This window comes from Sinohyriopsis cumingii, chromosome 3, assembly GCF_028554795.1.
Source record: "Sinohyriopsis cumingii isolate HCF-2022 chromosome 3, ASM2855479v2, whole genome shotgun sequence".
NCBI lineage: Eukaryota > Metazoa > Mollusca > Bivalvia > Unionida > Unionidae > Sinohyriopsis > Sinohyriopsis cumingii.
Window position 1 is genome coordinate 42,714,723 of NC_142963.1, and position 72,089 is coordinate 42,786,811.

Genomic DNA, 72,089 nt, shown 5'->3' on the forward strand with positions numbered 1-72,089 from the left:
CTGATGCAATATACCAGGAATCTATTCCTATAATGGTCTGTATTAATTACATAACAAAATTAACCTGCTAATGTATATTACCTCTGCTTTCTAAAGTTTTTAAACGTAGGATAATTCTATACATGTACTGGTATTCAGTAAGCAGTGAAATACACCCTGGTTAAGACCTGACTTGGATCATCTACTTTTGATTGTTTAGTCAGCAGCATGAAGTCCGATATTGAAAATGTAAATTAGTTTGTCACTGTTCTTCTTCATGGAGTATAGATTCAAAAAGAATATCGTGAAGGGTCTTTGAAAGTTGAAAGTGAATTAGGTACTTACTTCCTTCGTATTTTTTCAGTCGTATTTAAAACTGAAAAGAATAATTAAAGATGAGGATGGCCTTGAAAATGTGTCATTAGTGTATATTGACAATCATGACAAAAGAGAACAAATTATATGATGAGAATTCCGTAAAAAAACGTATTATTACCGCTTTACCTGTTTCTGTCGAAAATAAATCAGTTTAATACATTGCATGTATAACAGATTTTCAAAAGGGATTTTCTTTAATTGGGACCTTCTGTGGACAAGCACCAAGAGGTTTTGAATTCAGATCTTCCTGGAACACCAGTTTGCCGATGTAGGTAGCTCTAAAATGGTTATCTGTTTATCTGTCAGGAGTAATTAAGCATAATTACCCTGGCGATTGCTTTAACTGAGATCGAACTAAATGCTAAAGACAATGAAGTGAAACTTGAAAGGCTTATAAAATTCACGTCGCTACGACGCAATCTGGTAAATCCTTTTCTTATTAGATTATATTTTGTTTTAATTGGTACAAAATAGATTTCTAGTTTCCAGACTGGTATAAAAACACTGAATTATCGTGCTAATGTTTTATTGAGTTACTGAGTCGTCTGTAAGTGTGTCACGTGAGATTTTCGTACGGAGAGAAGATAAATAATGATGCTTCTGTGGAAAAGGTCATTTCAATGAAAGAAAGAAGGATGGTATGTAACAAAGAAAAGTAAATTAGGGCTTCGATGAAACCAAGACGTGTGGAGATGAATAAATAATATTTGAAAGAATATCATTTCCCAATTGTCCTTATTTTGTCCAAGTATATTTAATTGTTGCCGATGTATAAATGAAATAAACAATTTCACGTTTGGAAATCCATGAATTGAGATTGTGAGAACTAATCTATTTTGAACAGATACGAATTCACCGTATTGGTCATCAGAATATATTTCAAGATTGTCGACCTCGACCCCGAATACATCCGACTTGATAACGCACAAGAGAAAGCAGCAGAGGAGCTCCTGTATCTTGCACAATTTGGAAATCATTCCAGTGTTTTCCAAATTGAGATCGAGCTTCAGTCGTCAATTCAGCCACGTCCATTGTATCTATTGAGATCTGGAGAAGGTCAGATCCGCCATAGTTTGAATATTTAAGTTGTTCTATCTTGACTTCAGTCTTCCGTTAAGCAGAACTCGAAGTGGAACGTGTCACCTTGGCTGAAGGAAACGGCTTTCGCTTTCGTTGCCGATGATCTTGGCATTATTTTCATGGTTCGACCTTTGTCAATTATTGCATCCTCTGCCTCGAATACAAACCTGGCTCCACTAATGTATTCCAAGCACAATAAATTAATCATACCGCCCACCAAGAGGACAATTTGGCGGAATGTAACAGCTGATCTCATCGCTTCGAAATTAATTACTCAATAAAATCTTAATAGTTATTGGTCATAACCGATAAATTTCTATTAATAGCAGATTAATCGACACATATATGACACTGATCTTGTAACATATATAAATAATATGGATAATCGAGAATGACTTTGGGATTATTAACCACAGAAGTTGATGATATATTTGACGGAGGCAATCGATCACGTTAATGTGATACGTACACATCAGACTGATCAAAATTTAAAAGGCTCTGATAATCACTTATGTGTGCCACAAATAAAGCGGTTCATCTAATATATTCTCAATTACGATATGATCCAGGATATTCTTCGTACAAATATAAAAATCAACACAATTATTACATTGCAAGCGTAATTTGTTAAAGGTCCTATCTTAACGTAATTGTACGTGTTATACGAGAATGAATACATTCATGGAATGCATATGAACCATCTATTTTGGCACACTCTATCGCTCTCAAAAATACAACGAAAACAACGCAAAAGTAAACTCAATGTAGAACGACAGGAAACAATCGAAAGAAGATATGCAGGTTAAGGTACATAAATTGAATATTGAAAACGATTATTTCGGAAAAGTTATGATTTTAATCAAGACCCAAATTATAGCGTCTTGTTTTATGTTTCTATTACAGTAAAACAGAATAACACGTACCCACCAATAAATTCAATAATGTATAGGTATTTTATATCGCTCGAAATAATATATACCAGACAACAGCCAGGAAATGAATTAGCACAAAAGCCACATGATTGTCTATATCGTCTGATTATTCACGGAAAGAAGAGAGGTCAAGATGGAAACGGTTGAATTAGATACAAAATTTGGACAAAATATTATGGCGGTAACACACGCTGACGAAAGAGGGTGATCAGCACATTACAAAAGAGAACAACAGAAAGATGATTTTAAAAAGCCAAATAGAAATGTACGTTTGCAGACAAATGGTAATATGACTATTCATTTTCAAGCTTTCAGTGTGTTTGGAGCGTCGCTTTTAGACACTTCCTTGACAACATCAGTCTGCTGGTGAAACAATGCAATAGACACATTCTCCATTGAGTAACGCAATTTCAGTGTTAAAAATTCAGAGAAAAATAACTTAAAAACTATACACGTTTAACAGATAAAACTACCAAACTTTGTTCAGCCCCAGACTGCACTGCGTTTTGTTATGGCTATATGTCTAAAGGAACGAAACAGGCAGCTATAATTTACGAGAGCCTCAGTTTAGCAAGATATTGTTAAACAGATATAATTTTAACCATTACATTGTACACACACGTGGCTTCCTTGTAATTCAATAAATGCAAAATACCTATTGGATTTAATCTATTTCATTATCTTTCAGTTCAGATTTTCTACTTTACTTTTTCTAATTATGAAATATATTTACAATTGCTGCAAACTGCTTTGATTATCCATCTTCATCATTTTTTTATGCTTGATTAAGCATTTTTTATTATAGGTTCTGAGTTTAAAGCAAAAATGGTTTGCTTGTAATTTTATTTTATAATCATGTTTTTAATTCTTGGATGCTCCTTCATTTAATGTCTCGCTCGTTATCTATCTCTCTTCTTGATTTTTTAGGAGGATGTTTTCCTTCACGATGCCGGGACTCATTTTGACCAGTGTTCTATCTGTCCTGTGTGCTAAACACGTGTTTTCATCCACATCCGAAATTGAGACAAGAATAATCGGTCTTATTTTAAGAGTGGTAGCAATGGAGATAATATCATATTTGAAGAATGGCAACATCAACACTTAACACCAGATGAGGAATAGCATCACTCCAGCCTTTCCATCTCCGTGGAACCTTGGCCCTAGGACAGGTAAGACCATAAACGAGCTATTTGCTTCGTTTGAAAAGTACGGCCATTAAGAAAAGGTGCAGTCATTAAAAATATAATTTTTAGGGCTACAACAAAAGTCCGTTTCGCCGTAACCCAGATTATTCCAAACAGAATTCTCTCATTACGCTTGTGTATTTGCGTACGTGTATGTATTTGTATATGTCAACATTCTAAACATCCCAAAATTGCCCCTCTCCTAATATGTATGTATGTATGTATGTATGTATGTATGTATGTAGAGAGTGAATGTCCATATCTACCCAATGATGCCATATTTAGCATCATTCTACCCTTGCAACTAATTACTTACGAAGCGAAAGCATGAAAACCTCGTCAACGTGTATGCAACTTTATTGTGAGGAATTTCTAAATTACGTGTAGACATAAAATATCAAATTGAAACGATGTACCCCAAAAATTCACAAAACATTCAATTCACTCTGCAGAGTCAAGTTCTGGCAGAGTAATAATATTCTCTAAAAATGCAATGATATTTCAACACGAATTTAATATTTCAATGAACAGTGCAATAACCTGCATAAGCTTAATACGAATGTTATTTCATCTTAGTAGGAATAGCACGACCACTGAGTATTCAATATCCTGAATAACATCACGTAGAACCCTCTTTCAAAAGAGAGAGTTTTAGGAACTGTGAATATTTTCCTATCCTTACAAATTAAATATTTGTATATATACTGGAGGAGAAATGTATGGGAGGATGAAGGAATGCTTCACAATCATACGAACGCGAAGTAGTATAATACGTTCTACAAAAGTTTCTTGACAATGGTTAGGTATCATCAGACAAAGAATGAAGGTGCGGTACCTCACTTGGTAGCACGTCTGACGTGCAAGACATGTTACCCTATCTCAGCACCAACCCTGGCCTCATGTGTCCTTCGAAAAGGCACATAGCTTCCATTTCCTCAACATGACATAATAAGTAATGTGCTTAAAGGCTTGTTACAACAAAATAAGTAAAAATATCATTACAACGGCATCTTCTATATGTTGCGTTATCATGATAGGGAATCTCTAATTAGTATATACAGGTAGAGGAATTAGTTTCATTGGTCTAATATACACACATTTTAAGACTATAAAATCGAATATAAAAATATTTGCCTTCTTGACGTACTCCAACTAAAAAGCAAAAAACGCATTCAACCTAGTTTGGGGTATCTAAGGAAAGGAAAGCAAATCTCAGAGAAAATACTGTTCGACATTCCCAATCCATTCAGATTCATTCTGCACACGGAGAAAGAAAATATGAAAACTTGAACCTTGTGAGATATGCAAGCGCACAACTTAGACATTTTTCTTCCGATAAACAGGAATATTGACCCTTCTATATAACTGTTAATAACAATTTTACGTTTTATATAAATGTCAGCTAGCTGTAAGCTAAATAAAAGGTAATAGTGACACTTTACTTACGTACCTAAATGAATTTTTTATTAAAGTTGCGGAACAATGTTTATCATTTTTCGAGATTATGGAATACAATATCATCAATAATTAACTATCCTTGTACCGAGTAAATGAGCTATGTTCATGAAATATTTATTTTATCGATATTCACTTTGTTGTTCGTTTAATTTACAACAATAGTTGATATGAGACCTTAAATAACTAGATATTTGAAACTTCGATTATTATAATCATCATGCAAAGCTTTAGTCGTTTAAGTCTGAGGGGGATCTATCAATGTCAAAAGATTGCATAATATTCAAAAAATGAACACACTATTTTGAATTTCGAATTTACTTTTAAAATAAATAAGTATGATTATTAAAAGGATTTATTGTTCAATACAAAGTGCATGATATCATAACGAATATAGTCAAATTCTTGATAGGTATTAACCAATATACAAACTGCCACTTGTCTTAATATGTTTTCTTGAAAGGAGTTTTAAAATGCCTTCTTTTTAACTGAAAACATTTCAGATTAATTTATTAGCAGATACTAAAAAATCAAACCGTGTAAAAATAGTAAGCGAGTAAATGACGCATCACATGTTCTCGTAACATAATCTTTTCTAAGGATTTAATACACAGATACTTTTTTCTTTTGCTCATCGATATGCAACCATCCAAACCAATGATACGGACGAAGAATCCGTTGATATTACTATGCAGTCTTCATTTTTCATTTAGATAAAAACAATTAAATTACACTTGGTTGGATAAGATCATAAAAAACACATTGGCCTTACATAATTGAAAATACTAAGTTATTACATCCAAGATTTTATGTTTATGATAAAAGCGTTTCCTGGTTCTAAATTCTACCAAAGTACAGTGAGTGTATGATGAGCACTTGCTATACAACAATTAAACAAAATTGCATTTAATCTAAGCATGAGACGGATAAAGTTTATCGTTTTCTTAAAAAAGAAAATATATTTAAAAGTTCATCATACAGATTCATATGGGTAAACCAATGGCTGCCTAAGCAATTTATTCAAGCAATTCCTGTCAATAATAATGAGATTATGTTGCCTAGTCTGTTATAAAACTCAACCAATTATTTTCACTCTAATGTCTGGACTAAGAGTGTTATGTTTTGAGATACACTTCCTAAAGAAAACGCATGAAGTTCCACTTAACGTCTCCCATCCTGAAAGAATATGATGTGGTTCATTTCCATCCACACTCACGTGGTCGACGTCAGCGTTGCCATTGGCAACCCACATTGATCGAAATGTGAGAAAAGGATACAAAGCTAACGAACGTGCGTAGACCACATCTGACGCAATGACCATAGTTTCTTTCATTGTGACATCCAGCTTTAGAGACAGAAAGCTTCCATCCCTATAAGTCAGTCGAATAGTCAATTCTTTGGGGTCGACATCAACATTAAGCAGTGGTGCAGCCGGTCTAACAGCCGTAACGTCAGACTGTCCAATCAAAATCGAAGAACCAAAAGGTATCCAGTCAAGACCGTTGGGAGTGATAGGAAGCAATCTCACATTACCGTCCTGATACATTACAAAGACCTGGCAGAAGCCATTCTCAGACCAAGGAATCTTTCTGTAAATTCGAAAATAGTCTACCCCTTGGAAGACTCGACCGTTGTTGAGTGTTTTAAGCGTCATTGTTTCGTTGACACGCCACCATAGATCTATGTCCACAACCTCTATAATGGTCATATTATCGTAGTACACCGTCACCGCCTGATCCATAACATGGTCCCTTTGATTCATCACAATTTCACCGATTTGTAGCCGCTCTGTTTTGAAAGCAGTAATGGTCAACCTTATACTGTTTCCTCTTCCTTCTCTCCACGCAAAATCAGGTACTTGCCAAGTGTCCCAAGTTTCAGCCGAATATACAGTCTTGTTAGTTGACCCTGACCATTGAGACCATCTGTCAAAGTACTGCATGGAAACGTACACTGGTTTTATTAGCCTTCTGAAGGAAACTTTAATGATTGACCCAATCTCAGAGTCTATCATACCTAGGCTGGGACCATCCAAAGAAAACTCAATAATTAATCCATACGTAACCAAATTTGATTGCAGGTCTGTGTTCATAGTAGTCACGGACATTGTAGCAACTCCAGACGTTTGCGTGACTCTTTGTGTCTGAGAAAGATCTATGTCTCTAAATGACCACAAAGAGTGGGCCATTTTACAATTTTCCCAGTCAGGCATCCTATTGTTGGCAACTGACGTATACTGAGGAAGATTGGCTGAAATGATGTACTTTCGAGCGCTGTCATGAAAGATGGGAATATTCACATTATCTTCTTCCGAACACAACGTGTGTTTGCTCCTCTGAACTAATATGCCTTTTGATATATTAAGTCCAAAACCAGAGTCTGCGATACCATGGTCATATGATATATCATCAAAGCAAAATATTTTACAATCCAAGCTATTTTGAAGATGCCCATTTTGCAATAACAGTTCAATTTTATCAATTTCTACGCCATATTCGTCACCCTTCTCAACATAGAAACTTAGCAAATGTCTTCCTTCTGACAGATAAGCCATGGAACCTAACGGTCCACTTGATTTAAAAATGTTCCAGCCCATTCCATTTTTGTAAATAGTTTCCGTTAACACATTTCCCAACGTTCTATTGTCTACAGTCACCGTTATCAAATCACTTTCGCCATCATTGGAATACCATACGTTTTGCACTTCTATTTCGGTACTCTTCGTCAGACAAAATTCAAAATAAGAAGTTTGTCCCTTGTATAGTTTTAGTGTTGCCTGGCCTGAAGCTTCTAATCGTTGTGTAACTTGTTTTCTTTCGAAAATAACAGCATTCTCAGCCTCAAGAACGTCAGGACTGGCTTGAACAGATACTGATCCGACAAGAAAGATCGCGTACAAGGTGTAGCGTAGAGGTCCCATGGTGTCTTGGTTGCAAACGCATGCATTACAATTCATTCTTCATTTAAATATAGCGTTCGTTAACTGTTGTTGACTACAAGATGTCGAAATTTGGCAGCTGTTTCCAACCTAAATTTGTTTTCCCTTGGGCAAATACTTTCGATGATTTTCATAAAATTGTTTTAACCTGTAATTATTCCAAGCGTTATATTCATAATACGGCAACACATTGTGCATTATAATTCCGTTTCAAATTCAACCACATTTGACCAAATCATTTCACAACTGAACGGTTTTAACTTTTCTTTCATGATTGAATTTGTTCATAACATCTGATCAATGGCGTGTTGGATCAAGGTAAACACTGAATTTTAAAAGACTTAAATATTATATTCTTCGAAACTTGTCTCATGGAGAGGTCTTCAAAGACGTGGTGGTGTACGGTATTTACACGTTAGTGTTTGACAATGCAATCTTCGGTTTCATCCACTTTGATAGATTGCCGCTCAGAGCCAGTGCCTAATAATTTATACCAGTAATGACCATCTGACCTTTCATATAGATCTGTTGTATTTACCGAAGAAATTAATTTGTCGTTAGGCTCCTGAGAATGCAGATTTAAATTAATCTTACATACCCGAGACTTTTACATGTCTTAATGGCTAACCCCTTTACTCAAAACTGTCTAGAGCATGAAACTCGAGCTTAAACTGCAAGTCCACAAAATTTAAATATGTAACCTTCTTTAAGACAATGATTTAAACTTAGAACATTGAGCACTTTTTGATTTTCTGATTTTGCGTCTATCTGCTAATTGTATCAAAAATATAAATAGAAAATGACACAAAACTGAACCTTCCTTAATAGTCTCTTTGCCTGGTATCACTGCCTTGTATTCAGGATTAAGCTTTTCAACTCTTTTCTAAGCTGAGGGGCTTTACTCTTTTCATTAGAAGTATACTCCTACTACTACTACTACTACTACTACTACTACTACTACTAATAATAATAATAATAATAATAACAATAATAATAACGTTTCTCAAACTTAACTCTCTGGAACAGCAGTTTCTAACAAGATAGGACCAACAAATATCAATACAACCATTTGCTGCAATGAACAATCATTAAGAAAAAGCAGTAACATGCAAATTAAAACATTATATGATGCTATTTTTACTACAAACGATTTTATTTCGAAAATGAATACATTCTGTGTTACGACGCTATAGTCTTGCCCTATGTAACAGAGTCAACAAATTTAGTAAAATTCAACAAATAATTTAATTTGTTTGTTACAAAGCTAAAACGTAAGAGATACTTAAAGTATTGGGAGTTAAACTCCAAATAATCCTAAAAATTGTAATACAGGTCAAAGGATATAGCGTTCCCAATGAAAACCAATGTTAAATGTGCTTGTGCACTAATAACCTTGAATAAGTTGATGTAAAAAAAGTTTTATTGTTTCACAATGATCTGTGCTAAAATGTTTTCGAGTAGATTGACAATAATCCGTAAATGGTTTTGTAGTCCAAAACTTCAATAAGCACTTTGTAATTTCCATTAATAATTTAAATAAATGATTCCTCTCGTATTATTCCTGAACACAGCTAAAAGTGATTAGAAATTAAAAAAAAAGAAATTAATACTTTTGTTCAATATAACCTCATATAAAAACTAATGACACAATAAAAAGACCAGGATGTGGGTCACATGCTCTCTTCCAGAATATTCTAATTTTGTAAAACAAAAGGGGTATAGACTTTGAACAAATGTGTCAGTAAAAAAAATTGTTGTTACATACAATTAACTCTTTGGAGATCGTACAATGTATATCCAAAGAGAAGCACAAGACGAATTTTAAAAAATGATTTTTAAAGTACTGTTTTAAAGACTTCTATTTACTGGCAGATAAAGAAAACGATATTGTCTTTGTATATTGCTATCAATTAACAGATCTGAACGAATGATATCTCTTAGGTACATATGCTCTGTTACAAACAGCAACATTTCTCTACAAAGTACAACCACAGGTATAGCGCTTTTACCAGGTCTTTTGCTTATAGACACGAACATACATCCCTTTTTGTGTTCTACTCACCTGCATATGATAATGTGAAAAGCTCGCATATTCTTGGTAATTTCCATAATCCACAAATATATGGATTAAATACAGGCATATCATAAAAATCGAAATTATTCAAAAACTGCCGATGTTGGATTTAATAAAAGACATATTCAAAGAACCATTACAGTCATAATATTTACAGTAAATATTAATGGGTATAGAATTGTGTTGAACGTACATGGAAGAAATTTATACTCGTTTCATGGACTAGTTTCAAAATATTGTTCAAACTATGATACATCGGTAAACTAGTGTCTACCGTTCAAATAGAGTCGCAACAGTCAAAGATGCTTTGAAACTCTATGCTTATATAGAAGGAGAATATGGCATATCTTTGATATTCAATCTAACTAATTCTTATTTTAAAGGGTAGTCGAACTTATGTTGATATCTTCATCGACATTTATTCAATTACACAAATACACTACGTAAATAAATGCAGAATGTCTTTCGAATGCTTAATTTTATTAACGTCAAGGAACATTAACTATACCGTATAATATTTTAAAGTTTTAGAATAGAATGTCCGTTTACTTAAAGAATACTGCTCCGGGAAACCAAGCCTGAAAAACAAATCCATTTTAAGACATTTTTATTCGTGTACGTTTTATATTTTCAAATGTGGCGATATTTCATTTTATTTAATATTATGCCAAGACTAGTAAATAAATATAGCACACTAAATGATGATTCTATCAAAACTCACCAATAACTTCAAACATTATAAATGTAAGAAAATATAAATCTTTTCACACATCTTTGTCTTTTTAGGAATTTGCCTTGTTGCACCTAATATACAACCATGTAATCCCCAGCTCTGGCTTTCGCTATCAAACGTACGTCTGCGCTTTAAAAAAAACTTAAACCTGAAGTTAAGCAATTAGAAAAATGAATGTTTACCTTACAACTTACCAACGAAGACGTCATATATATATATATATATATATATATATATATATATATATATATATATATATATATATATATATATGCTCACTGTCCTAGTTTTGAAAATAACAGAGTAGATTTGCAGTAGTCTTTGCCAACTGCCCTAGTCTTGAAAATGACAGTTTACATTTGCAGTAGTCTTTCCTCCCTGTCCTCGTCTTGAAAATAAAAGTGTACATTTGCAATAGTCTTTGTCCACTGTCTTTGTCTTGAAAATGTCATTGTACATTTGCAGTAGTCTTTGCCCACTGCCCTAGTCTTGAAAATGACAGTCTACATTAGCAGTAGTCTTTGCCCACTGTCCTAGTCTTGAACATGTCAGTCTACATTTGCAGTAGTGTTCCCCACTGTCCTCGTCTTGAAATAAAAGTGTACATTTGCAGTAGTCTTTGCCTTGTGTTCTAGTCTTCAAAATGACAGTGTCCATTTGCAGCTAAAAATATGAAAAACAATTTGTTTTGAACATTTTATCTGCATTTGTTACTATATGGTGTGGCAAAATAATTTTATATGCTGAGCAAATTCCATTGTGTGATTTCGATGTTACATTATATAGTGTGCATATTTCGTAGTGAAGTTTTTTTAATCAAACACCGATTACGTAGCCAAATGCTTTTGCAGTCAGCACAATATGCTGGACTTGACCTGGTCCAAACCTGAGTTCATTTCTGCTTGACCTGATTGTTTGTTTTAATTTTTTTCATTGTAAGCAACTAATGCATAACTACATTATTCTCTCTCTCTCTTATCACGATCATTATTAATAAATAGATGATTTAAATATATTTATTTGGGTGCAACTTCTGGAGCTTCCCTTTTGAATTATACATAATCCAGGTTATTGTTTTGTAAACATCAGGATATTTCGAAAAGGTTATTTTTTAAATTAGGTAATATGCTTTTAGAAAATGATAATTGTGACCTGACGTCAAGTAGAGAACAATTCTTCGGGACTTGTACTGAGTTTATTCAGGACTCTAAAGTATTCGAACGTGTGTCTGTAATTCTTGGATTGTTGTTGGGATTGAATTCGCAATACCGTAAGTTCTTTTTCTCAATTTTCACTTTGTCTTTTAGGAAAATAAATTATTTGTTAAATTTTACAAAGCTTGTTGTCATTCACTCTCTTCTGTTACCTATTTTAAGAGCACAAACTCGTAACAGTGTACATTTCGGAGACAGGAAAAAAGAAAAAAAAAAACATATAAGACCCTTCTATAAGATATAATATAAATAAAACAAACTCCGGAAGAGGACGCACAAAGGCTCTTAAATTTGACCCCTAGGATACGTTTCTCAATTAATACCAAAACAATCATTAAAAAGTACATTTAACAATAATCCGCCTATATTAAATCTTCCAAGTAAAATGTGACCCTAATATATATACCTAATCAACTCTATTATACTAGACCACTCTATTCGTTCAAAATAAATCCATGCATTATTATTAGCAAGATGCACAAATAAAGTGACCCATCAAAAAACTAAAAAATATTAATCCATAAGGAATATAAAGTGGTCACAACCCCTGAGCAACAGCGCATGCCACAAAAGGTAGCAAAACATTTGGTCATTATAACAACCCCAAACGCTATGTTCATCGAACTCAACCCGAAATCTCTAACCATCGGGACCTGCCACAACGATTACATGATATACGGTGGTTGAAAACCCTCACCATCAGACGCTGCCACAACGATTACAAGATATAAGGTGGCTGAAATTCCTAACCATCGGGCTCTGATATAACGATTACAAGATATAAAATGGTTCAAATCCCAACCATGATGCCATGCCACAAAAAGTTTATGATATAAAGTTGTTGAAGTCCCTCACCATCATTCCCTGCCACAACAATAACATGATTTAAGGTGGTCGAAATAACCAACCATCAGGCCATGCCACAATAATTTCATGATATAAGGTGGATAAAGCTAACAATCAGACTCTGTCACAACGAATTCATGATATAAGGCGGTGGTAACCCTAACCGTTCAGACCCTGTCACAAAGAATACAAGAGTTACAATATATCAAGTGGTTGAAAACCCTAATCATCAGACACTGCCACAACGATTACATGATATATCGTGGTTGAAATATCTAACTATCAGGCTCTGCCACAACGACTACAAGATATAAGGTGGTTGATATGCCTAACCATCAGACATTGCCACAATAACTACATGATACAATTCGTTGAAATTCCTAACCGTCAGACCTTGCCACAACAATTACATGATGTAAGATGATTGGATACCCTAACTATCTGACCGTTCCACAACAATTACATGATATAAGGTGTTTCAAATCCCTAACCAACAGACACTAACACAACAATTACATGATATAAGATGGTTGAAAACCCAAATCATCAGACCCTGCCTCAACAATAACATGATGTATGGTGTTTGAAATCCTTAAAAAACATGCCAAGCCACAATGATTACATGATATAAGGTGGTAGAAATTCCTAACCATCGGTCACTGCCAAAACGATTACAAGATATAAATTGGTTGAAAAGCCTATCCATCATACCCTGCCAGCCACTACAATTACATGATATAAAATGGTTGAAATTCCTAATCATGAGACCCTGCCACAATGGTTACATGGTATAAGGTGGTTGCAATCCCTATTTATCAGACCGTTACACAACAATTACATGATATAAGATGGTTCAAATCCCTAACCATCTTACACTATCACCACACTTACATGATATAAGACGGTTGAAAACCCTAAACATCATACCCTGCCGCAACAATTATATGTTATAAGGTGGATGGAATTCCTAACCATCAGAACCTGTCACAACAATTACATGATATAAGGTGGTTGAAATTCCTAGCCATCATAACCTGTCACAACAATTACATGATATAAGGTGGTTGAAAACATTAGCCTTCAAACCCTGCCACAACGATTACATGATATAGGTCTTTGAAATCCCTGTATATAAGGCTGTGCTACAATGATAACATGATATAAGGTGTTTGAAATCAATAACCATCAAACCCTAGCACAACGAGTACATGATCTAACTTGGTTGAAAACCGTAGCCATCAAAACCTGCCACAACCATTGCATGATATAAGGTGGCTGAATACCTTAACCATCAGACCCTGCCACAACAATTATATGATATAAAGTGGTTGAAAACCCTAATCAACAGACCCTGCCATAACAATTACATGAGATAAGGTGGTTTAAAACCCTAACCATCAGACTCTGTTGCAATAATTACCTGATATAAGTTTGTTGAATACTCTAACCATCAGGCCCTGCCGCACAGGGTGGCACTGTTTCAACTAAGCTATAGCCTATTGACCGCTCCGTTGGCATAGTGGTAGAGCATCCACCTCGGAAGCGAAATATCGCAGGTTAGAATCCCGGCCAAGTCATACCAAAGACTTATAAAAATGATACTAACAGCAGCCTCGCTGTCCCCTCAGCATTAAGAGGCTAATGTTAGGACTGGTCAGCCTGGTGTCAGGATAATGTGACTGGGTTGTTCATCATGTTACAAGTCTGCGGCATGATAACCCGGTGTTAAACATCACTATTAACTGTCACACGGCAGACATCGTAGCGATATGACTGAAATTATTTTTAAAGCTACGTTAAAGATCAAAATCACACACACTCACGCACACCTATTATAAGATTAAAAAGGAGGTGCATATACAAGCAAAACTTAGCTGCATGACCAGATACTAGGCAAATCCTATCGCTCTATCTCTTTTCTCAATAACACATCGCCTGGAACACAGTCCATATATCTCCAAATTAAGCTCAGGGTGATATCTTTCGAACCAACGATCTCTAGATGAAATCTAAATGACCTGCGGTGATGCGGTGTGGCTCTTTATGCTCCCTCTACTCCCTGAACAATTTTGGTCATGCCATTGAGTAGTATGCTGTACATGCAATTAAAGTGTCGGTGGCTGCTGAAAATGTAAAATTACCCTCCGACGGGAAATCTAAACGCGTGCATTAAACAGTCGCACATGACTCAATGGCCAAACGCGACTTTAATCCATGGCAAGCAGTTAGAAGGTAGCAGTCTTTCCATTCGTCGTCGACTACAGCAAGAGAAGAGGAGGAAGACAACTCAACACTGCTAGGTGGGCAACCTGTGTCGGATAGAAGAATTGCAGTTTCATCAGCACTAGAGCTATTTGAAGAGGGAGAAAATGTCGCTCACAATCTCAAAAGAGTTTGTGACAGGGCTAATGGAAGAAGAGGTAGAGAAGATCGAGAGAGTGTGGGCGGATTAAAATAGAATAAAGGAACATAGGAAGCAATTCCATCGCCTAAACCAAAGATGAATTAAGCGCCAGAACAAACTCAGAAAAGTTGGTAATCGAAAATGGATCCTAGATGAGCAGAAGGAAGAGGTGGAGACGTAAATCAACTAGTCCAGTGTTCGGCTCGTTGATTATATCAAGAAATCATTTTGTGAAAATAGAAGAAGACTGGGAACAACTTAAACATATTATTTGTCTATTAACCCCAATTGTCTCCTAATGTAAATATGTAGGTAACTTTTAATTCATTTTTGTCCCCCAATGTCCACATATTAATACCTATGTTGCAGAAAACTTAAAATGTTATTGTTTACAAAACGTAGGTCACAACATTATTACAGTTTACAAAAAATAATATATTCTTTTCTAAACGAAGGATGAAGATGTGACCCAGTTTGCTATCATCACTATTAGTATTAATGTTATTCTTATTATTATTATTCCAAAAATTAATGTTTCCTCGAAAAGCTATTTAATTCACGAAATAAATACGTATATTTAAATCAAATTGTGCACTATTTTTATAACTTACGTTCTTTCTCTTAGTGTATGAATGTGATTTCACTGGACCCAAACCGATTGATAAACACATCAGGCCTCTGATGATAGTTACTTTCTTGCGTTCTATATTACCATTCAATATTATACATTTTTTACTATAATTAACAGAAATTTGTAACATTCTGCATGGCATGCATGTAGCTGACGCTTCATATATTACTGTGTTCACTGCACAACAGGCAATTTCCACAACAGATTTCTGCAAACTTTTAAGTCTACCCTATTTAATCAACATATGTTGTAACATCTCAAAATAAGTCTTCTATAAAACACGCCATCTAGTTTTTGTACCTTTCTCGTAATATCTTCAAAATCGTCTAAGTCTTCGATTTAAGTTAACAGTGGTCTGTGCCAAAAATTGAAATCTGGATGAGATATTTGAGAAAATCCGCTACCAATGAAACTTGGACTACTGGTTTTAAAAGGATAATAAATAATTGAAGATGAGGATGGCCTTGAAAATGTGTCATTAGTTTATATTGACAATCATGACAAAAGAGAACAAATCATATGATGAGAATTCCGTGAAAAACTTATTATTACCGCTTTACCTGTTTCCGTGGTAAATAAATCAGTTTAATACATTGCATGTATAACAGATTTTCAGAAGGGGATTTTCTTTAATTGGGACCTTCTGTGGACAAGCACCAAGAAGTTTTGAATTCAGATCTTCCTGGAACACCAGTTTGCCGATGTAGGTAGCTCTAAAATGGTTATCTGTTTATCTGTCAGCAGTAATTAAGCATAATTACCCTGGCGATTGCTTTAACTGAGATCGAACTAAATGCTTACGACAATGAAGTGAAACTTGAAAGGCTTATAAAATTCACGTCGCTCCTTTTTTATGAGATTATATTTGTTTTAATTGGTAGAAAATAGATTTCTAGTTTCCAGGCTGCTATAATAACAGAATTATCGTGCTAATGTTTTAATGAGTTACTGAGTCGTCTGTAAGTGTGTCAGGTAAGATTTTCGTACGGAGAGAAGATAAATAATGATGTTTCTGTGGAAAAGGTCATTTCAATGAAAGAAAGAAGGATGGTATGTAACAACGAAAATTAAATTAGGGCTTCGATGAAACCAAGACGTGTGGATATGAATAAATAATAATTGAAAGAATACCATTTCCCAATTGTCCTTGTTTTTTCCAAGTATATTTAATTAATGCCGATGTCTAAATCAAATAACAATTTCAAGTTTGGAAATAAATGAACTGAGATTGTGAGAACTAATCTATTTTGAACAGATACACAATAAAATCCTAAATTATATCGCAACATATTCAGATGTATAGATAATTAATAAACAAACAAGCAAATGTAGTCAAACTGTCGCGGGTGTTCTATTCAACGTATGCTACACATGCGCAACATGTTAAATGAAATATACGTCTTATATATATATATATATATATATATATATATATATATATATATATATATATATATATATATATATATATATATGTATGTGTGTGTGTGTGTGTGTTTGTGTGTGTGTGTACTCCACAATAATAGGAATATGAAAACACCAATTGCCATTCAATATGTTAACTTGATTACAAGATCACATCAAACGTACATTGGAAATTGAGGACAAGATAAACCAAGATGCAGTTACGTAAAATACTCTAGAAAGAAAGTTTAATTTGGGAACTTTGTTGTTTGTTCAGAAAGAAAATCTTCCTTGTGTTGAACAGGAACGTTTTGATATATATATATATATATATATATATATATATATATATATATATATATATATATATATATATATATATATATATATATATATATATATATATATATATATATATGTGTGTGTGTGTGTGTGTGTGTGATGGAGTAATCACCAAAATAATGTAAATGTACAAATGGAAAGAAAAAAGCCATTGCTTTATTGAAAACCTTTTCTCACAGAAAGTTAATAATCCAGGAGAAGGATTTCTTTGAGAGTGTGTTAAAACGATCTCTTTATTCTATTGCCATCTCATATAAAGATTATTGTCCCTAATATTATGTATAATTATGATAGTATAATATAATTATGATATTATTAAATAATTATGATATTCGTTGTTTTTAATTAACAATATTTCATGTCCTGACTCAACATTTATTGCCTATTGTATCTATTTCAGACGAATAATATATGCGGTAAGTTAATTAAATGACACAAAACAACAACAAAACGAAAATTTGGTATCACAAAAACACCCTAAATTTCATACACTGTTGAAAAGAAATAATGTCCTATATACAATTATATTTATGCGTTAATTTTTCATAATTCTGTATGGCAAATAATCAGCTGCAAAGATATATTTGATTCGAAATAGTTTGCTAATAACCTGATGTCATAGTGATGAAAAATGCAGCAATATCAAGAACGAAACAACAAACAAATATAACAGGAAGGTTAACTGAACTGTGATGTGCTTTTCTGGTTGTTATCTCGAACAGTTCTCCGAATAAGTATTTGAATCGCCGCTTATAGCAATAATTATTTCATTGTGTAACGTCTGTGAAGTTTCTATCAGCCGTGTCTTTATTTATTCACAGCGTTAATTTTCTCAAATAACCATTATCGAAAAGCCTTAAGTTGTAGTTTCTAAGTGCTATTTTAATTGAATTCAGTAATAGTAAAACAGAAAAATCCTTTGAAATTTATACAGATTATATGAACTAAAGAGCAAATATTCCAGATTTGATGGAAAAAATGCTGTTCTTAACCAAAGTACAATTTTTCTCTTGTTATCCTATGAAATAAGACATAACCATGAAGATAACCTGGAGAAAATATATGAATGCAGAATAAAACAACTTGGAAAGGTAAATCTTTCTATAAAATTGACTTAAGACAAACTGTAGATGTTTGCCGTTTATGATTTTACTTCAAACGTTTAGATAGAAAACATATCCTACAGGACCACACAGCGCACCATGGAGAAGCAACTACTACTGCCAATAACTGCTTCCAAGAACGTGGAACAGATTCAAAATCAGCACCACCGATTACGTACTGTGGAAAGAGTAATCACAACGTTCTCAAACCGGATCTGTATCATTGTTACGTCATTGACCTATCAGGATTTTAAAATTTGGACTCAGTGTATTATGTTGAGAGATACACTGTATGAAGTATGCCATCGATTGACAACGTAGCTTGTGCCACATGGACATAATGTGGTGTGGTTCCTGGTCATCTACACTTACATTATATATACATCAGCATTGCCATCACCAAGCCACATGGATCTGAAAGTGAGAAACGGATGCATTTGTGAGCCCTTCGTCAATTTTATAACAGAATTTTCTACCGAAGTATAAGTCAGTGTAGGAACGATCATCATTTTGAACAAGCCGCCTTCGTGAAAATACATTTACAGTGTCAAAGTCTTCACTTCAAGATCAATACGTTTGATCGTAGCTGATGTTCATTACCAATAGGATTAGTCTGCAATATAAGAAGGAATGAACCAAACGGTATCCAGTCAGGATCATGTGGTGTTGAAGAGAGCAGTCGTATATTTTCGTCTATATAAATGACAAATATCTGACAGAAGTTGTCTTTTGACCAAGTTCTGAAGTAGTCAACAACATAAAATATTTCTCCGTTTTCCACTAACTGCACCGTCATAGTTTGGTTCATCAACCACCAAAAATCTATGGCAGCACACTCCACTAAATTCTTGAAGAAATGGTACATATGAAAGAACCAAGTTTGCCATCTTGGACGCCTTGATATTTCTGTCCTATCGATTTCGACAATGCCTCATTTATTTTCATGAATAATACAATTTACTAGGTTGTCCACACCTTCTTTCCATATAGGGTCAGGGACCATCCATGTATGGTCACGCATATATTCATGAAACTCTCTATTCACAGGTGTCGACCATTTCCGATCCCGTCCCAAACATTCCATAGAAACATCACATGGTTCAGAAACATTTTAAAATCGGAAATAGATATCTGATCCTATTTCAGAATCCACAACCCCTTCATCTGTTCCCTCCAATCTGAAAACTATGCTCACACTTATCACCTTGTCATTACTGCCGCCAATCAATGCAGCAATATTTTTAACTTGCTTTCTGTTACTGTCTGGCCAGACCATGGCGGTAGCTCTGCATTGGTAAATTGTATCGTATGTTAATAAAACAATACACAATGCATTTAAATTAGAATTCACCGTGTAGGTTATTAGTATATATTTCAAGATTGTCGACCTCGATCCCGAATATATCCGACTTGATAACGTGACCGTTAACCTATGGCGCACAACAGAAAGCAGCAGAGGAGCTCCTGTATCTTGCACAATTTGGAAATCATTCCAGTGTTTTCCAAATTGAGATCGAGCTTCAGTCGTCAATTCAGCCACGTCCATTGTATCTATTGAGATCTGGACAAGGTCAGATCCGCCATAGTTTGAATATTTAAGTTGTTCTATCTTGACTTCAGAGTCTTCCGTTAAGCAGAACTCGAAGTGGAACGTGTCACTTTGGCTGAAGGAAACGGCTTTCGCTTTCGTTGCCGATGATCTTGGCATTATTTTCATGGTTCGACCTTTGTCAATTTTTGCATCCTCTGCCTCGAATACAAACCTGGCTCCACTAATGTATTCCAAGCACAATAAATTAATTATACCGCCCACTAAGAAGACAATTTGGCGGGATGTAACAGCTGATCCTATCGCTTCAAAATTAATTACATGATATAAATCTTAATAATTATTGGTTATAACTGATAAATTTCTGTTAATAGCAGAATAATCGACACATATATGACACCGATCTTGTTACATATATAAATAATATGGATAATCGAGAATGACTTTAGGACTATGAACCAAAGAAGTTGATAATATATTTGACGGAGGCAATCGATCACGTTAATGTGATAAGTAAATGTCAGACTGATCAAAGTTTGAAAGGCTCTGATAATCACTTATGTGTGCCACAAACAAAGTGGTTCATCAGACATATTCTCAATTACGATATGATCCCAGATATTACTCGTACATAAATAAAAATCAGCACAATTATTACATTTATCAAATAGGGAAAATATATTACCTCTGACAGATTTATTGTCTTGTTTTTTTCGATGATCGTTACAATATGTCGACTAGAAATTTTTATAAAATCTATTTCACTTCGTTTCGTCTCATCCACAATTAAATTGTTCACGGTTATCAGTTACCAGTATACGAAATGTTTCAAACCCTTTAGTGTACAAATTCTCAATTGGTATGCACAGGGCTAGACAAATAGGATGGGAAGTGCATTTTTAGATATTATACAGTACAAGGCAAGAACGTATACTGTAAACAATTATATTTCAGTGACCTTTTTGTTGGCATATATATTTACATTCGTACCAAGCCCTGTATGTGCCATTAGATATTTGTTAATCCGTCCTGTTTATAACTCCTTTTTGTGAAAAGCAACATCCAGCCGTGTGCTTTATACGCTTTAAATATAATCAAGAGTCATTAAAGCAATAGATAATACAATTAGAATAGAAAATTTTCATACGCTGGATTGCAAGTGTTCTTAGTTAAAGATCGAATCTTAACGTAATTGTACGTGTTATACGAGAATGAAGACACTCATGGAATGCATAAGTACGATTAATTTTGGCACGCTCTTTCGTCCTCAGAAATGCAAAGAAAACAACGCAAAAGTAAACTCAATGTAGAACGACTGGAAAGAATGGCAAAGATGAAATGCAGGTCCAGGTACATACATTGAATATTGAAAACGAATATTTCGGAAAAGTTATTAATTTTAAGAAAGAGTCATGTTTTGTTTCTATTACAGTAATGAATACACCCAACAATAAATTCAATAATATATAGATATTTTATATCTCTTGAAATTATATATACCAGACAACAGCCAGGAAAAGAATTAGCACAAAAGCCACACGATTGTCTATATCGTCTGATTATTCACCGACAAGAGAGAGGTCAAGATGGCAACGATTGAATTACATAAAATTTTGGACACAAAAATTATGGCGGTAACACACGCTGACGAAAGAGGATGATCAGCACATTACAAAAGAGAACAACAGAAAGATGATTTCAAAAAGCCAAATAAAAATGTACGTTTACAGACAAAAGGTAATCTGACTATTCGGTTTCAAGCTTTCAATGTGTTTGGAGCCTCACTTTTAGAGACTTTCTTGACAACATCAGCGTGCTGGTCACACAATGCAATAGACTCATTCTCCATTGTGTAACGCAATTTCAGTGTTAAACGTTGACAGAAAAATAACTTAAAACCTTTACACGCTTAACAGATAAAACTAGTAAACTTTTCTCAGCTCCAGATTGCACAGCGTTATGTTATGGCTGTATGTCTAAAGGTACGAATAAAGGCAGCTATAATTTTCGAGAGCCTCAGTTTAGAAAGATATTGTTAAACATATATAATTTTAACCATTACATTGTACACACACGCGGCTTCCTTGTAATTCAATAAATGCAAAATATCCATTGGATTAAATTCAGTTCATTATCTCTCAATTTAGATTTTCTATTTTACGTTTTCTAATTATGAAATATATGCATATGTTTAATTGTACAATTGCTGGAACCTGCCTTCATTATCCATCTTCATCATTTGTTGATGCTTGATTAAGCAGGGCTTATTATAAGTTCTTGAGTTTAAAGCAAAAATGGTCTGCTTGTAATTTTATTTTATAATCATGTTTTTAATTCTTGGATGCTCCTTCATTTAATGTCTCGCTCGTTATCTATCTCTCTTCTTGATTTTCTACGGGGATGTTTTCCTTCGCGTTGGCGGGACTCATTTTGACCAGTGTTCTATCTTTCCTGCGTGCTTTACATGTGTTTTCATTCACGTCCGAACTTCAAACAAGAATAATCGGTCTTATTTTAAGAGTGGCAGCAGTGGGGATAATATCGTATTTGAATAATTGCAACATTAACGCTTAACACCAGATGAGGAATAGCCAATGATCCACAAAGTTTAGAAGTGCACAGATGAGGCTAAACAGCATCACTCCAGCCTTTCCAGCTCCGTGGAACCTTGACGCTAGGACAGGTAAGATAATAAATTAGCTATTTGCTTCGTTTGAAAAATAAGGTCATTAAGAAAAGGTGCAATAATTTAAAATATAATTTCTTAGGGCTACCCCAAAAGTCCGTTTCGCAGTAACTCAGGTTATTACAAACAGAATTATCTCATTACGTTTGTGTATTTGCGTACGTGTATGTATTTGTATATGTCAACAAACATCTCAATATTGCCCTTCTCCTAATATGTATGTATGTATGTATGTATGTATGTATGTATGTATGTATGTATGTATGTATGTATTTATGTATGTATGTATGTATGTAGAGAGTGAATGTCCCTATCTACCCAATGATGCCATGTTTAGCATAATTCTGCCCTTGCAACTAATTACTTACGAAGCGAAAGCATGAAAACTTAGTCAACGTGTATGCAATTATATTGTGAGGAATTTCTAAATTAAGTGTAGACGTAAGATATCAAATTGAAACGATGTACCCCAAAGACATTTAAATCACTCTGCAGAATCAAGTTCTGACAGAGTTATAATATTCCCTTAAAAAGAAGTATTTCTACGGAAAGCAGTGATATTTCGACACGAATTAAATATTTCAATGAACGGTGCAATAACATGCATAAGCTTAATACAAATGTTATTTCATCTTAGTAGGAATAGCACGAACACTTACTATTCAACATCCTGAATAACATCACATAGAACCCTCGTTCAAAAGAGAGAGAGGTTTAGGAAATTTGAATGTTTTCCTATCCTTACAAATTAAACATTTGTATATATACTGGAGGGAAAATGTATGGGAGGAGGAAGGAATGCATCACAATCATACGAACGCCTAAGTTATATAATACGTTCAACAACAGTTTCTTGACAATGGCTAGGTATCTTCAGACAAAAAATGAAGGTGCGGTAACTCACTTGGTAGCACATCAGACTTGCAAGACAGGTTACCCTATCTCAACACCCACCCTGGCTTCGTGTGTCCTTTGAAAAGACACATAGCTTCCATTTCCTCGACATGATATAACCACTAATTTGCTTAAAGGTTTGTTACAACAAAATAAGCGAAAATATCATACAACGGCAGCTTGTACATGTTGCGTTACCATGAAAGGGAATCTCTAATTAGTATATCCAGGTAGAGGAATTAGTTTCATTGGTCTAATATACACACGTTTTAAAACTATAAAATCGGTTCTAAATATATTTGACTTCTTGACGTACTCCAGCCAAAAAACAAAAAAAAAACGCATTCAACCTAGTTTGGCTTATCTAAGGAAAGAAAGCAAATCTTAGAGAAAATATTGTTTGACATTCCTAAGCCGTTCAGATTCATTCTGCATACGGAGAAAGATAATATGAAAACTTGAACCTTGTGAGATAAGCAAGCGCAAAACTTAGACATTATTCTTCCGAAAAACAGGAATATTGACCCTTCTATATAACCGTTAATAACAATTTTACGTTTTATATAAATTTCAGTTACTCGTAAGCTAAATAAAAGGTAATAGTGTCGCTTTACTTGCGTACGCAAATGAATTATTTATTAAAGGAGTAATATTAATAATTTTCCAAACTTATGGAATACAGATTTTCTTCGATAATTAACTACCCTTGTATCGATCAAATGAGCTATGTTCATGAAATATTTATTTTATCGATATTTACTTTATTGTTCCGTTTCATTTACAACAATAGTTGATATGAGAGCTTAAATAACTATATATTTGAAACTTTGATTATTGTAATCATCGTGCAAAATGTTAGTCGTTTAAGTCCGAGGGAGATCTTTCAATGTCAAAAGATTGCATAATATTCAAGAAATGATCACACTATTTTGAATTTCGAATTTGCTTTTAAAATAAATAAGTATGATTTTTAAAAAGATTTATTGTTTAATACAAAGTGCATGATATCATAACGAATATAGTCAAATTCTTGATATATGTTCAAAAAGATACAGACTGGTACTTGTGTAAACATGTTTTCTTGAAAGGAGTTTTAAAATGCCTTCTTTTAACTGAAAACATTTAAGATTAATTTATTAGCAGATACTAAAGAATCAAACCGTATAAAGACAGTAAGCGAGTAAATGACGCATCAGATGTTCTCGTAACATAATCTTATCTAAGGATTTAATACACATACTTTTTTGTTTTACTCATCGATATGCAGCCATTGAAACCAATGATACGGACGAAAAATCCGTTTATATAACTATTTAAAACACAATGCAGTCTTCAGATTTCATTTAGGTAATAAAAACTGATCAGTTACACTTGATTTGAATAAGATCTTAAGAAACGCATTGGCCTTACATAATTCAAAGTTATTACATCCAAGATTGTATGTTTATCATGAAAGCGTTTCATGGTTCCAAATTCTGTCAAAGTACAGTGAGTGTATCATAAGCACTTGCTTTACAACAATGAACAAAATAATATGCAATTGAAACATGAGACGGATGATCTTTTCCTTAAAATACAAATATATTTAAAAGTTCATCATACAGCTTCAAATGGGTAAACTAATGGCTGCCTAAGCAATTTATTCAAGCAATTCCTATCAATAATGATGAGATTATGTTGCCTAGTCTGTTATAAAACTCAACCAATTATTTCACTCTAATGTCTGGACTAAGAGTGTTATGTTTTGAGACACACTTCCTAAAGAAAACGCATGAAGTTCCACTTAACGTCTCCCATGCTGAAAAAATATGATGTGGTTCATTTCCATCCACACTCACGTGGTCGACGTCAGCGTTGCCATTGGCAACCCACATTGATCGAAATGTGAGAAAAGGATACCAAGCTACCGAACGCGCGTAGACCGCATCTGACACAATGACCATCGTTTCTTTTATTGTGACATCAAGCTTTAGAGACAGAAAGCTTCCATCCCTATATGTCAGTTTAAAAGTCAATTCTTTGGGGTCACGATATTGTCCACAATGTTTTCGAGTAAATTGACAATAATCCGTAAATGATATTGTAGTCCAAAATTTCAGTGAGCACGTTGTAATTTCTATTAATATTTTAAATAAATAATTCCTCTAGTATTATTTCTGAACAAAGCTAAAATTGATTTGAAATAAAAAAGAGATGAATACTTTTGTTTAATATAACCTCATGTAAAAATTTATGACACAATAAAAAGACCAGGATGTGGTTCACATGTTCTCTTCCAGAATATTCTAATTTTGTTAAACAAAAGTGGGATAGACTTTGAACAAGGTGTCAGTAAAAAAAAAAACTTATTAGTGATTTATACAAATGACAAAAATGAGGTAAACCAAAACTCTACCCTATATCATGCATAAAAGTCAAGCACACAGTGTAAATTAAATATACATAATAATTGTTGCACAAAAACATTTTTGACTCACTGTGGCACCTATCATAATCTAGTAGAAATTTGTTGTTACAGACATTTAACTCTTCGGAGATTGTACAATGTATATCCAGAGAGAAGCACAATACAAATGTTTAAAAATGATTTTTATAGTACTGTTTTAAAGACTTCTATATACTGGCAGATAAAGAAAATGATATTGTCTTTGTATATTACTATCAATTAAGAGATCTGAAAGAATGATATTAGTTAGGTATATATGATTTGTTACAAACAGCAACATTTCTCTACAAAGTACAACCACAGGTATAGCTCTTTTACCAGGTCGTTTGCTTGGAAACACGAACACATGTCTCTTTTTGTGTTGTACTCACCTGCATATGATAATGTGAACAGCTCACATATTCTTGGTAATTTCCATAATCCACAAATATATGGATTAAGTACAGACATGTTATGAAAATCGAAATTATTCAAAAACCGCTGATGTTGGATTTAATACAAGACATATTCAAAGAACCATTACAGCCATACTATTTACAGTAAACACTAATGGGTATAGAATGGTGTTGAACGTACATGGAAGTAATTTACACTCGTTTCATGGACTAGTTTCATATTGTTCAAACTATGATACTTCGGTAAACTAGCGTGTCTACCGTTCAAATACAGTCGCAAAACTAAAAGATGCTTTGAAACTCTAGGTTTGTAGAATGGGAAGTTGTCATATCTTTGATATTCAATCTAACTGTCATTTTAAAGATTAATCGAACTTATGTTGATATCATGATCGTTTTTTTTTAAATTACATAAATACACTGCGTAAATAAATGACGTGTGTCTTTAGAATGCTTAGGTTTATTAACGATAAGGAACATTATGTATACCGTTTGATATTTTAAATTTTTAGAATATGATGCCCGTTTACTTAAAGACGACTGCTTCGGAAAAGCAAGCGTGAAAAAACAAATCCATTTTAAGACATTTTTATTCGTGTAAGTTTAATATTTCCAAATCTAGCGAAATTTCAATTTATTTAATATTTTGCCAAGATTATTAAATAAATGTAGCATACTAAATGATGATTATATGAAAAAAATCTCCAATAACTTCAAACATTATAAATGTAAGAAAATATAAATCTTTTCACACAACTTTGTCTTTTTAGAAATTTGTCTTTTTGCTCTTGACATACAACCATGTAACCTCCAGCTCTGGCTTTCACTTTCAAACTTAGTCTGCTCTTTAAAAAAAACTTAAACCTAAAATCAAAGCAATTTGAAAAATGAGAGAGAGTGAGCTATCAAATATTACTCCGTCTCGCCAACTCAGTTTTTGTAAATTCAAATAGTCTTTGTCAACTCTCCTAGTCTTGAAAATGACAGTGTACATTTGCATTAGTCTTTTCCCACTGTCTTAGTCTTGAAAATGACAGTGTCCATTTGCAGCTAAATATATGATAAACGTTTTGTTCTTTTTCAGCATAAAAATTGCATAAAACTATGGAGCACCAGATGTGGCTTTTAAGATATGTTTCCAATACTGGTGGAAATTGCATCAGATAATGGAACTGCCTTACCAAATGTGCCTATATTAATGCATTTTGTACATTTTTAGTATATGCTTGCGTATGTGTTTTAGTATATGATATATTTATCTTATTATATGATGCAAACTTGGAAATATATGTAGTGCATATCTTAATATATTTTTATTATTATTTGTTCGAAGTGTCAACTGGGTTAGCGATTGGAAAGACGGATACGCTATTGTTGATAGAAATAGTAAAATAAAAGTTCCAGAAGGCAGAACAAAGGAAATTTCCATAGTCGAGGCCAATCATTAATAAGAATACTGAAAACGAATTTTCTTGGCTTTTTTGATCATATTCACAGAAAGAGATAGGTTAAGTTGTTGATTTGCAAACAGTGTATGTACAGTGCACCAACCATGTGGTATATATATAGATGCATAACGGATGCACTGGATTTGCCCAGTTGTCCAGATACAAAAAATGACGGGGAGCAGTTTGCAAACTGTTGGCATCATTTAGCTTACACCATCCTAATTTGTGCAGAAGATCGTCCAGGGAAGAAATTCTAAAACTACCATGCAACCACCCTTAGGCTAAGACAAGAAAAAGTATTCGCTGGGGCATGACGAGGAAAGGCACTCCTAAGGTACGCCAACGAGAGATGAAATAAACCTTTCAGAAACAAATGGTCCCAGATTATCCGGCAGGAGAAATCCATGAACTAAAAAAAGAGCTTAAAATTGATCATATGCAGGCCTAAATGGTGCTAATTTACCTTCACCCTGCACCATGCACCTATATAACCCCCAAAATCAACTTCGTTGCCTTAGAATAGTAGACAAAACAAGACGAACCACTAGTCATAAGGGCTAAAATTCTCAAGGGCATATAAAGCATATATCATAGATACATTGCAATCTATGTCGCTCTAAATCGCAAAGCACGGGACGTACCGTAACAGCTGTGGTAATACCGCGGAGAGTATCACAATGAGGGCAGGTGTGCCTTATAACTGCTCAGTGTTCACATTAAAGTTGTGGGCTATAAAATAAATGGATTCAGGATACCCAAACACCAGAAGCAGTGATAGCGATTACCTCAGCGTGTTGATAAATAGATGATGTAAATATGTTTATTCGGGCCCAACTTATGGGGCTTCCCTATTGAATTATACACAGTCCAGATTATTGTTTTGTAAACATCGGGGTATTTCTAAAAGGTTATTTTTATTAGGTAATATCTTTTTGAAAATGATAAATGTGACATGAGGTCGTGAAGAGAACAATATAATCTTGTAATTGTGAGGACTTGGTAATCCGGGATTTAAAATCAAGCACTTTCACTTTGTATGCAATTCCTAACCATCAGACCCTGCCACAAGGGTTACATGATATAAGGTGGTTGAAATGCATAACCATCATGTCCTACTACAACAATTACCTGGTATAAGGTGGTTGAAATCCTAACCATCAGACCCTACCACAACGATTACGTCATATAAGGTCTTTGAAAATCCCTAATCAACAGACGCTGCCACGACAATTACATGATATAAGGTGGTTGAAAACACCATTCTTTAGACCCTGCCACAACATTGACATGATATATGACTTTGAAATCCCTAACCAATAAACTCTGCCACAATGATTACATGATATTAGGTGGCTGAAATCAATAACCATCAGGCCCTAGCACAACGAGTACATGATGTAATTTGGTTGAAAACCCTAACAATCAGATCCTGCCAAAATCATCGCATGATATAAGGTGGTTGAATACCCTAACCATCAGACGCTGCTGCAACAATTACATGATATAAGGTAGTTGAAAACCCTAACCATCAGGCCCTGCCGCACAAAGTGTCAATGTTTGAACTAAGCCATTGCCTATTGACCGCTCCGGTGGCCTAGTGGTAGAGCATCCGCCTCGGAAGTGGGAGATCGCGCATTACAAACCCGACCAAGTCATACCAAAGACTTTTAAAAATGGTACTAACAGCTGTCTCGCTGGGTGCTAAGCATTAAAAGGTTAATGTTAGGACTGGTCAGCCTGATGTCGGTATAATGTGACTGGGTGGGACATCATGCTACATGTCAGCGGCATGATGCCCCGGTGCTAAGCATCACTATTAACTGTCACACTGCATACATCGTAGCGATATGACTGGGATTATTTTTAAAGCTACGTTAAAGATTTATATCATACACACGCACACACACCTATTATAAAATTAAAAAGGAGGTGCATATACAAGCAAAACATAGGAGCATGACAATATACTAGGCTAATCCTATCGCTCTATCTCTTTCCACAATAACACATCGCCTGAAGCACAGACCTCGTATCTCCAAAATTAAGCTCAAGGTAATATCTTTCGAACCAACGATCGCTCGATGAAGTATAACTGACCTTGTGTGGCTCTTGATATTCCCTCTACTCCCTGGGTAATTCCGGTCATGCTATTGAGTAGTATGCCGTACATATAGTTAAAGTGTCGGTGGCTGCTGCAAAGTTAAAGTTTCCCTCCGAAGGGAAAGCTAAACGCGTGCATTAAACAGTTGCACGTGATTGAATCGATAAAAAAAGACTTTACTCCATGGCAAGCAGTTAGAAGGTAACAGTATTTCCATTCGTCGTCGACTTGAGCAAAGCGAAGAGAATAAAGGCAATTCAACACTGCTAGGTGGGCAAACTGTGTCGGATAGAAGAAATGGAGTTTCATCAGCACTAGGGCTATTTAAAGAGGGAGAGGATGTCTCTCACAATCTCAAAAGAGTTTGTGACAGAGCTAATGGAAGAAGAGGTAGAGAAGATCGAGACACTGTGGGCGGACGAAAATAGAATAAAGGAACATGGGAAGCAACTCCATCGCCTAAACCAAAGATGAATTAAGCTCCAGAACAAACTCAGAAAATTTGGTTATCCAAAATGGATCCTAGATGAGGAGAAGGAAGAGGTGGAGACGTAGATCAACTAGTCGAGTTTTTGGCTAGTTGATTATATCAAGACATCATTTTGTAAAAATAATAAAAAGACTAGGAACAACTTAAGCATATTATTTGTCTATTACCCCATTGTCTCCTAATGTAAAAATATGTGTTACTTTTAATTCCCATTTTGTCCCCCAGTTTCCGCATATTAATACTTATGCTGAAGAATGGCATTGTTTACAAAACATAGGTCACAACATTATTGCAGTTTACAAAAAATAATATATTCTTTTCTAAACGAAGGATCAAGATGCGTCCCACTTGTTTTTATTTACGACACTAATAATTCCACTTGTTGAGTGAATTTACTAACATTAACGTTAGTATTAAAGCTATTATTATTATTATTATTATTATTCGAAAAATTAATTTTTCCTCGAAAAACTATTTGATTCACGAAATGAATACGTATTTTTAAATCAAATTGTGCACTATTTTTATAACTTACGTTCTTTCTCTTAGTGTATGAATGTGATTTCACTGGACCCAAACCGATTGATAAACACATCAGGCCTCTGACGATACTTACTTTTCTGTGTTCTATATTACCATTCAATATTATACATTTTTTACTATAATTAACATAATTTGTAACATTCTGCATGGCATGCATGTAGCTGACGCTTCATATATTACTGTGTTCACTGCACAACAGGCAATTTCAACAACAAATGGAGTTCTGCAAACTTTTAAGTCTACCTCTATTTAATCAACATATGTTGTAACATCTCAAAATAAGTCTTCTATAAAACACGTCATCTAGTTTTTGTACCTTTCTCGTAATATCTTCAAAGTCGTGTCAGTCATCGATTTAAGTTAATAGTGGTCTGTGCCAAAAATTGAAATCTGGATGAGATATCTGAGAAAATCCGTAACCAATGAAACTTGGACTACTGGTTTTAAAAGGCTAATAAAGAATACCCAAAGTTACTACTTTAAACTTGAGTTTCCTGTAGTTCTTTTGTCTATTTATTTTATTTTCCGTTAGAGTCCACCAGCCTGAGCTGCAGTAATAGCAAAATCAAAACCATCACCACCAATAATAATAATAATAACAATAACAATAATAATAATAATAATAATAATAATAATAATAATAGAAATTGTTTGTAAAATTCACCAATAGTATGTGGTCTGCGCCAGGTTTTTTGTGTGCAAAACTTGATGTGATCTCAATAATCATCAATCTCTACCTTTCATCCTGCATTTGATATCATCGTCATTAAGTGAAAGTTTCATAAATTTATAAAAACTCATTCAGCTATGGTCAATTATGGGTGGGTTATCTTTTCCGACACATTCAGGCCAGACCCGCTAAAGTAAATATAATTGTTTAGTAGCAGTAGTGATGCAAGTGACGATACAGGATAAGACATTCCATTGTGCTATATCTAAATAATACGGTACGTTATAATTCTAAGTTCATATAATACTTCGTTTATTGCTGTAATTGATATGCTTCAAACAAACTACATAGAGACACGTTACTTTCATTGTATTATATTATATTATATTATATTATATTATATTATATTATATTATATTATATTATATTATATTATATTAGATTGTGTTGTGTTGTGTTCTATTATGTTGTTTTGTGTTGTGTTGAGGTGTGTTATGTTATGCTATGCTATATCTCATGTATAGTATACTATAGTATAGTATAGCATAGTATAGTATAGGGTGATTTTTTATTTTGATTTTTAACGTAGCTTTAACAATTTTTCAGTCATATCGCTACGATGTCTGCAATGTGGCAGTTTATAGTGATGTCTAGCACTGGGGCATCATGCCGCAGACATGTAGCATGATGTCCCACCCAGTCACATTATCCTGACACCAGGCCGACCAGTCCTAACACTAACCTCTTAATGCTGAACGCCAAGCGAGGCAGCTGTTAGTACCATTTTTTAAGTCTCTGGTATGACTCGGCCGGGGATCGAACCCACGACCTCCCGCATCCGAGGCGGACGCTCTAACCACTAGGCCACCGGAGCGGTCTAGTATAGTATAGCATAGCATAGCATAACATAGCATAGCATAGCATAGCATAGCATTGTATAGTATAAAATAGTTTAGTATAGTACAATATCGTGCGTTGCGGTGCAGTACAGTACAGTACGGTACGGTGCAGTGCAGTGCAGTTCAGACCAGTACATATCAATACAGACCCGTACAGACCAGTACAGTACAGTATATTACAGTACTGTACAGTGCAATGCAGTGCAATGCAGCGCGTCGTAAGTGCACTGCAATGCAGTGCAGTGCAGCAAAGCACAGCACAACACAATCTCGATAGCATAGTCACTGTGTTATCTTTAGTTTTGTATTATTTATTTATTAATCATCAACAATGTGCAGAACCTGCAGTCCACCGGGGAAATTTGTCAGTGGACAGTTGTTCATGATATGTGAAGTGATCTAAAGAGGATCACAGCTACCGGAAGGTCACTGGACGTAGACGTCGCGGAATGTTGAAGCCAGGAGGACAGACAGACGGCTCGGCTACCATGTAGTCATTTGCAACACCTGTTAAATTCATCTCACCAATACATGCGGAAATAAATGTCATATCCTCCTGCAACTGACCTAAACAGACTGGATGTATGGAAGCTAAGCGGACAGCTGGATGTGAGGTGATGTCCATGTACAGTGGAAGTTTCTCACTAGCATATAACTTAGTAAGCAGTTTTGTAATTTTTTCGTGTGTCTGTGTGATTTGGATTTTTAACGTAGATTTAACAATCTTTCATTTCCTATAGCTACGATGTCTGCAGTGTGGCAGTTTAGAGTTATGTCTAGCACTGGAGCATCATGCCGCAGGCATGTAGCATGATGTCCCACCCAGTCACATTATCCTGACACGAGGCCGACCAGTCCTAATGCTGAACGCCAAGCGAGGCAGCTATTAGTATCATTTTTGTAAGTCTTTGGTAGGACTCGGCCAGGGATCGAACTCACGACCTCCCGCATCCGAGGCGGACGCACTAACCACCAAGCGTCCGGAGCGGTGTAATTTTTTCGTGCGGACGTAGATGTGAGGAGGAATTTCGATGAGTATCGGCAGCCATGTAATGGAGTAGAACTTTTGATGTACTCTTCATGACTGGCATGATAATTTATTACCATCTTGTGATATTGAAAGTTTTATTCAATATGATTTAATGTGATTATTATTAAGCTATCTTTGCAATGGATAGGAATAAAATCTGATGTTGTATTTTTCTTTTGCTTCAAAACTCCCAAATATGCAAACAGTTTTCATGCAAAATACTTTTATTGCAATAATAATAATAATAATAATGATATTATTATTATTATTATTATTATTATTATTATTGCAATAAAAGTATTTTGCATGAAAACTGTTAAAATATTTCTTAGAACACCGGACATTTGCATTAAAGCATACAATGCTGTTAGACGTGTAAATTTCCAAGACAGCAGATATCCCACCGGACTAAAAATTCCTACTGATGCAACATACCAGGAATCTATTCCTATAATGGTCTGTATTAATTACATAACAAAATTAACCTGCTAATGTATATTACCACTACTTTCTAACGTTTTTAAACCTTGGATATTTAAGCAATGGAATGCACACTGGTTAAGACCTGACTTGGATCTAGTTTGCCGATGTAGGAAGCTCTAAAATGGTTTTCTGTCAGGAGTAAGCAAACGTAATTACCCTGGCGATTGCTTTAACTGAGATTGAACTAAATGCTAAGGACAGTGAAGTGAAACTTGAAAGGATTATAAAACTCACGTCGCTAGGACGCAATGCTGGCAAATTCTTTTTCTTATTAGATCATATTTGTTTTAATTGATACAAAATGGATTTCTAGTTTCCAGACTGGTATTTTAAAAAAACACTGAATTGTCATGCTAATGTTTTCTTGAGTTACTGAGTCGTCTGTAAGTGTGCCACTTCAGATTTTCGTACGGAGAAAAGATAAGAAATGATGCTTCTATGGAAATGATCATTTCAATGAACGAAAGAAGGATGGTATGTAACAAAGAAAAGTAAATTAGGGCTTCGATGAAACCAAGAAGTGTGGATATGAAGAAAATAATATTTGGGAGAGTATCAATTCCTAATTGTGCTTGTTTTGTCCAAGTATATTTAATTTTTGTCGATGTATTACTTACATTAAAAAAAAATTCAAGTTTGGAAATCCACGAATTGAGATTGTGAGAACCAATCAATTTTAAACAGATACACATGAAAATCCTAAATTATATCGCAAAATATTCAGATGTATAGATAATTAGGAAGCAAACAAGAAAATTTAGTCAAACTGCAAGCAACCTGTCGCGGGTGTACTATCCAACATACGCTACACACAGACAACATGTTAAATGAAATACACGTCTTATATATATATATATATATATATATATATATATATATATATATATATATATATATATATATATATATATATATATATATATATATATATATATATATATACTAGACAATAATAGGAAAATGAAAACACCTATTGCCACACAATATGTTGACTTAAGTAAAAGACCCCATCAGACGTACATTGGAAACTGAGGACAAGATAAAACAAGATGATGTTACGTAAAATACCTTAGAAAGAAATTGAATTAAGGCATATTATTGTTTGTTCAGGAAAAAATCTTGCTTGTGTTGAACATGAGCCTTTTGATATATATGTGATGGAGTAATCTCCAAAATAATGTAAATGTACAAAAGGAAAGAAAAAAAGCGCTCGCTTTATTGAAAACCTTTTCTCACAGAAAGGTAATAATCCAGGAAAAGGATTTCTTTGAGAGTGTGTTAAAACGATTTCTCTATAACTATTGCCATCTCATATAAAGAAGATTATCGTCCCTAATATTATGAATAATTATGATAGTATAATATAATTATGATATTATTAAATAATTATGATATTCGTTATTTTTAATTAACAATATTTCATGTCCTGACTCAACATTTATTGCCTATTGTATCTATTTCAGACGAATAATATATGCGGTAAGTTAATTAAATGACACAAAACAACAACAAAACGAAAATTTGGTATCACAAAAACACCCTAAATTTCATATTTTGGTGAAAAGAAATAATGTCCTATATACAAATATATTTATGCGTTAATTTTTCATAATTCTGTATGGCAAATAATCAGCTGCAATGACATTTTTTATTCGAAAAAGTTGATAATAACCTGATGCCATAGCGATGAAAAATGCAGCAATACCAAGAACGAAACAACAAACATATATGTTCACATTTTAAGGACTGACTATTTTATATCCACTTCAAAAGTGAATATTAGCATAACGAATCTTGGATTAGAATGAAGATAGAACAGGAGAGTTAAGTACACTGTGATGTGCTTTTCTGGTTGTTATCTTGAACTGAACAGTTCTCCGAATAAGTACTTGAATGGCCGCTTGTAGCAATAATTATTTCATTGTGTCACATCTGTGAAGTTTGTACCAGCCGTGTCTATATTTATTCACAGCGTTAATTTTCTCAAATTACCATTATCGAAAAGCCTTAAGCTGTGTTTTCTAAGTGATATTTTAATTGAATTCACTAATTGTAAAACAAAAAAATCCTTTGAAAGTTATACAGATTATAGGAACTGAAGAGCAAATACTCCAGATTTGATGAGAAAAAAAACTGTTTTTAACCAAAGTACAATTTTTCTCTTGTTATCCTATGAAATAAGACATAACCATGAAAATAGCATGTTGAAAATATTTGAATGCAGAATTAAACAAACATGTGTTAATGCATTTTTTCTAAATTCGAAACGACTTGGAAAGATAAATCTTACTATAAAATTGACTTAAGACAAACTGTAGATGTTTGCCGTTTCTGATTTTATTTCAAACGTTTAGACAGAAAACATATTCTACAGGTCCACATAGCGCACCATGGAGAAGCATCTGCTACTGCCAATAACTGCTTCCAAGAACATGGAACAGATTCAAAATCAGAAGTATTGATTACGTACTATGGTAAGAATAATCATGACGTTCTCAAAGCGGATCTGCATCATTGTTACGTCATTGACCTATCAGGATTTTAAAATCTGGACTCAGTGTATTATGATGAGAGATGCACTGTCTGAAGTATGCCATCCATTGACTGCGTAGCTTGTGCCACATGGACATAATGTGGTGTGGTTCCTGGTTATATATACTTACATGATATATATATATATATATATATATATATATATATATATATATATATATATATATATATATATATATATATATATCAGCATTGTCGTCACCAACCCACATATATCTGAAAGTGGGGAACAGATGCGTTTGTGAGCCCTTCGTCAATTTCATATCACAATTTTCTACCGAAGAATAAGTGAGTGAGGAAAGATCTTCATTTTCAATAAGCCGCCGTCGTGAAAGTATATTTACAGTGTCATAGTCTTTACTTCAAGATCTATATATCTGATCGTAGCTGATGTTCATTATCAGTAGGATTAGAATGGCATAAAAGAGGGAAAGAACCAAACAGTATCCAGTCAGGATTATGTAGTGTTACATGGAGGAGTCGCATATTCTCGTCTTGATAAATGATAAATGTCGGAGAGAAGTAGTCTTTTGTCCAAGGTATCCTGTCTTACATTTTGAAGTAGTCAGCAACATAAAAAAATATTTCTCCGTTGTCCATTAACTGCACAGTCATAGTTTGGTTCATCAACCACCAAATATATATGGCAGCACACTCCACTAAATTCTTGCCGGAATTGTACATATGAAAGAACCGAGGTTGTCATTTTGAATGTCGTGTCATTTCTACGCTATCGATTTCGACAATGTCTCATTGTTTTAATGAATAATAAATTTTTCTCGGTTGTTCTCACCTTCTTTCCACGTAAAATCAAGCACCACGTATATATTTATGAAACGCTTTACTCACAGGCGTCGACCATTTCAGATCCCGTCCTAAATATTCCATAGAAACATTACAGTGCACAGGAACATTTTTGAATCGGAAATAGATCTCTGATCCTATTTCGGAATCCACAACCCCTTCATTTGGTCCATCCAACCTGAAAACTATGCTCACGCTTATCTCCTTCTCATTACCGCCGGCAATCAGTGCAGCGATATTTTTTAACTTGCTTTCTGTTACTGATACCTGAAATGCTGGCAATATTGTACTTTTGATGATGGTAATCTGTCGATGAAAATTTTATGTATTAAATTTCCGTAAGGAACTCACTGATGGCAGTTGGTGAAATCTGGCTCTCTACTGTTGTTGAAAGATGTGTACTTAGGTAGATTCGCCAAAACCTGTATAGACCGCGCATTACTGACAAAAATAAGAATACTTATATCATCCTCTTCAGGGCAATTTGTATATCTTCTCTATTGCTCCACCGTGGCCAGACCATGGCTGAGGTTTTCCAATTGCAAATCGTAACTTATGTTACTCAAAACAATAAACAATGCATTTAATGTTGGTTATTAATCAAGATTGTCAATCTCGTCCCCAAAGGATTCCGACTTGGGAACGTTAACCTATGGCGCCCAACTGAAAATAGACGATGAGCTCCTGTATTTTGCACAGTTCGGAAATCATTCCAGTTTTTCCAAATTGAGATCAAGCTTCAGTCGTCAATTCAGCCATGTCTATCGAGTCTATGGAGAACTGGACAATGTCAGATCCGCCATCGTTTGAATATTTAAGCTGTTCTATATTAACTTCGTAGTGTTCCTTTGAGCAGAATTCGAAGTGGAAAGTGTCACCTTGGTGGAAAGAAACGGTTTTTGATTTTGTTGCTGAGGATCTTGACAATTATTTTCATGGTTTGGCTTTGTCCATTATTGCATTCTCTGCCTCAAACACAAACGTGACTCTACTAATGTATTCCAAGGACAAAAACAAATGAATTATGCATTCCACTAAGAGAACAAATTGGCGGGATATAACAGCCCTTCGAAATTACTTACACAATATAAATCTTAATAGCCATCGGTTATAACTAGAAATTTATGTTAACAGCAGATAAATCGGCTCATATATGACACTGTTCTTGTAACATATATAAAAAATATGGAGAATGAAGAATCACTTTGGGATTATGAACCAAAATAGTCGATGATATATTTGACGTTAATGTGATACGTACACATCAAACTGATCAAAGTTTGAAAGGGACTGATAATCACTTATGTGTGCCACACACAAAGCGTTTCATCTAATATATTCTCACTTACGATATGATCCAGGATATTCTTCATACATAAATAAAAATCAGCACAATTATTACATTTGTCAAATAGGAAAACTATATTACCTCTGACAGTTTTAATGGTTATTTTCGCTGAACATTACCAGATATCGACTATATCTTTTTATAAAATCTATTTCACTACGTTTCGTCCAAGCGACAATTAAATTGTTCACGGTTAACAATTACTAGGAAGTAAATTGACCATACCATTTAGTGTACAAATTCTCAATCGGTATGCACAGAACTATACATATAGGATGGCAAAGGCATTTTCAAATAGTACATAGTACAAGCCCAGAATGTATGACAGCTGACAGCTCTATTGCAGGAAGTGTATTTTTTAAAGACTGTCTTAACGTAATTGTACGTGTTATCGAAAATGAAGAAAAACATGGAAAGTCTATATATATATATATATATATATATATATATATATATATATAATCTCTCTCGCCTATTTGTTTGTTTTGTGGGGTTTTTTGCCTAAAAAAGCAACGAATACAGCACAAAAGTAGAATGAAAATAGTCTGACTTGAACTAATCGAAAGAAGAAAGCAGATTAAGGTACAAGAGTTTAGTATTGAAAGGGAATGCTTCCGAAAAAATATGATTTTTAAGTAAAACGCAAACTCACAGGGTCATGTTATACCTTTTATTTAAAGAGCAAGAAAAAAAAAACACCTGGATAAATGAAACTTTGTATATCTTCCCTTCTAGGTAAAGTCAGTTATATATAGATTTTACAGATATCTGTAAATTCTAGTTTCATACAAATCCAGGAAATAAATTAGCACAAAATCCAAGCGATTATATTTATCGCCTGATTACAGTTGGAAAAGAGAGAGAGGTCAAGATGGAAACGATTGACTTCGATAATCGTTTTAAATCTGTTTCAATATTCATGTCACAAAGATCTTGGATGTAAAGATCACGGATGTAAAACACGCTGGGTAAAGACGGTAATCAGCATGATAAAAATCAAAGCAAAAAATGTTTACCCAAAAAAATAAAGCCTAAAAATTACAAAATGAGTAACTAAACAATACAGTTTCTAATTTTCCAAGTACTTAGTACTATATCATTATGCGTTTCCTTGACAACACCAATGTGCTGGCTAAAAAGGGCAATAGTCTCATTCTCCATTGAGTTCGAAATTTCAGGGTTACAAAAATCAGAGAAAATATACTTAAATCCATAATCTTCTAGCTCATATTTTTAATTATCTGTCCTTTTGAAGATAAAACCGGTAAACTTTGTTCAGCCCCAGTTTGCACCGTCTTGTGCTATGGCTATATGTTTAAAGGTACGAAACAATGCAGCCTATAATTTACGAGAACCTCTTTTGAGTAAGATATCGCTATATTGAAATATGTGTAACCATTCAGTGTTATACCAATAGGGCTTGCTCGTTAAGAAGGTAGCCTATTTTAGTGATAAATGCAAATTCTGTGTTGAATTAAATTGATTTTCATCGACAGGTTCGACTGTATATTTTTTAATTTTGAAATATAAGTAGAACATTGATTTAAAAGATATATGGAATTTGAAGCATATTTTAATATTTCGCTACCATCAAGATATATTTGTAAAAATACATTTGTGGAAACGGTTTGACGATCTGTGCTGTCAGGATAGGACAACTTTTCACTAATCGGTACATTACTACTGGATAGACTAGTAAATTGCGAAATAAATGAATTCCATTTTGAAAACTCAAACTGTGCCATATTTGGCATTCTACTCTATATTTACGACACGCACAATTAACACGCTGTCACAAAATACGCAACTGTATATCGTTTCTAGGAGAGACAAATATTTGTGGGAGCTGAACTCCTAATTTGCTCTTGCGACCAATAAACCTGCTGCTTTACCTTTTTAATTCAACTAAACAGAAACATGAACATTGTATAATTTACTTTTTCAATCAATAACATTAAAGTAAACATATACAAACTAGTAAACAAATATTACCTTGAAATGCAGTTCACCTGATATTGTGATAGTGTCACTGTCTCTGAATTAAGATGTGTCCACCGATCTCCCCTCAAATTCGAACTTTATGGTTTCTAAAGTGTTCTCTGACAATTTGTATATTCATTTTTGATTTTCCAGCGACTTGGGGCTCGGGAATCATGCAAATTATATCTTCCGCTGATACCCATAGTTCCTGCGATCTTCAGGACCATTTATAATTTACTTTAAATTTTCCGTGTTCTCCCATCTTATAAATTAAGACTTGGTCACATTTGCATCAGTGACTACCACCTTACCAATGTTCTTTACCTTCGCACAAAGCCAAGATAAAATCATCCAGAGTTAGGTTTCACAGGCTGAAGTAGACTTAGCAATGTCACATTCTGGTCACAAGATGCTGAAACCAGTGCATCTTTGAGCTGCTGCAGTACAGCCTTTTCATTATTTTCTCTATAGGTGGCCTACACACCAACTTGAAATGGTTACGCTTGCAATCCACATGGGGATGCAGAATTAAAACATTTTTTACTTTTAAAACAGCTGTCAAAAAAGCAAGAGGTGGATCTTGTAATCACTTGCCCATTTTCAACACTTTACACTGCGTGCACAGTAACATTGTTTTAACCGCTTTGTCTGCCATTGATAGTGCTTCTACAACATCTCTCCTGGCATCAGATTCCTCCTGACAAACATCCTGAAACTTTTACTTTCTTTAGTGTATTGGCCCAAACACTCTGATAATAATAACTATTGATGCTTATTAGTGTAATGTTCGTGATTTAACTGGACATGACAACAGTTTTCTGCATAGTATAACTCTCAGTTTATGAAGATAACAAATACTGAATCATGAAACAAAATGTGGGTATAACAGGTGTAAATTATATTTGAAGGTATGTTTCCATATAAGGTACTTAACAAATGCCTACATAAGAAAAAGAAGTTTGTGTTGTATGCAATTGTTTAAGGTATGCATTTATATAATTTATTTAATGTTACATATAACTTTTTAAGGTTACATATGTCAATCATTTGTAATAAATATCTAGTATTATTTTATATTTATCATCTGGGATTACAGAATAAAATTATGAATTTTAGAACAACTAATTATGTATGCTATGGTAGTTCCATCTTAAAATTTAATGCGCATGCGAATAATTTTTGTGGGCTTTGCCCATAACTAAATAAATGAATAAATCCATTAATTATAATTCCACAAATATCACGATGTATAATAAATTTCCTTGGTCAGTCAGGTTTGTGTATCAAAGGAGAAGTAATTATATAATGTTTTATCTCGTTAATACGAACTAGTGCCCAAGATTACATTTAAGTATAGCATCTGTATCGAAGGGCTGTGTAGTCTCGTGAATAAACAAGCAATTAGGGAACACGAACTGTCATCTGATGACAAATCCTCATGGTCACTCAGTTGAAACATCACAGATGAGCTCCCCTACTTTTGACTGCGATGATGGTTTCAATTAGCTTCTATATTTTTCGATTGAAAAGTCACTTAAATATTTGTACATAGCACCTTAAAACCAGGCTCGGCTTTTGCGAATCGTCGTTTCAAAAGTTATGCTATTCAATATTTTCACATGTCAAAATGATTTGATTCTGTTCGATTTATTTTCTACGTAAAATGTCACAAAGCTACATTGTGTTCAATTCAAAACTTTATTTTCAAGTAAGTGTTAGAGACAGCTCACGAGTTGAACATGACATCAACAATTTTATAATCTAGAGATCCTATTTGTCTACAGGTTTAAACGACATATGTGTTCAAAGCTTGTGCTGAGGAATAACAGTCAAAAGAACTAATGATTGCATGCATTTGTTGATTTCAAAACTTAAAAACGTTGTATCCCGATATTTTAGGAAAGGTATCATAATGTACGAGTCTCCCTTTACCATGATTCTACAAAAAAAAAAAAACAGACAGAATTTATTGAAATAAAGAAGTACAAATGTAAGGGTAATCAGCATCACTTCAGTCTTTCCATCTCCGTGGATCTGTGGCGCTAGGACAGGTAGGAAAATGAACGTGCAACTTGCTGCGTCTGAAAAATACGGTCACCAAGGAAGCGTGTAGTAATTTCAAAAAACCTTCGCAGGACTACCCCGAACTTTCGTTTCCAGGCAACCCAAGTTTCTATAAACAAACTTTCTCATTATATTTGTGCATGTGCGTACGTGTATGTATTTGTCTATGTCAACAATATGCATGCTTCAGTATTGCCCATCCCCCAATATGTATGTATCTATCAATGTATGTAGATATGTATGTATGTATGTATGTATGTATGTATGTATGTATGTATGTATGTATCAATGTATGTATGTATGCATGCATGTATGTATGTATGTATGTATGTATGTATGTATGTATGTATGTATGTTTGTATGTATGTCGGGTTGTGTAGTTGTATGAAATAAACAAGAGAACCAGCTCTTTTAAAATACCAAAATAGTTGTATATGTATAAATGTGTAGAGTTTTCTGCATGTGTATGTGTTGTTCTATGTTTGTCTTTTAAAAAATCAAAGCATCCCTTCCTCCTCTCTTTCTGTGTGTGAATGCATATATTATGGTGTATATATATATATATATATATATATATATATATATATATATATATATATATATATATATATGTGTGTGTGTGTGTGTGTGTGTGTGTGTGTGTGTGTGTGTGTGTTAAGTAGGATTGGCCCTTCCCTTTCCTCCCTTGGGGTAGATGTAATGATAAGGTTAGTAGATGGTATGTGTACTAATCAATATGTGTGAATGTTCATCCCATTTCACTTCTTTCCTTCTTTTTATTTTTGAAAAGTGGGTGCTAGACAGTCAAGGTGAGTAATGGATTGTAATGAAGTATTAGTCCTCGTTATTCTACATCTTACTTTGCATCTCATCCTGACACAACCATTTGTATTGTGGGTGTTATTCAGTAGGACCATGCTGTGTCAATTAGATTGTGTAGGTCAGTAATGGTGAGATTTGTTCAGCAAGACTGTGCGATGATCAGTGAGCATGAGTATTGGTCAGTTAGACTATGTGTTGGTCAGTAAAGATGAGTAAGACCTATATTGCCATCCTCATGTTACAAATCCAGAAGATTCATGCAGGTCCTATGTTCAATTCCTGTTAGCCATAGAGCCATCTTCATATTAAAGTCCCATATGTCACAAGTACCACTCTGTGTTAAAGATCCCTTTTCCCCATACGGCCATCTAATGTTAAAGCTATGGGGAGTTTGAACATTATGTTCCCGTAAGCACCATGATTTCCTTAAAAGCCGCAGTAACTCATTTGGTAGCACGTCGGATTTGCAAGACTGGTTCCCCTTTCTTGACACCTACCCAAGCCAATCGAGGTCGACTGTCTCATTGTGTCCTTCGAAAAGACACCTAGCTCCCATTTCCTAGACACGATATAGCCAATAATGTGCTAAAGGTTTGTTACAGGAAAATAAGCAAATATCATTCAACGGCAGCATGTAAGAATGCTAAATGTTGTGTTAGCCTCAAAGGGAATCTTTAATTAGCATATCAGGGTAGAGGAACTAGTTTTATTGGTCTAAAATACATGCATTTTGAAACTGTGAAATGGGTTATAAATAACCTTTCTGAAGTACCCCAACCAAAAGTGAAAAACTCATTCAACCTAGTCGACATTTTAAATGAAGCGAAAGCAAAGTTTAGAGGAAAAAAAATATTGTTGGACATTCTCAAGTCAATCAGATTCATTCTTTGCTCAGGATATATATAACATGACAACTTGACCTTTGTGAGATAAGCCAAAGCAGTACTTAGACATTTTTCTTACGACAAGCAGGAATGTTGACCTTTCTCCATGAGCATTAATAACAATTTTACGTTTTACATAAATGTCAGCTAGCAGAAAAACTACATAAAGAGTAATAACATGTCCATTCACTTGCGTACGTAAGTTCTTTACTAAATGTTGCGAAGTATTTTTTTAAAATCATTTTGGGGGATTATGGAATGCTGAATGATCACTAACTATCCTTGTACCCAGTAAATGAACTATGTTAATGAAATATTTATTTCATTTGTATTTAATTTGTTGTTCCGCTTCATTTAGCACGATATTTGACATGAGCGCTTAATTAATCACATATTGAAATTTTAATTATTATATTTTTCATGAGAAGCTTTAGTCCTTTAAGTCCAAGAGAGATCTAAGGATGTCCAACGATTGCATGATATTCAAGAAAAGGATACATTATATTTACGTTTAAAATGAATTTTCTTTTAAAATAATAAGTATGTTTTTAAAAAGACTCATTGTTTAATACAATGTGCATGCTATTATAACAAATGTAGTCACATCCTTGATATGTCTTTGTCAATATGCCGACTGGTACTTTGTCTAAACATGTTTTCTTGAAAAGAGTTTCAAAACGCCTTTTCTCTAATTTAAAACATTTCAAATTAATATATTAGCAGATACCACAAAATCAAAACGTATAAAAACATTAAGCGAGTAAAAGATGATTTTGTAAAATGTAATTTCTCTCTTAAGGTTTAATACACACGTGTAAAAGATGATTTTGTAATATGTAATTTCTCTAAGGGTTTAATATACACGCACTTCTTTCTGCTACTTGTCGATATGCAACCATCGAAACCGATGATACGAAAAAATAATCCATTAATATTACTATTTAAAACACAAAGCAGTCTTCGATTTTTATTTTGATAAAAAAAACAAAAAACAATTACACTTGAGTTGAAGAAGAACTTTTCGTTTTGGATGTAGATATTAGAAACGTTGATTGAGAATAGCGTTATGAAACGCGTGAGTCTTGCATAATTGAAACTGACTACCTTACAGTATCCAGGATTATCTGTTTCTGATTCTATTTTTCAGTGCTTCCTGATTCTAAATTTTATCCAGATACAGTGATTGTGTAATAAGCACTCAGTTTACACCAATTAAACAGATTCGCATGTAATCGAAACATGATGAAGTTTATCATTTACTTACGCAAGATAATATATTTAAAAGTTCATCATACAACTTCATCTGGGTATATGTATTTACGTAAATCGTATCAATAATGATGAGAATATATTGCATAGTCTGTTATAAAACTCAATCAATTATTTTCACTCTAAGGTCCGGACTAAGAGTGTTATGTTTTGAGATACACTTCCTAAAGAAAGCGTATGAAGTTCCACGTAACGTTTCCCATCCTGAAAGAATATGATGTGGTTCATTTCCATCCACACTCACGTGGTCGACGTCAGCGTTGCCATTGGCAACCCACATTGATCGAAATGTGAGAAAAGGATACGAAGCTAACGAACGCGCGTAGACCGCATCTGACACAATGACCATTGTTTCTTTCATTGTGACATCCAGCTTTAGAGACAAAAAGCTTCCATCCCAATAGGACAGTTGAATCGTCAATTCCTTGGGGTCGACGTCAACATGACGTAGTGGTGCAGCCGGTCTAACAGCCATATGGTCAGACTGTCCAATCAATATCGAGGAACCAAAAGGTACCCAGTCAAGACCGTGGGGAGTGATAGGAAGCAATCGCACATTACCGTCCTGATACATTACGAAGACCTGGCAGAAGTCCTTCTCAGACCACGGGATCTTTCTGTAAATTCGAAAATAGTCTACCCCTTGGAAGACTCGACCGTTGTTGAGTGTTTTAAGCGTCATTGTTTCGTTGACACGCCACCATACATCCATGTCTACAACCTCTATAATGGTCATGCCATCATAGTACGCCATCATCGGCTGATCCATAACCTGGTCCCTTTTATTCATTACAATTTCTCCGATTTGTATCCTCTCTGTTTTGAAAGCAGTAATGGTCAACCTTATACTGTTTCCTCTTCCTTCTCTCCATGCAAAATCAGGTATGTTCCAGGTGTCCCACGTTTTATTTGAATAGACAGTCTTGGTAGTTGACCCCGACCATTGCGACCATCTGCCAAAGTACTGCATGGAAACGTCAACTGTGTTTATTATCCGTCTGAAGTAAATTTTAATGATTGACCCAATCTCAGAATCCATCATACCTAGGCTGGGACCATCGAGAGAAAACTCAATAATTAATCCGTAAGTTATCAAATTCGATTGCAGGTCTGTGTCCAGAGGAGTTACGGACATTGTAGCAACTCCAGACGCTTGCGTGACTCTTTGAGTCTGAGAAAGATCTATGTCTCTGAATGACCACAACGATAGGGTCATTTTACAATTTTCCCAGTCAGCCATCCTACTGTTTGCAAATGAAGTATACTGAGGAAGATTGGCTGAAATGATGTACTTTCGAGCGCTGTCATGGAAGATGGGAATATTTACATTATCCTCTTCTGCACATAAAGTATTCTTGCTCTTCTGAACCAATTTGCCTTTTGATGTATAGAGACCAAAACCAGTGTCTGCGATACCATGATCATATGATATGTCGTCAAAACAAAATACTTTACAATCCAAGCTATTTTTCTCTTTGCCATTATGCAATAACAGTTCAATTTTATCAATTTCTACGCCATATTCGTCACCCTTCTCAACATAGAAACTTAGCTGATGTCTTCCTTCTGACAGGTAAACGATAGAACCTAATGGTCCACTCGGTTTAAAAATGTTCCAGCCCTCTCCGTCTTTGTTAAGAGGTTCCGTTAACACTGCTCCCAACTTTTTATTGTCTACAGTCACCGTTATCAAATCACTTTCGCCATCATTGGAATACCATACGTTTTGCACTTCTATTTCTGAATGCTTCGTCAGGCAAAATTCAATTGAAACTGTTTGTCCTTTGTACATTTTTAATGTCGCCTGGCCCGAAGCTTCTGATCGTGGTATAACTTGTTTCCCTTCAAAAAAGACAGCATTCTCAGCCTCAAGAACGTCGGGGCTGGCTTGAATAGACACTAATCCGACAAGAAAGATCCCGTACACGGTGTAACGTAGTGGTCCCATTGTGTCTTGACTGCAAATGCACGCATTACAACACATTCTTCACTTGAAGACTATAAAGTTCGTTAACTGTTGTTTACTACACGATGTCGAATTGGCAACTGTTTCCCACCTTTAGAAAGGTATCCACACCTAAATTTGTTTTCCTTTGGGAAAATAATGTCGATGATTTTCATAAAATTATTATATTAGTTTTAACCTTTAATTATGCAAAGTGTTGTATTAGTAATACCGCAACACATGGTTCATTGTAATTCCGTTTCAAATTCAACCACATTTAACTAAATCTTTACACAACTGATCGTTTTTAACCACTCACGTCAGCATGAATTTGTTCATAATGTCTGATCCATGGTGTGTTGAATCAACGTAAACGCTGAATTTACAAAGATTTTAATATTATCTTCTCGAAACTTGTCTCATGGAGAGGTCTTCAAAGACATGACTGTGTACGGTATTTACAAGTAGGTGTGTGACAATGCGATATTCGGTCTCACCCACTTTGATAGATTGCCACTCTGAGCCAGTGCGTAATAATTTATAGCTCGCATACCAGTAATTACCATCTAACCTAGCATATAGATTTGCTGTATTTTGCGAAGGATGTAATTTATGGATAGACTCCTTATCCATAAGATTTAAATTAATCTAATTACTTGCGAATTTCACTTGTCTGAATGTCGGACCCCTTTTCCTCGATATTTTCTAGAAGTTTTACGAAATCGAAGCTAAAACTACAAATCTACTAAATTTCATTCTTTAGCGTCCTTTAAGATAATGCTCGAATCTTAGGAGTTAGGGTATTTTCTGATTTTCTGATTTTGTGTCTCTACTAAACTATATCAAAAATATAAATATAAAATGGTACATAGCTGAACCTTCCCTAATAGACTCTTTGCCTAGTACTTAGGATAAAGTTTTTCAACTCTTTTTTTTAAGCTGAGGGGTTTTAATGCTTTCACCAGAATAATAATAACAATAATAATAATAATAAAATACCTCTCCGGCTGCCTTGTGGTTAGAGAGCCCGCCTCGGATGCGGTAGGTCGCGGGGTCAAAACCTGAGCCGAGTCAATGAAAGACTTATAAAATTGGAACTAACAGTTGCCTCGCTAGGTGCTCAGCATTGAGAGGTTAGTTTTAGGATTGGTCGGCCTGGTGTCTTGATAACGTGACTGGGTCGGACATGATGCCCCATTTCTGCGGCATAATGCCTCAGACAAACACTGTAAGCTGCCACAATGCAGACATCATAGCGATATGACTAAATAATTATTGAACGTGCGTTAAAAATCCAAAACATGCACACATAATAATAATAATAACAATAACTTTTTCAAACTTTACTCCATGCAGAAAAGCGGCAATTTCAAATAAGATCCGACCCAAAAATATTTATACAATATTTTGCTCCACAGAACAATTATTGATGAACACCAGCAACATGCAAATTAAAACACTTCTTTCATGATTCTGCTATTAATACGACCGATTTTATTTCCAAAATGAATACACTCTTTGTTACTGTGCTATAGTCTAACACAGTGTAACAGAAAGAACAAATTCAACAAGTTATGTAAATTCAGCAAATAATTTTATTTTCTTAGTTACAAAGCGAAACCTTAAAAGGAAATTACAATATTGTGTATTAAATCCCAAATAATCCTAAAGTTCTAATACCAGTCCAAAAGTATAGTGTTCCGAATGAGTACGTGCTGGCTGAGGTACTAATAGCCTTGAATAAGTTGATGTAACATCAGTCTTGATATTTCACAGTGATACATTCCAGAAAGTTGTCGAATGTATTTACAATAATTCCTAAATAGTGCATTAGTCCAAAACGTCAATGAGCGCTTGGCAATTTCTACGGATAATTTAAATAATGATTCGTTTCATAATTTGTCTGAACACAACTAAAAGGGAATCTACAGACTGTGACAAAAATAAATGAATAATATATAAAAACCTGAGACAGAATAAAATGAACAGCGTGTAGGTCACAAGTTCTCTTCCAGAACATTATATTTGTGTCAGTAAAGCTAGACCTTGAACTCATATGTCAGCAAACAACTTTTTTTTATAACTTACAAACATGACAAAAACCGGGTAGACCAAAACTCTACCCTCAATCATGTACAAAAGTCAAGCAGACAATATAAACTAAATATACATCATAATTATTACTCAAATGCATTCTTGACCCACTGTGACACCTATCATAATCTAGTACATATCTAAATCCATTGTTGTTACAGACATTTAAGTAATTGGAGTGTTTAAAAATATATCCAGAGGGAAGCACAATGCAAATTGTAAAAAAAAAGGTTTGAAAAGTAGTGTTTTAAAGTACTTATATTCACTCGCAGATAAAACAAAATCTCGAGTGTATTTTTATATCACCATCACTTAACCTATCTGAACTATATGCTTTAGGGACGTTTACTCATTTACAAATAGCAAAAGTCATCTTCAAAGTCTTACTTCGGGTATGATGCTTTTCTAGGTTTAATGTTTTGTATTCACTATCATTTGCTAGTGTAAAATGTTGATATGTTCTTGATGATTGGTATAGGCCACCAATATATGGATTAAGTACAGACATATTATAAAAATCGAAATTACTCAAAAACCGCCGATGTTGGATTCAATACAAGACATTCAAAGCGCCATTAAGGTCATGAATATTTACAGCAAACAGTAGGCCTAATGGGGATAAAACAGTGTTGAAATGATATGCAAGTAATGCCTTAAATTTGCACTCGCTTCATGGACTAGTTTGAAAATATTGTTCAAACTATGATACATCCGAAAACTAAAGTCTATCATTTCAGTACGGTCGCAACACTAAGCGTTGCTTTAAAAATCTAGGTTTATCTAAAAGCATCTTCCTCTGCCAAGGTTTCGATAACCCTATCTACACCTTGGCATATCGAACAGATATTTCTGTGCTTAGCCTCTGTGAATTTCATTGGATGCGACGGCAAGCCACCGCATCCTATCAAAATTAAGTTGTTCAAATGTGAACACTGTTCCTACGTGATCGAGACAAGTGGAGCACACAACTTGAATGGACTGATAAATATGTACTTTTCCAGTGCCGGTCTGTGTTTGTACGGATACCTTTCACTCAAATAGACCAGTAATGGCTTCCATCTGGTACATAGTCATACTTTCGATGTTAAATTTATAAAGTATCCAGTTTAGGTCAATTTTCACCATGCTATTAGTTAGTTGGCATTGCATACTGAGGGAGGCAACAAAATCCAATAGATGTCGGTAGTACAAAGCACCGATATAGCTGTTCGATGGCCAAGGTTAGATAGGGTTATCGGAACCTTGGCTAGCGAAGATGATCTAGAAGAGGAATTGGGCATATCTTTGATATTCAGTCTAATTTCATTAACGTCAAGGAACATCAAGTATCACGTTTAACATTTTAAATTTTGGAACACAAGCTTGAGATTCTTGTTCGAAACGTTTGAGAATAGAAAGCCTGTTTACTTAAAAATACAACTCCGGAAATCCAAGCATGAAAAACGAAGTTTTTTCTTTTGATGTGCATCCATGTAATCTTCAGCGCCCTCCATCACTATCAAACTTATGCCTGTGCTGGAACTTAAACCTAAACCAAGACTAGTACGGTTGAAAATGAGACCAGATTCGTCACTTTCAAACATGATAAATTTACCATTGTCGTACTGCCTCATATATATGAGCTGCTAAGCAGGAAAAGGTACTTTCGGGCATTTGGCTTCTATTTGTGATCATCATCATCACTGGCGACTCAGTCTCGAGAGACCATGCGAATAGCGCCCTTGGGGTGTTGTCTGTCTCTGGGGTGTTTGCATCGTCTGCTGTGGCTGTGCAGGCCTATATGCGAGTGACAGTCCCTATTGCAGTTGGTGCAGACATGCTGGGAAGTCTGAGTTACTGAGGCTGCTGCCGCGTTCTTCTTTCTCTCACGTTTCTCTGCCACCAACTGGCCTCTCCTCGCATCAGCGACTGATATGCCCTTGTTTACCGTCAGTCTTCAGGTGCCTCGGTCCTCGGCTAGCACTTCCCAGGCATCTGGTGAAATGTCGCATGCCTTCATGTCCCTCTTGCACACGTCCTTGAAATGGAGTATGGGGCGGCCGACTCTTCTCGTGCCAGTGGCCAGCTGTCCATATAGGATGTCCTTTGACAGCCTCCAATCCTCCATGCGTCGGACGTGTCCCAGCCATCGAAGGCGACGTTTGCACAGCAGGGAGTAGATATGCTGGGGGTACTTGCACGCTGCAGGATCGCGCCGTATGGGACACGGTCTGCCAGATGATTTTCAGGATGCGTTTTAGGCACTTAGGCACAATATATGGAAGGAGTTCAGCCAGCGCTCTTACCTCATGTAGGTACTCCAGGTCATAATAACGCTGAGTTACTGTTCTATTGCAACAATTCAAAATTTGAATCACGCAAGCAAAAATCTCGCACTCTAGTTCATGATTTGCTAGAGAACATTTTTTAGACTTTTAAAGAATATTGATAAAACAGCCATTAAAGGCTGTAACCCAATGGGGGCGATCAGCCATTACTCTTTTTTACGAACTAATTTTTAAAAGAATTATAGTCAATCTTTTGTCCACTATCCTAGTCTTGAATAGTTCCTTTCAAATATAAAAAGGACATAAAAATACAAAGCAGCAGATTTCGTCTTAAGTGATACGTTTTGAATACATGTGATTTAAATTACATCATATAATGATCATTCCTTATCAAAGGTGCATGTATTATTATTGTATGTTTTACATTTATTATTATATGATGCGTATGTTTTACTATATATGATGTATATATTTTATTATATGATGTAAACTTGGAAATATATGTTCTGCATTTCTTATTATAATCATGTGGTTTTTTTTGTTGTTATTATATCCTGTGCAATATCTATTATATAATACACATTTCAAGTTATATACTGTATATTTTTATTCATAAAGTTTATTTATAGGTTACTGCATTTGTATGGGAAAATATGAACGAGTTTTTCGAAAGTAGTACTGCACGACAAAACGAGTTCATATTGTCCCATACAAATGCAGTAACCCTTTTATTATAGGCTCATTTTCTTATTCTACCTAAGACTTAATTATATAAACAAAATACACTATAAGAAACAAAGTAATTGAATGTATGCCGTATTCCAAACTAAATACACAAGCGCAGATTCATCATTAAACAACAACAACATTATTAATGCGCACGTAACTCAGACCAGATAAATTTGAACTTAGCCGCGCGCTAGACATCAGTTTCAAAAGAAAATGGCGTTTTTGTCTACTTAAAATTGAAACTTGGAGTCATATTGTGAATGAATGCGCATTGCAACAAGTTTTCCATTTGATCTGGAATGAATGGATTTTGGTATTTTTGTCGATTCTACGAAATTTATTGATTATGGACTGGATTTATATGTGACAATTCCACATGAAATACATAGGATTGAAGAAGCGAGGAAGAAGCGTGTTGACATCTGCAGATGTGTTTCTGTTTCTGTCATTGAATATTTGAATAATGTGTGGAAAGTATGAAGTCTTTCAATTGCAATTATCAAAAAGACGCTATGGAATTATTTCATTTTGAGTGCAGCAAGAAGGATGTAATTGCACTTATATTCGAAATTACCGTACAATTTCGAAATGTGTAATCAAGATTGAGAACCTATGGCATGGCTCATGTAATTCGGATTTGCAGAACTAAGAAAGTACATTCTGAGGAAATTCAGGATGTAAAATTGTAAACATATTTTGTGGCCATTATTATTACCAGCTAAAGAAGACAGTTTATCCCTTGTCACTTGCATGTTATTTGTAAGGATCCTTTCTGGCGTCTACTGTATAGCTAGCCTAAATCCGAAACATTGTATCAAAAACGTTAACACGCAATGTGCCAAAGCAGCTGATACATGGAAGTCCACGAAAAATTTGCTTTACTTCATTCAGAAACACATTTCATCAACCAAAACGTAAAGCACCTACTACGCGAGTGTACATGATTTGTTTACAAATCAGAAGTTCTTGCGTCTGCGTCGATTGTTTGTTTACAATAGAAAGTAGTTCCTTTATGCCCGTGAATGCAATATAAAGGTGTGCAATATCGTAAAATATTGAACGATTCTGAAAATATAAATTTAACTGAGAAAAAAATGAGCATATAATAATCATAGTTACATAATGTGCCTTCATGATTTTTATGTTCATTTATTAATACACGATGTGGCAAAATAACAAGTTTATCTGCTGAACAAAATTCATCGAATGATGTGGATCGTTCATTATATAACGTGAAAACTTACGTATGGTAAGGATTAATTTGAAAAGAGAGAGAATTTATTGAAGCACCTTTTACGTAGCCAAGTGCTTCGCCATTCGGCCAAAATTTGTGTATCCGGTGGTTGAACTACTTATAACATGCTAGAACTGTACTAGCTCGGGTAATCTAACCCTTGTAGATGTGTGTGTGTGTGTGTGTGTGTGTGTGTGTGTGATTTGGATTTTTAACGTAGCTTTAATAATTTTCAGTCATATCACAACGATATCTGCAGTGTGGCAATTTATAGTGATGTCTAGCACTGGGATATCATGCCACAGACATGTAACATGATGTCCCACCCAGTCACATTATCCTGACAGCAGGTGGATCAGTCCTAACCTCTTAATGCTGAGCGCCAAGCGAGGAAGCCGTTAGTACCCTTTTTGTAAGTCTTTGGTATGACTCGGCCGGAGATCGAACCCACGACCCCCGCATCTGAGGCGGACGCTCTAACCACTAGGTCACCTGAGCGGTTAACCTTGTAGATGACGGTGGTGATATTTAGTGACTAGTATACATGTAGCGTGACAATTAAAATAAATTGTTTTCGTCGCAATGCAAACGTATTACAGACTCAAGAGCTGGAATGTGAAGATTGGGTAAGTTTGCTTAAAATGTTGATGTCTTTAGTGTAGGTAAGTTTTAAGTTCACACTATAAAGTTCATACAGCAATGTCATTCGAAGATGAATCTAAGCCTTGATTCGCAGAAATTTACTTGTAGTGAGGTCGAACTGGCAATGGTCTTACATAGAGCAGTCAATATTTGCGATTTCGACTCGCCTCGCAAAATTGAGATCAAATGCACACATGTTCAGTTTCATGCATACAAGTAAATTTCTGCATACCAAGGCATAAACTCATACACATATATTAAATTAAACGTGTTCTTAACCACAGTATGTCGCCAACATTTGCTGCAAGATGATTTGTGATGTCGACTAAAACTAACAGAGCTAAGAAACTGAATTACTTCGTTTTGCTAAATAATATATATGGACAAGTTAATTACAAATAAAACTTAGATAATGCGTACATAAATAAAAAAATAATATTAAAGGACCAAGTAACTATATTCACGATGCAGATAGTGCATCAAAGCTATTAAACTGCCACAATAGCATTCACGTGATATTGCTCACTGGTGCGTACATTCAATAAACACCGACTCATACAGGACCTAGAATCAAGTTGTGAGTTAAGATCTAATATCATAGTTAAAGTCCCATAAAGTATGTGTTTTCCATGTGTTCTCGAAACCATAGCTTTGCAGAAAGCTACCACAAAGCTGGATAACTAATTGCAATCTGTCATGAGCATACATGTTGTAATTCAACTTATTAATCCGAGAACTACTAATTATTTGAAAGAGGCAATGCCAAGGGGTGAGAGTGAGGGGAAAGTATCAGATGTGACGTCATGTACATGCTGGTGCGTTGTATTATCAGCTAAATGAATTCATATTTCAATCACTTTGACAACATTATTTCCATAATGCCTATATTCTTGTAGCAAAATTGGTATTTGATTGAAAATGGTAAAAGTAAAAATGTTAACATTTATGAATATGAAAACACAACCACAGTTAACCAGTCTGTGTTTTTACTTTGAGAACTGCCTCCAGTATTAGTCTTGAGACTTTATATGGAAGTTTGGGAAACGTCGTTGAACACAGTGGATGCATTTTCGTGTTTTTGCACATCATGCATTACGACATAAATGTGAGTTTCAATCAATCAATAAAATGCAGAGGGAATGTTTCAAGAATAAATTTAGGTAGACTGGTGTGGAAATGGTGACCCTACCTAAGCAGTCGGAAAAGAAAAGATATGAGCAGCTACCATTCGGCTTGCCATTTTATGCCTGATTACCAATGACTATACGGACTGACTTGGATTGGCGGTTCTTGCACACGGGAGGAATCCACGAACTATATTGCATGTCATGGAAATTTTTCGCACATGTCACGAGTGCGTTCATGGTTAGAACACAGTAACTGTTTTCGCATTGCGAAGTTATTAATGTCCTCAATAATTATTATAATGGAATATTTTGAAATAATAAAACGTAATTGTCTTCTCGCTTATTTAATAGTTTTTTCTAAATTTCGCATCCTTTGCTAAACTCTTCCTAAGATCAAAGCCTTGTAAAACCTTTGTCTCATCACACTATATCTGCATATATAGTTTTTGCACCTGTTAGGTTAGGCAAAACACTGCCGAAACTGCACCCTCTTCGGATTGATAAAAATGACGTTTCATTAGAAGCGATACCGATACATAACTCGGAGATAATAAAACTTTTAGTCTGAAACTGAATTTTCAGTTACAAATGTAATTTTTTCTTTTGCGTTGTTGTTTTCGCTTTTGTTATTTTAATGGCTGATACATAATTTGTTGTTGGTGTTTAATACAAAATTTTCATAGGAGTTTCATGCTCTTAAAACGTTCGGTGTATAACGTTTCGGTAATTTTGATGATGTCACAAATGAAAACATTGTTTTATGCATTAAATCAGAGTTACCTTGATAGAGGATCTCAAACGGTACTGATTTAATATTTAATTTTATAAGAGTTGAATAATCTCCAGTATTATTCAAGGAGTTTCATAAATTTAGTATTAGATGATCAGCCATTTGAGATCCTGTTTATCACATAGCTTTTATTTTGGGGAAATTCATGGACCAGGTCAGTTGGAGTTGTGGACGGGCTGTTTGCGACGTTTCCACTGAAAATTATGTCGATTTTTTTATGGACGTTCACCACATTAGCATTATTGAATAAGGAACAAAGAATCATTACAGTTGATGGATGTTCGTGTGAAGGGATGATTACTTGTTTGAAAACATTGTACTAAATCAGGAGGTTTTGCTGAATATAGTGCTTCCAGATTTAATGTTTTTTGACAGAATATTTGCATTTTTTATTTGGAAGAATGCTGTACATGTAGTTGAAAACCCTGATGTCAGCTAGGAGACATTCTTTTCAAAAGTGAAGTGAATATACTTGCTGATATCGGTTGACGTGTGAATCATGCTTGTCATAAGGTAGAGGTGCAAGATCCATACCGCGTTCTTACAGCAATGTACTCATGTTCTAGTTTCAGTTTTGTATATAAGTAGGGTAAATTGGTCAAATTTCAGACAAACCTAACCGCTACTGTGCGCTTTTGTGATAGTGGCTTTTTCCGTTTTCTTCTTCCGAATCTCGACTGAAAGACAGAAACGACATTGTTTAATGTAATATTAAAATAAAGGTTCCAGAAGGCTGGACAAGGGAAGTTTCCATAGTTGAGGTCAATCATTAATGAGAATATTGCAAAAGAGTTTCGTTAGCTTTTGTGTCCATTCAGATTCATAGAAAGTGATATGTTAATCTGTTGACAAAAAATGTTTAAAATGCAAACAGTGTATCTAAAGTGCACCAACTATGTGATTCATATAGATGCATAACGGATGCGCTGGATTTGTTCAGTTGTCCAGATACAGGTAAATGACGGAAAGCAGTTTGTAAACTCTTGGTATCATAAAGTTTACGACGACATAATAATCATCTCAAATTTTCATCGTCATCTTATGATTTTGGGACATTTTTATTATTACAGGGACGGCTGCGTTTTATTTCACAGTAAAACCTAGGATGTTTACCAACTGAGGAATTCAACAACTTTATGTTTAAGAATAAAAGACTTCTGTATGTAAAATGTTTCAATTTTAAAGTTATTTTCATCTTTTCTATTATCCCAACTTTGGTAACACCTGGCTACATCTAGTATGTTTTGGTAATGTCCAAGAAAGATTATTTAAATTTGAACCTAAATTTGGCTGACAGCTGGTGACAGAAAACCACGTGTGATCGATGTCAGTATCATCGTCATGATGAATGGAGCAGTGACTACATCGATCATACGTTGCTCTCTGACGATGTTTGGTAGGTGGGTGGAATTTGGAAATTCGTCTGTTTTTTCCAAACTATTTTAGAAAATGAAACCTACTATTACTGGTGGTATTCTACGTTAAATAGTGCACAATACTGATCTCTACTATATCGCACTAAAAGTTTTTAATAAATTTTCAATAATTCCGTGTATTTGATTAAGTGGTCAATATAAAATGTTGACATATCGGCATGTTTAACATGTTAATCTTTTTATTTCTATTGCTTGAATACTTATAATTTATTTTGTCTGAAGCAAATTTTGTTGTCCTAATTTAGCGTATGTTATACTACATGTTGTATGCACCATACGGTGGTGTCTAATGAACTGGAGAATAATTACAGCGCCGGTTGCTTACATCTAGACAACTACATACATACATACATACATACATACATACATACATAGGGTCCAACTATTTCAAAATCTAATGCTACCCCAGTACGGTACAAGAAAAAGAACATGGCAGTCCACCTTAAGTTCACTAGACTAGAGGAGACAGTATCCTATGAAACTTAACTTCATAAGACTTGCCATTTATCCTTTTTTGCGACATCAATAATAAATCTTCTGTGTCAAATATTATTTTTAATTTTTAAAAAAATAGAGCAAGACATATAATGTATGCAACTGACTGACTGACTAACTGACTGTCTTTATTACCTCTTTAAGAGAGATTCACTACGCACACTATATAATTACATCAATAAATAAAGAAAATAAATTCAATGCAAATAGAACAAACATGGAAATAAAATTCATATTGCCAGGCTCTTGCTTTGTCACTTTGCATGAAAATATACATTTGACCGCATGCATAATATATGCATGAGAAAAGAACACTTCACAAGCTATTGCAACAACTGAAATGCTAAAAACTCCAGTAAAATTATTAGAACATGACACGAAATAGCTAATGTTATAAATGTTTAATATCATGTTGAATGCACTCAGTCGTTTAAATTACTGCGTAAATAGTAAAAAGATGTTTAAAAATATCAAATGTATGCATGTTAAAACCTGTTTGATTTCATTGATACATTGATATATCGCAATAGTTTTGGTCCTGGCGTTAGCGCATAACGTTACAGATACTGATATCAGCTGCTACGAAAATTCAAAAAAAAAAACATTACAAAGCAAGGCCGCTTAAAGCATGAAACAAACTATCTATTTATTTGAAAAAGCTCCGATCACAGCTTTTTCCCTATATAGTCCCTGCATTGTTTTGTCAGTCCTGAACTTTCTAGTGTGTCCAGATCATAATAAAGCATGTCAGTCTAGAGTATCTTCAAAGAGGAGATCACGATGAAGTTCTTGGGATGGGATAACTGGCATTTTCTGGAGAGGCTGACCTAAAACAACGTGACTGGATCACAGATTTCACTTGCGAACACTCGTCTGTGCCTCATTACTCAATGTATAGTGTTGTCAAAATACACCCGCACATCTACGCCATAATGCTCAAAAATACACCCACACAATAACACCATAATGCTCATATCTTGTGAAGAAGATGGAACATAACGGTTTATATAATAACCTGACGTCAATACATCGCACCCTTCACTTAGCATCGGGTGGCTACCGAGCACCTGTACCCGTGTTCTGTGCTCTGTCATTATTTTTAATACCAATGTAGCTGGGCAGTCAACAGTACATTATACTTTTTCGAGACTCATGAGTAAATCATGTTTCTATAAGACGTGGGATATCAACAAAATGTGCAATGTAAGGTTTTTCAAGGCTATCGCTGTGAAAAGATAATGAGAAAACATGACTAAATTAATCTTCTAAGAGGTTTTGATATTACTTAAAATATCTTAGTATTCTGTAATATTTCTGCTGAAAAAATAAAGAGGGTTTAGCCGGTATTGGATGTTTCAACAGTTGCAGTTTTGCCACCATCTTTCGTAACTTCTGTCAAGAGGGACGAATGTCTATGATAAGAGGCTTTCATTGAAGTCACTCTAAAAAATCAACAAGGTTGGTAGAGGACTTTCTAAACTGGCAAAGATAAAATATTATGCTTACTTTCTTAGGAGGTGGTAGGCATTAAACACGGTATGATAGACCAGGTTGATTTTTAACAATTCAACATGAGGAGAAATTCATTTCTCATAAAGGTGGAATGAAATTTGATACAAAGTTTAGTATTCAGGACTAAAACATCTTTATAGAATGGACTGGATGGATTAGAACAGGCGTGGTCAATTTCATCCATGGCGCTGTCCTGATTAGTGAGTTTTAAAGCCAAACCCTTGATGTAATTTAACGGTTAAAACCAGGTCACGGACCGGAAGTCCGGCCTGCGGGCGGCATGGTGCCCATCCCTGGATTAGAGGATAGCTATGTATTTGTCTCAAGAGATAATTACGTTCGTCTCAGCTCTAGGATGGTTAATTTGCATCATGATAGAGCCTTCCTGGTGCTAAACTATGTATCGAGTCAAGCGTCTGAGGTAAGATTTGCGAGAGCACGGCCCAACAAACAACCATAGTAAGCTTAAATTGTAATATTACTTCAATTTAAAATATCGTTATGACAACGTCTTTACAAGGAAGTGTTGAAAAATACGTTGCTCTATCTCCCTCCCTCCCTCCCTTTCTCTCTCTCTCTCTCTCTCTCTCTCTGACAAATATGACGACTAAGCTAAGTTGACTTGTAAACAAATGGAGTTGCGTCAGTCGAATACGTGACAACCTAAATGAGAAATAACGGATTGGTGTATAATACGACGTCATTCAAACGCTTCAACAAACAAGAGATATCGCAATATCATACGCTTGACAATTATTGCTAGTTTTATTAACATAATGTCGTATTGAATTTTCACATTTGTCACACGTTTCTTAAGCAGTACGAGAACTCTGACAGTTTATTTTGGTTTCATTGTAGATACATCATTGCATATTTGATAATGTGATTGATATATATATATATATATATATATATATATATATATATATATATATATATATATATATATATATATATGTGTGTGTGTGTGTGTGTGTGTGTGTGTGTGGCTATATTAGCTTATATCTGTAAACTCTGACAACTTAACGTTTAATCGGCACAATGTAGCTAGTACTGTGAAGACATGATGTTAAACCCTATACATACATACATTTATCAACAATGATAACGAAGTTTACCTGTTTTGATTCACCTGTTTTGCAGGGAATGTTTAAAAATGTTATAATATAATAAAGTATATGAAATATTCTTAACGTCTTAGCTGATGGGAGGAGAACCATGAGCTGAGCTTGGATATTTAATCATCAAGCCTTTCACGTGCCTGGAACGGAAAACATGTTATTTATCAAAGGCTAGTTGCCACGTCAACTATTTACGTGTCACACTTATTTGACAACAGATGCATACCTTTAACTTAGTATATTACAATTACGCGCGACTGGATTTGTTGAAAATAATAACATTTAAAAATGATTTTTAAAGTTTAATTTGGATTACAGATAAAAAATGTTAGGTTATATCTTTCCTACTTAAACATTTACTGCTCTTTTTGTATGACTCCCTATATTTATCTACTTTTTCTGACTATATTCGTCAGCTTCTCGTCTCACTCCCTATATTTGTCTACTGTCGTTCGTCGACTTTTGTCTAATTTTGTCTGACTCTCATTATTTGTCTACTTTTCGTTTGACTCCCTGTATTTGTCTACATTTCGTCTCACTCCCTTTATTTCTCTACGTTTCGTCCCACTCCCTATATTTGTCTACATTTCGTCTCACTCCCTATATTTGCCTACTTTTCGGCTGACTTCCAATATTTTTCTACTTTTCGTCTGACTTCCCATATTTGTCTGCCTTTTAGCAAAATGACCATATTATCCCTACTTTTTCACGTTTGTGTTGAAAATCGATTACACACTGCATAAACGGCTGTAACGAAACGAATTCATGTATAGTCTCACTGATGTGGAGTTGGGTAGAGGTGAGTGGTATTACCGGTTTACCGCGGGTTGTTTCCATTTGTATGTACCACGACATTTTTCACTGTACCGGTACTTCGGTAGTTTGCGTCAGTAAGATACACAAATTCTCGAGTCATTTGTTAAAAATTTAAAGCTATTAACGGCAAATTTTTGCTTTATATGAAAAATAATTCTAACAATTATCTTTTTACAAAACAGTTGTATTTGTTACAAATTAATTTTGAATATTACAAATATAATTATATGTATGATCCTTTAATCACATGCGTGACACATGTCATACCAATGCGGTGTCCAAATGGGATGTTGTGAAAGATATTCGAGAAAATTCCAAATGTTTGTCAAACTTTCGAATTAAAACAAAACTAAATGTCGTTTGTTAGTTATTTCCTACCGTATGTTAATGTCCCTTTGTAAGACTGCAAATCATGTAAAGATTTTCAAGAATAAATTTGCTTTCTGTTTGAAATTTTTGTAATTTCGTAAGTCAACAAACATATTTTCTCATTTGTTCAGACAATGTTTTTATGTTTTCTGTCCCTCTCTGATTGTGGGGTGTTGGCGTCCCTCTCAAAATTTCATGTTGCCAGCAGCTCTCATATGTCCACATAATGTCTTATACAGGATTTCAGCTATAGTGTTAGATTTATCAATTTACATTATTACACTTTTTATATTGCAACTTCTACAAGAATTGGCCATACACCTAGCAAATTCATCTAGTATAAGGGACTCAAAAATTTATTTTCGGATGGTGAGGGGCTGCAATTGTCTTTCGAGCTATTTTATTATTTCATCTCAAAATAATATTTTTTTTCAACTATTAAACGGATACAATACGGTGTTATTTTGGTATAAATCATAGTAAGGTATTTTTCCAGCCATTGACAGACGGAATTTATTATTTTTTGTGTGTCATGCCTCTGTCCCAGAATATTAATAACTGCGATATACCGTTCTAGGTATCGCGTTATGTTCAGAAATACCGCGAGATTGGCAACCGGTTCTAGAACTGGGTGTTTATGGTCGATAGCATTATGCAACTTTGTATAGTGCATAATTCTGTGTTCTTTTTTCCAATGACGTATGTTAATAATTATACTGATTTCAATTATTTATTTTATTTTGTTTACTACTCTAAATCTATTTCTATTCTCTAGACATTCGTTTTTTTAGTGCTTTGTAACCAATAAAGGTTTCTGTTATACCAAAATTGGCGCATAGATCTTCTCAGTTTGCATATTTTGAGACATTATTATTAAAGGTGACTTATATGATATATTCAAGCATTCCCATTTATTATTAAAGAGATTTGCACCCTTTCTAAAGGTGCATTGCCCCGCTGAGCTGAAATCATCATATAGTCTAACGTTTTACTTTTAAATTCTATTAATATAGAATGAGCAAATTTCTAATACGTCCCTCCAAACTCTGCTATCTGTATTAACTATTCTACAAAGATAACTCACATTTGCAGCAGATTAAATTTCACTTTGCCCATGTTAAATCGAATGTTTTATTTATTTCTATAATTTTAAATCCCCCTCTTTCAAACTTTTGAGTGATAACATATCCTTTAATTATATCAGATTCTGAATTCCACGTGAAATTTGAACAGTATTTTTCCCCAGCTGACGATTGATCAGAAGGTTGTTTTGGGCAAGGATGTAAAGAAATGCGTCAATTTGGGTATTGCCAATGAGTTGGTGATACATACTTCCAGAGAGAGAGAGAGAGACTGTTCATTTACCCAAATTTTCAGTAACCCATGTTTTCTGTTATGCTCAAACGGTTTAATACACCTTATATCAATCGGTAATTTATACTACTCCTAAATGTACTTTGGGCCCAGTCTAATTTAAAATTTGTCCAAAGTCCTTGAGTTTGTTGTGATACTGCGTATAGCTATGTTATATAGTACTGGTCCTTAACGCCGACGTTCACTAAAATGTATCTTAAGTTTCTAATGCAGTGCAAATAGTTTCATCGCCACCATCGTCGTATGTCTGAATTATCATCTTCATATCGACTCAGTATTCGTTATGATTGACATGAATATCTTTTACCGAGTGTTATTTCTAAGAATCTCTCAGACAAAGTCTGCACAAAGAGTAAAAATTTACGGTGTATTCGATTCACCAAAATGAAAATTAACTAGTTTTCAACCCTTTTCCTCGTCGATGATTATTTCATAGCATTTCCCGTTATTATTAATAGTGATGTTTCTAACAAGAGTTGATCATTTATATTAAATTGTGTATATGGCAGATTTATATTTTGAAACTCTATATTGTCTTTTTTTCCAGCTGCATATATAATTTTAACTTCACACAAAATATTTGTACTTTGCAAGGTTTTGGTTTTTAATATTATCAGAATTATGCAAGCCTAGGCACTGTGGCTGCGTTAGTTGTCAAGCTAAAAATATCATCCGACGTAACAAAGAAATCGAATCTAACAAGATGCTTTTGATTTTCATGTACCAAGTATACTGATGATTTTTCTTTATGCAAATATATCCACACATATTTGCAATTTAATGTTTAACTTATATGCAAAACTTGTTTCTTGCCTTTGGATTATTAGCGTGAAATTTGTAATAATTTTCGGGGTCCAACACCAAAACTAAAGTCCTCTTGGAATAACATATTCACATTCGAGTTTTGCAGTTTTTAAATTCTATTTTCATAACATTGCGGACCATAATTATTTGGACAATTAAATTCAGAATCCCTTTAAATGTGATTTATATTAAATTAAAAATAATTTTTGCAAAGTATATCTAACTCCTCCCAGAAACAAATGCATAGTTTTATCCATTATCAATTAATATCTCTTCAATAAATCTACTTTTTTAATATAAGTACATCATATATGTGCATGTCAGAATTGTTATTCATTTGGTTCCTTGTGAATTTCGAGAATCAAAGAAAAACAGATACAAAACATGTAACCAGTGACAAACTATGCCAGTTTGTTAACAATATATGCTAGATATAACAAAAATGTCAACTCTGTCAAACTTCGTATACATAAATAATTCATTGATTGAATTACGGACGACTAAAGGTGGTTTAACAATGTGTCAAACATACCTGACGTGCTTTTAGCAGACGAATTGATATTTTAGTTCAACGTAGAATGGAGTCCGGGTAGTTGTATATAGTCTTTCAGTATGCACAGAAATAAAAACAAAATATAATTCAGGCAGTCTTTGGATGGTATTTAGTGGAATAAAAAAATGTGTACTCATCAAATAGAATTATTTTGTGAATACTTGCTATTCCTTGAACAAAAATGATGGAGTATGTAGGAGTCACTATTTCCCAGTCAGTGAAAAATAATGATCGTATAGAACATCTCTGTTACAAAGTTGAGTATGTATAATAAACTCACTATAGTAATAGGCTTATATGTAGATGAAACTAACCATGTCATTACTGTGAACATTTCGGGAAAACGATTATAAAACTCTCCGCTTTATATGGTCCTGAGCTCTTGTTCACTAACAGAAACAGAACGGATTTAATTGCTCAAGTTTGCATGAATTTATTTATAATTTGTTGTATTTTGAATTTTCTATAAGTTCATAGAGCCTCTTAAGAGCTGAATTAATACCTATATTCTTTTTAGTATTATATTTTATTTCTTAAATCATCATAAAATCTGCTCCCAAAAAATGGAGAAAAAAGAATGCCTAACAGAATGTGTCTGCGACAGTTTGTCGGCCTGTCAGTTACTTAGATCCAAGTATCCAGATCTGTTTCCGAGCTTCATGTGAATAAACAGATGAGAAAGTGCGAATAAACAAAGATTCAACAAAATGTCCAATTCTCAGCTTAAAAGCTTAGAAGAGAATGGTATTAAATTGCGAAATAACTCCTAATAAAAAGGTTAGTGCAGAAAGTACCAACTGAATTATTCCCCTTACTACACGCACAGGTAGCAGATTTAAATTAATGTAGGCCAACATTACTCTTTCTTAATACTAATTACAACAAGATTACATTCAGTAGAGACTATGAGCTGTGACCCATATGATCCACAAACAAAAAAATATTACGCAGTGAAAAATCTCTTTAATCTGTTAGATCTCGTGTATCAATTTGCAAAGTTCTCCAGAATAAATGCAAACATTGAAAATGGTAAATTATAATAAGTTTAAAAAAAAAAAAATACAAGTATTCTGCTCCACTTATGGTCTTGAAGACCACTCCCTTCATGGTCTAGAAGATCACTCCCCTCATGGTCTAGAACAGGGATCTCAAACTCAAACCACCCTGAGGGCCGCATGAGGGCATTTTTGATGGCCCAAGGGCGCACCACCTTTGTTATCTCTCATGACACCTTGTGACACCAATCGTTTTGCGGGCCACAGGATACAGATTGGCGGGCCGCGTGTTTGAGCCCCCTGGTGTAGAAGATCACTCCCATCATGGTCTGGAAGATCACTCCGCTCATGGGTAGAAGAGAATGTATTGGATCTCTCTCTCTCTCTCTCTCTCTCTCTCTCACACACACACACACTTTGAAAAATTAAGGATCTTATAGGTTGAAGAAGATGTTACCACACTTTACAGATCTTTTTCCTAGGAGTTATCAACCCCCAGAAAGGTGATATACTGAGGTATAATATAAATTTTATTTCTGGAGAAGATAATCCTCGTGTCAACAGAAGTCAAAATTTACTAATTATGTCAACAATTTAAAGACAAAGTATATTTTAAATTTTCTTTTCTTTTAATTTTATGATAAAGTTTGAAATGCATACCAAATGAAAATTTCCACATCTGCAGATCAACATAAGATATGTTTTAGTTCATTAAAAATGCTATTATGAATTGAAACGATTAGAATTACATAAATGATTATGAGTAGTAGGTACAAGGCCGTTAGGAGAGCAAAAGTCTTGGTTACTCGGTCTAGGCCCTAACGTAGTCATATTGGCAGACATGTCTAAGCAAACAGGTGCAGGATACCTAGATCTGGCAGCTGTATGAGTCTGTCAACTCTACCTCAAGGACATGTCTGCAAAAATAAAACTACGACAAACGCTCAAGCATTCCACCGGGAAATTTGACCTGCACCCAGTAACAGCCTTTGTACTTACTTGTAATTACTACCATTTAGAGGGCAACATCTTTCAACATGTAATAAACCATTACCTACATATCACGTAAACAACATGTACACTAACACGCACTAAAACTACAGTGAATTTGTATATTATTTGATTACTAGACGGCAGGTGGCGTTTGAATTTTTCCTTTTCAGGCACTCCGTCAGCATTTAAATCCGTGTCACCAAACCTTGTTCTCCAAAATATTTCATTCAAATATATAAACCAAACTAGTACATTATTTTTTAACTTCATTTTGAGGTAAAAAAAACTGAAAGGGTAAAAGGAGAAACTCTTATACCTTCTGCCAAGGGGTGGGGGTAAATATGATTCACTTGCACTCGTTTGTGTGGTATATGCATCTTGGCTGGATTTGGCGCCTTTTACTAAACGATCTTGATTTATGGTAAAAACTGGTTCGGAACAAATATGTTTGGAAAATTTGGAGGAACACTATTAACAAAATTAAGAAACAACAATTAAAAAAATAATTTTTAGTGTGATGTTTTGTATGCTTCATCACAACAGAAACAAATATCATCGACTCTTCAGGAATAATTGTCTCAAGATATTCTTAATTTAGTTACTACAGATAATTTCAAAACATACACAAACACCATTTTAAATGTGGAAGAATTTATATTTTTCAGTTTTCATAAAATCTCTCAGTGCAAGTGATACCAATTGTTTCAGGTCTATATATTAGTTTACCAAGTCTTTAAATGGAAATGCTATACCTTTTTGTTTCATCTATGTTTTAATTAATACAAACCTGTAACAAAAGACTAATAAAAATGAACTAGCAGCTGCCTCGCTTGGATCTCACCATTAAGAGGTTAGTATTAGGATCGGTCGGCCTTGTGTCAGAATAATGTGACTGTGTGGGACATGATGCTACATGTCTGGGGCATGATGTCCCAGTGCTAAACATTACTATAAACTGCCACACAAAAGACATCGTAGCGATATGACTGAAAAATTGTTAAAGCTACGTTAAAATCTACATTAAAAATCTAAATCACACACACACACACCCGGTTTTGATCGTATTATTAATCAAATGTGCTGCACATATATTTGATGGCACGATTAGAGTAACTTTGATGACTTGATCAGCGCAACATAAATTTGATGACTTCATCAGTGCAACATAGATTTGATGACTTCATCAGTACAACATAGATTTGATGACTTCATCAGCGCATCATAGATTTGATGACTTCATTAGTGCAACATAGATTTGATGACTTCATCAGTGCAACATAGATTTGATGACTTCATCAGTACAACATAGATTTGATGACTTCATCAGCGCATCATAGATTTGATGACTTCATTAGTGCAACATAGATTTGATGACTTCATCAGTGCAACATAGATTTGACGACTTCATCAGTGCATATAAATTTGATGGATTAATTTGTGCTGTCTAGACATGTTGCATGTTTAACATCTGTTTTTTTAATCCTGGTTTATTGTTAGCTCTTACTCTAAGAAGCGAATTATTTCATCGTAAACTATAGGAAAACTATTTCCACTTTCAAAAACCTTTAAACGTTCTTTTTCATCTTCACTGGTATCTTGGAGCAAGGTACTGTATGAAATTATTAATTGTGCGGTTTGTTTTTATTTGATCTGACCTTAAATATAAATTCTTCCACATTTAAAATGGTGTTTGTGTATGTTTTGAAATTATCTGTAGTAACTAAATTAAGAATATCTTGAGACAATTATTCCTGAAGAGTCGATGATATTTGTTTCTGTTGTGATGAAGCATACAAAACATCACACTAAAAATTATTTTTTTAATTGTTGTTTCTTAATTTTGTTAATAGTGTTCCTCCAAATTTTCCAAACATATTTGTTCCGAACCAGTTTTTACCATAAATCAAGATCGTTTAGTAAAAGGCGCCAAATCCAGCCAAGATGCATATACCACACAAACGAGTGCAAGTGAATCATATTTACCCCCACCCCTTGGCAGAAGGTATAAGAGTTTCTCCTTTTACCCTTTCAGTTTTTTTTACCTCAAAATGAAGTTAAAAAATAATGTACTAGTTTGGTTTATATATTTGAATGAAATATTTTGGAGAACAAGGTTTGGTGACACGGATTTAAATGCTGACGGAGTGCCTGAAAAGGAAAAATTCAAACGCCACCTGCCGTCTAGTAATCAAATAATATACAAATTCACTGTAGTTTTAGTGCGTGTTAGTGTACATGTTGTTTACGTGATATGTAGGTAATGGTTTATTATTCTGCACAATAAATGGCACTGTACGGTAATTGCAAACTTACGGTAAAATCCTATAAAGCAGTTTACGGTACATCCAGTGAGTAAAATGGCTCAGTCCAAGACATCAGTGAAGCACACGCACCCAAGTAGTTTCTTTGTGTCGTCTGATATAAGTGTGTCTGTGTGTGATTTGGAATTTTGACGTAACTTTAACATTTTTTTCAGTCATATCATCACGATGTCTGCAGTGTGGCAGTTTATAGTGATGTCTAGCACTGGGACATCATGCAGCATCATGTCCCACCCAGTCAAATTTTCCTGACACTAGGTCGATCAGTTCGAATACTAACCTCTTAATGCTGATCTCCTATGCGAGACGGGTGTTAGTACCATATTATAAGTCTTTCGTATGACTCAGCCGGGGACGCTATAACCAGTAGGCCATGGGAGCGGTCAGTTTGTTGTAAGATGAATTGAGATGTTACAATGCGGATGTAAAAGATTGGGTAGAATGCTTGCGAAAAGCATAGCCCTATCGTAAGGCAACAGTGAGCTCGATAACTTAAACATTTACACGAAATACACAGATCTGTGGATTACCAGTATTGGTTCGACAAAAGAGGATTGAAAAACGTATAATAAATGTTAAATTGAGAACGCTAAGGTCAGGTGCCAGTATTGCACATAATACTGGAATAGAAATTTTACAGTTTTATTGTTTATGTAATGAAACTTAGTATACCAATTAACCTTCAGATACTCAGAGATCAAATATCCACCGTCGCATCCTTGTGCTATTCTTCAGATTTTCAGATTTAACATAACACATGCAAAAGCCACTGTCGGGATGAAAAGTGATAACCTTGACTAAAAAGATTTTTCCAAAATTGCCTCCAGATCGATACTATTATCTCCGAATGGATTGCGCAATCAGTTAAATAAATGGGGCCAACAGTTCATAGAAGCAGCTAGGCATCCATTACAAACATTAATTAGTAACATACTTGGTAACAATTTTTACACCAAGTAGTGTGGCACAAGCTTTGATTTGAAAGATTTACATAGTAACAGACTGCATGTAACAGTGTTAAACTATCGTTCAACGCTACAATCATTTTCAAAACCATCTAACGTTCAAGGAAGTGTTCACTTTCAAATCAACCAAAAAGAAATTACAGATACTTATCAAATGTATATTTATTTTGTGTCAATTGCTTAGATAAATATTAAAAAACAAGCTGAAAAAAATCAATTGTGCTTAAAGGATACATAAATGTATTTTTTTTAAATTCACAACATGATAAACCGTAAAGTGATAAACTGGTCAAACAGTATTTATACTTAATCCTACAAAGATTCCATAGAAAGATTATTTCGATTATGTCGTTATCAACTGTCCACATTTTCTGTTCAACACGGCGTACAACAATAGAAGTTGGTTGCTCAAAGATGAAACAGTTGTTGCGGTAGTAGATCCTAGGAAATTGGTTAAGTGGTTTGAATTACTTTTTGGTATCTATCACGGTATAAATACTTAGTTTCAAATTGACGATTGTGAGAATTTAGACGATGTAAAACGAAATTATTTAACCTGGTCAAACTAGCGTTCATTAGCAGACATTCTGAAATATTAGTGTCGGTGATCCTTCAACAAACACTACAACTCTGTAATCAAAACTTTTATAGAAATGCACGTTTTCTTTTCTTCGTCGTATTCAGTACGAACAACAAAGTAAAGAAACTGTATTTTGAGGCGAACCGTATTTTTCCAGATGAAACGAAAGAAAAAGTGTACATATTTTGAAAGAGAGAAAAAAATAAACATGCTATAGTTTACGTTTTATTATATATTGAAGAGTGTTGTTTTAAGCAACTTACACATACGGTAGATTGATCACGTGCCCGTAAGGAAAGGTATTTATGTTGTCAACCACACACCGCTTGTTGTCATGTCTACTCTGATCGTTTACATGATAATATGAGATGATACAATTCATTTCTTGGCAATTTTCCTGTAATTAAATAAGCAATCTTTGTATAATTTGAATTATAAATTCTTAAATTGCGCCATATTAGTAGCCCTTTGCAGACGTTCTTTTCATCTTTATCAGTCTTGAATAGACAAAATTCTAATCTTAGTTCTGCTAACTCTAACTTATATTAAATATCATGTCATTTAGGTAGTCACTAACATTGTAAAATATGATGTTATCTTTCATGTAGCTGTTACAGGTATCAATTTCGACATGATTTAAATAAAGAATCCATATAGGTCTTGAGTATTAACATTATATGACCGTACTTGCTGTTGAGCTTGTCATAATAAAATTAGCATGTCAACCATTTTCATAACTCTAACGCAATTAACCCGCCTTACATAATTTGATCTTTTCATTGCTCGTCACGACCAGCGCTAAATTTTCATATGTTATTATGCTCGTGGAAAATAACATTCGTATCTTTTAGGAATTTAAAAATATTTTCATT

General features: G+C 34.5%; 2 protein-coding genes across 2 annotated transcripts; both read right to left on the reverse strand.

Moving 5' to 3' along the window:
* Window positions 1-25,532: 25,532 nt before the first annotated feature.
* LOC149802762 (uncharacterized) lies at window positions 25,533-41,219 on the reverse strand. Its single transcript, XM_089953829.1, has 4 exons — window positions 41,216-41,219; window positions 38,040-38,160; window positions 37,734-37,977; window positions 25,533-25,793 (listed from the first exon to the last, which is right to left on the reverse strand). Exons 1-4 carry the CDS (start codon window positions 41,217-41,219, stop codon window positions 25,533-25,535), a joined length of 630 nt encoding a protein of 209 aa, XP_089809955.1.
* A 4,334-nt stretch (window positions 41,220-45,553) lies between these two features.
* On the reverse strand, window positions 45,554-48,482 carry LOC149802763 (uncharacterized). Its single transcript, XM_089952191.1, has one exon. The coding sequence runs from the start codon at window positions 48,037-48,039 to the stop codon at window positions 46,159-46,161; it is 1,881 nt and encodes a 626-aa protein (XP_089808317.1). The 5' UTR covers window positions 48,040-48,482; the 3' UTR covers window positions 45,554-46,158.
* Between the last annotated feature and the right edge of the window lie 23,607 nt (window positions 48,483-72,089).

Excerpts from the sequence above, each read along its gene's own strand:
- LOC149802762 (XM_089953829.1), bottom strand. Across the intron at positions 37,978-38,039 it reads GATTTCACCAACTGCCATCA|TACAATATTGCCAGCATTTC; the intron begins GTGAGTTCCTTA and ends CATCATCAAAAG. Across the intron at positions 25,794-37,733 it reads ATCTGAAATGGTCGACGCCT|CTTGATGTCACAATAAAAGA; the intron begins GTGAGTAAAGCG and ends CTGTCTCTAAAG.
- LOC149802763 (XM_089952191.1), bottom strand. The coding sequence starts at position 48,039 with ATGTGTTGTAATGCGTGCATTTGCAGTCAAGACACAATGGGACCACTA.